The sequence below is a fragment of the Tribolium castaneum genome, chromosome 4 (genome assembly GCF_031307605.1).
Source record: "Tribolium castaneum strain GA2 chromosome 4, icTriCast1.1, whole genome shotgun sequence".
NCBI lineage: Eukaryota > Metazoa > Arthropoda > Insecta > Coleoptera > Tenebrionidae > Tribolium > Tribolium castaneum.
This window is the reverse complement of record NC_087397.1, coordinates 11,336,990-11,397,937: the sequence shown is the minus strand read 5'-3', so window position 1 is coordinate 11,397,937 and position 60,948 is coordinate 11,336,990. Positions and strand designations below refer to the sequence as shown.

The window sequence follows — 60,948 nt, the reverse complement described above, 5'->3', positions numbered from 1 at the left end:
AGTTCAAAATTACCAAAAAATTAGGGGAGATACCTTTCGAACAGTCGAAAACAGTCGAAAACAGTCAGGCGTGTAAAATGCAATATTTTTTTATTTCATCGCGATTTTCTTAGGTGCGCGATAAGATTGCCCACCTAGTACTTATAGTATTTATGAAACACCTAGTATTTATAAAACACAGTACTATTTGAAAAATTCGTCTTCAGTTCGGAGATTTTCATTGAAATCGCAGAGAAGAGCTTTTGTCGAACTTGTCATTGGACAGTGTTTTCGGCGCCCGCCGCTGCATATGTCTGCGTTTCTCGCCATAATCCAATTACTCTGGGAAGAGTGCAGGTCTATGCATGGAGGCTCGCAAAGGAGCATCTCTCTTTGTAGTTTCGGATTATGATTACACGGTCGAGTCGATCGTTGTATAAAACCAATCTGTTGCGTGATTCACCGGAGTCGGGATCAGACATTGAATATCGGCGAGTTCTCCGGGCCATAAAATGCATCGCCGCCACCGAAGGGTGCATGCGCCGTCCGAATTTATAGCCGATGAAGTAGCGACATTAGTCGGCAGGTGTTTACCCGGTCAAATCAGTGCCCGGAGTCGGAAAGTAATACAGTGGTGACCGCGGGAGCCGCCACCTGCCACTCCGGACGCTGCTCCGGGCCCTCCTGCGCTAATCGTGACAAACGACCGGGGTTATTTCCTCGGCCATCCTCGCCCGACTTCACTCGATTACGTTACTTACCCCCTGTTCGACCGCCCAACGGCCGCAATACTTCTATCTAACTCGTGTTTTACAAACCTTTAGCCGACGCTTTGTTCTGCAATGCCGTTTTTGCAAACTTGGCTTTATCACTGTCAGCAGGACCTTTGAGCCCAAAGATAAAAGTCCAATATTTGCACAAAAAATTCCCCGTTTCATAGCATGCCGATTCCACCGGCTTTCATAGACCCACGACCCATACACTAAAAATACCAAAATGAAAACATTTGATCTGTTATTAACCAGTCAATCTATTCATTGGAAATATCATTTTTTTCAAACAAATTAGAGTGAGTTATGCTACAAAAATCATGCACTGATCCACAATTGAACAGTACGTACCTATAATTTATTTATGAAGTTACTTTTTCGTTCACCGTTTATTAATTTCAGTATTGATGGATTATTTTATTTAAAAAAGGATGTATTAATAGTCGTCATTAATACACTCTTTTTCATTAAGTAACTGTTTTTGGGAATTTGACGTTTTAATGATATTTTGATATAAATAACCAGTTATACTCATACAAATAAAAAAAAGTGACGACTAACATCATACATTTTAATAATCCATCATTATTTTTGGTTATTTATAATAATATTAATATTACAATTGATCAAATTTAAGAACGGAACAGATACATTGTTTATGTTCTGAACATGAGGATTTATATGCAGGTTTAAATAATTTTGGATGTTTTCGAATTTGTAAAATGTAATTGTAATTCGTAATTGTTGGTAATTGTGTGATGAAAGAGATAAAATTGGTTTTGATTTAATTAATTTCTAATTTTGTCAAAAAAATAAGTCTGCGGAAAAAATATTGTAATAAACTCGTTTGTTAATGGGCGATTAATAAACTCAACTATTAAAGGCACTCATTCGCTGTCCCTCGTTGTTGCTTTAAGCAGTTTCGTTTATTAATAAAGTAGTTTACTAAATAACTATTTTGCTACTCACAATTTGTGGGAAAAGCGCAATGTTTTGGCCGCTTGTGGCGGCGGCTTATGCGGTGTTGTGCATTATTGATGGCAATTGTCCGCTAGATTTAACATATTCAATATCTTGAATAACTTGCCGAGGAATTCTTTTCCGAGAGGATAAATTCGGCTGGTGTATAGGGCGCAGAATTTCTTTTGGAAGCGGCGCTTTTAAAGGCGGGGCGCAGCCGCCAAGCTCGTTTGAAGCCGCGGAGCTTCGCATGGCCTCGGAACCCCACAAGCTCACGCTCTTCTCACACACGTTCCAGCATCCGGAGTTTAGTCTATCACCATCTTCGGAGAGAGGTGGTAGTGGTCCACGTTCACATTCCGGGCGTGAACAGCACTTTTCAGCCAGTTGGGGCAACATGACACTGCTCTCGTTAATTACTTCACGTGCTTCCTGATGCGGTGTCGCAAGTGGGGTGCGAGTCGACAGTTCCGTTGCGACCACCCTAACGCACGCACCATGAGTTAAGACTGACTCAGTCTAAGAGTTGAACGATGGCGGTCTTTTCCGGACTTTTCGTGTTGTGTTTAGTGAGATGTGTGTTTGGGACGGAGACGCTGCCGACGGACTCGTCGGCACCCCTTCGATATGAAGCTCCAGATGATTGCCAGTGGTGGATCCGGGAGTCTGCCGTGTCTGGCGGGCAAGACGAAGTGGCCTTAACGTGTAATTTGAGGACCATCAACAGTGAATTCGACACGACCAATTTCAGTGTCATCCCATCCGAACACACCACTTCCCTCCGGATCGAGTGCAATGCGGAAATTATGTCCCGGAGTAGCTTAGACGACCGGAGTTTTGTCCATTTGACGAAATTAAGGGAACTGGAGCTGGAGCATTGTAAATTGGGCAGATGGCCGGCTGGTACGTTATTAGGACTGAGGGATTTGAGGAATTTGACGGTGAGGACGCACAACACCGATTGGCCGGCGATGAATTTGGATTTTGCGAAAGACAGCTTTATGCCGGTTCGACAATTGGAGAGGTTGGATTTGAGTTGTAATAACATTTGGTCGTTTCCGGAGAACATTTTTTGTCCTTTGATCAACTTGGTGGCTTTGAATGTCAGTGAAAATAGACTGCAAGATGTGAGCGATTTGGGCTTTCGGGAAAAAGCTCCCGGACTTCCACAACCGCTGATTAGTGTGTCTGATGATGATCAGCCTCGTAATGCTGAAACCACACGCTCGTTTGCACATCCGTGCAGTTTAGACATTCAGGTACTTGATACTTCATTTAATCATTTCGTTTTGATTCCGGCTAACGGATTCAGCGCACTCCGGCGACTCCGGGAGCTTTATATTCACAATAACGAGATTTCGATGGTGGCGGATCGTGCCATCGCCGGACTCAAAGCGCTACAAATATTCGATTTGTCTAATAATAAAGTAGTGGCTTTACCATCCGAACTTTTTAAAGACTGTTCCAATGCCATAAAAGAGATTTATTTGCAAAACAATTCGATTAGTGTGCTCGCTCCCGGACTGTTTTCGAATTTGGAGCAATTGTTGGCGTTGGACTTGTCGAAAAATCTTTTATCAAGTTCCTGGATCAACTCGGAGACATTCGCCGGTTTGATCCGCTTAGTACTTTTGAACTTGTCATATAATCGCATAACGAAATTAGAGCCGGCTTTCTTTAGGGACCTGTACACGCTTCAAATCCTCAATTTAGAACATAATTCCTTAGAAACTATTCCAGCCGACACGTTTGCTCCCATGAATAACTTGCACACGTTAATTATTTCCTATAATAAAATCACGTACCTCGACGCATACTCGCTAAACGGGCTGTACGTTCTGTCTCTGCTGGCGCTTGATAATAATCTCCTCGAGGGAATTCATCCCGAAGCTTTCAGAAACTGTTCCAGTTTGCAGGACTTGAATTTGAACGGTAACTCACTGAAAGCCGTGCCTCTAGCACTCAAAGATATGCGTTTACTTCGTACAGTGGATTTAGGCGAAAACTTGATCTCTAACCTCGAAGAGCCCGGTTTCCGAGGCATGAGCAACTTGTACGGCTTGAGGTTAATCGGTAATCAACTTCAGAACATCAGTAAACGCGCATTTAACGATTTACCAGCACTACAAATTTTAAATCTCGCCCGCAATAAAATCCAGAGAATAGAGCACGGAGCTTTCGAATCGAGTCCCAACCTCCAGGCGATACGTCTCGACGACAACGTTTTAACGGACGTTAGCGGTCTTTTCGCCAATATTCCCAGTTTATTATGGCTAAACATATCCGATAACCAAATCGAATGGTTCGATTACGCCCTCATCCCCAAAGGACTGCAATGGCTCGATGTCCACAAAAACAAAGTCCGGGAACTTGCCAATCGCAACAACTTGGAACTACAATTACGCTTGCAGACTTTAGACGCCAGTTTTAACAAACTAACGAGGATTAATGCCGCGGCCGTGCCCAACAGCATCGAGTTATTATTTCTAAACGACAATCTTATAACCACAGTCGAACCACACACTTTCCTAAAGAAAACAAACCTGACGAGAGTGGATTTATACGCAAATCAGATTGTTAGTATGGATCTGAACGCTTTACGCTTAACTCCGGTCGATCCGGAAAGACCGTTGCCCGAATTTTATATCGGAGGTAATCCGTATCAGTGCGATTGCACCATGGAGTGGCTGCAACGCATCAATAAATTGGATCATTTGCGCCAACACCCTCGTGTCATGGATTTGGAAAGTATTTATTGCAAGCTTCTGTACAATCGCGATAGCAACTATCTCCCGTTGATCGATGCCGAATCGTCGCAGTTCCTCTGCACTTACAAGACGCATTGTTTTGCTCTTTGCCATTGTTGCGACTTTGACGCCTGTGATTGCGAAATGACGTGTCCCACAAACTGTACTTGCTATCACGATCAATCCTGGTCGGCCAACGTCGTCGAATGTTCCGGTGTGGGCTACACAGAAATGCCTAGTCGAATCCCCATGGACGCTACTGAAGTCTACTTAGACGGAAACAATTTTGGCGAGTTGTCGAGTCACTCGTTCATTGGGCGAAAAAACCTAAAGATTTTGTACGCCAACAATTCGAACATTGCTGCGATTTACAATCACACGTTTAGTGGCTTGCGCCGCTTAACCATCTTGCACTTGGAGAATAACAAAATCAAGGAGTTGTTGGGGTTCGAATTGGCGAGTCTGGAAAATTTGAGGGAGCTTTATTTGCAAGGAAATATGATCCACTACATTGACAATAGGACGTTCCTGGAATTGAAGCAATTGGAGGTGTTACGTTTGGACGGGAATCGCTTGAATTCTTTCGAGGTGTGGCAATTTGCATTGAATCCATATTTGGTCGAAATAGGATTAGGGGAAAATCAGTGGTCTTGCGAATGCCACTACGTGGAGAAATTTAAGTCGTGGTTTAAGGTAAACCACGGGAAAGTGCTCGATGCTGGTAAAGTAGTTTGTATGTTTAACAACGTAACGAAAGCTGTGGGCCCCCACATGGGCGATTTCAACGCAACCGCTTGTGCTGCCTACACCGGGGGCACCCGAGCCATCGTGGAAACCCAAGTTATGAACGACTATTTGCCTTTACTCCTCGTCACAATGTGCGTTTTCCTGGCCAGCGTTGTGATCGTTTGTGGCGCCTTTTACTACCGTCGCGAGTTACGCGTGTGGATATACTCTCGGTGCGGCTTGCGAATGTGCTACAAGACCACAGCTTTCGAAGAGCAGCAAGACAAAGACCGCCTTTTCGACGCCTACGTCAGCTACAGCGTCAAGGACGAAGCCTTCGTCAGCCAGGTCCTGGCTCCGGGCCTGGAGTCCGGCGATCCGGGCTACCGCTTGTGTTTGCACTACCGGGACTTTAACGTGTCCGCGTACGTCGCCGACACGATAATCGAAGCGGTGGAGTCGTCCCGACGCACAATTATCGTCCTTTCGAAAAACTTTCTCCAGAACGAGTGGTGTCGCTTCGAGTTCAAGTCCGCCCTGCACGAAGTGTTGAAAGACCGGAGGCGACGCCTCATTTTCGTGGTCACTGGCGAGTTGCCCCAGCGGGATTTGGACCCGGACTTGCGGTTGTACTTGAAGACGAACACAGTGATCGAGTGGGGGGACCGCCAGTTCTGGCAAAAACTCCAGTTTGCGATGCCGGACGTGCGAAGGCCGTGCTTGCACCAGAGGTCGGCCAATATTTACGCTTCGGCGACGCCGTCAAGGAGTCCGGTGCTGCCGCCGCCTCCGCCGCCCGGAAAAATGCCACCGTTTTTGCATCATCCCTCCAGTCTGCCAAGAGACGCTCGCAACATGCCCCATCCTCTGTGGGCGTAGCGGATGTTCAGCCGCAGGTGAGAATGCTTCCATATATATTTGCTCAACGCTTGTTTACTCGGATACGATTCGTTTAGCTTTGCAGATGCTTCACGTATTGTTTTTTCGAACTTCACTTTATGAGTTTTTTAATAATTTTAATAGGTATTTGCGTTTCAAAGGCGAATTTTCTTCCGTTGAAAAGTATCTAATAAGAGGTTTATGTCGAGTCGTGGCAACAGGCGAATAGAAGACACAATTTTAATATTCAAAATGTACAAACGATCTCAACCCAACTGAAGTTTAATGTGATTTATGTTTATGGTCGTAACTTCTATTATTATGCGTTTTGTATCGGTAGTAAATTTTAATATGGCAAACTTTACACACTGTGAAAAAACAAAGCCATAAAATTTAATTACCTAAATCGCTTTAACTATTTATTCATGAGCATTTGCATCTAATTACCAACAATAATATAAAATGATGGTAACTTTAAAACTACTTTTTGATCAGCTAGTCATATACTCTCCTGGTGTGGAGCCAATTTCAAACTTCTATCATTCATAATCTTATTACAAAGTTGGTCGATTCCAGTTTTCCATAAACTATCGGGAAAAATGCTTGCTTGAGCACATTATTATCGTCACTTATAGCAAACTTCTTATAATTTGCTAGACCAAATCACTTGTTTGGGGCGGATGTACTCAGGTCTGCATCAGATTAATAAAATAAATGTTAAAAAAATAGGCAATAGGGAATTACAGTTTGGTAAAATATTAGAGTAAAATTCGTTTTTCCTCATCATTTTACTCGTATGTAGTAGAAAATATAAAAAGCCGCGCCCTTAGACCTAATAATAATGTTTGGGGGGGTTTTTGGGTTTCAGTAAATCTGTGTGCAACTGCAAAGTAGTGCTTTGTTTGGGCTGGAATCCAGCACATACAAAGTTATCGACCACTCAAATAGTTGCCCGTATTGATTTTGGAATTATATGTGTTTCAACTAACAATAAAGTTGTCACGTTTGTCAATAAACACAGATGCGTAGCTCGATAGTAAATAATTTGTTATGGTGTTAGACAATAATACGCTGGGATTTTCAATTATTTCCCGCCGGTGTCGTTATTTTTTCATTAGTGTAAACGTTGTGGGAAATTGTTTGAGTTTCCCGTGGTTGGTTCCGGATGTTGCCGACTCGAATCTAAGGTAAATACGTAAACAATAAATAATAGAAATCCTGGATCAAGTCGTGAATTGGAAATTAAATTTTATAAAGTAAGGTTGAGGGATTGTCCTCTTGTGTCTTATTGTGCTCTTGCTTCGGCGGCGGTGAATGGAAGCTCTAACTATAGGCCGACCCGACCATTGTGCATTAAAAGGATAGGAGGAGCGAGACACCCTGTAAAGTCATACAAAGAACCAGGTTTCAGTTTAACTAAGTTCTTTCGGCCGAGGTCGTTGCGAGACAAATATCGGTTGACATTTTTCGAGTGCACATATTATGTATGAGGTACAGTGCCGTGTAAAGTACTTGGCAAACAAACCCTAAAGAATTCTAGTCTCCGAGTGGGCATGCCTGGTTAACTAAACAAATATTTGGCTTCCACTACAAGGGACATTATGCAATATCGGCGATGGGTACGAACCGAACGGCATTAATTGTCACAGGAATGCCGGCGATATTTTATCGTGACACTCTTGTTCTCGCGTTTTTTTGCTTTATGGGGTTGTTTCTTACGACATTATTGCCCCGCGGCAGTTGGCGCTACCGTTTACAACCAGAGAATTATGAGCAAGGGCGAGGCCTCATACTTGGAGCATGACTTTCCCATTATATTGCGAGGCCGGGTCCCTATCGAATTCGGGCTTCACCCCTTACCTCACTTTTCTTCGCAAAATTTGTTGTTATTTTGGAGTTCTCAGGAATTCCATCGTTTGGAGCTACAGGGAAATGGGTGGCCAAATAATTGGAAAACGCATCCATATTTTTAATATCTGTCAATTATTTTTGGGTAGTAATAAAGCGATCAGTAATAAATTCGATTTTGATCAGTAATAAGTGATCAGTATTTAATTAACTTTTGCACAGTAAAAAATTTAAATGAGAAGTAAACCACGCACAGTATTTTATTTATTAAATTTGCCCAGTAAAAAAATCGTTTACAGGGTGCTCAAAAACTGGCGCACCAACTCAGTGGTACGCAGTTGAAAAGCATGTGTAGATTACGGGAAAAATCTTAAAAAAATTCCTAGTCATATTTTAAAAAATCTGGAGCTGCAAACTTAATTTGTTAACTTCTTCAGTTTTCATTATTTTTTAATGTTCCTATGTTTCACACTAAGTAATTCTAATAAAACGATGAATAATTATTTTTAAATTTACTATCAGACAGTTTTTTTGATTTAAAAAATTTAAAATTCATCAAAAAAATCACAATTTGTAGATGTGCCAACACTGGGAATTATTTCTTAGGAAACCGTTTCAAAAATAATTTTTTTTTTGTTGATCAAATTCAATTGCGATCACGACCGTTAGACATGGTTGCCACATATCATTTATTTAAAATTAATCATTTATCAATAACTTTAACAGAAAGAATTTTTTTATTATTTTTACCTTTACATGTAAACTATTCTCTACCACACACCATTGAGTTGGTGCGCCGGTTTTTGAGCACCCGGTATGCACAGTATCTAGTTTCAGTTTAAACAGTTTAAATAATAAACGCTCAGTAGTTAGCTTGCAGGCTGGGGCTTCGCCCCAGCAAACTAAAAGGAAACATACCCCTTGAATATTTAAACTCGAAATATGGAATTCTACACCCACTAGTTTTGAGATGAAATTATTATTTTTACTTTGCATTTATCATTTTTACTGTGCATTTATTATTCTTACTGTGCAATTATTATTTTTACTGTGCATTTATTATTTTTACTGATCAAAAATACTTGTTTAAATAAAATACTGTGCATTTAATTTGTACCGATAATTTCTTGTATTGCGAATAAAGGATGAATATTTTTGAACTTTGAAGTTGGATCCGGGCCCGGAGTCAGATCCCCTTAATCAGTTTTAGTTTTAACGGTTCATAAAAAGAAAAACTTCGTATATACGCGCACGAAACATTGATTTGAAAGAAAATAGATGTCATAAAGCTAGCAGTTCAAAAGCAGGGCGAAGATATAAAGTGAATCTTCCATGGCCAGGGTCTGTGATTATGGATAATGGATCCCGAAATAAACTAATCGCATCTGTCGTCTTTCAAGTGCAGGTATAAGTCGATGTCTCCAAACGCATCCGGTCCTTTGGCAGGCACTCGTTTCAACAATCACACAATTTGCGATTTTATGCCCAGGTGAACCACTCGGGGTCCGGGACATAAAAGACAAACGTCGAAACCAGCTCAAAAATATGTCTTTGTGTGGATTAGAATTGGTAAAAGAAGATGCGGTTGGCATTGTCGGGGTCTGTGCTGGTCGTTCGTTCAGCCATCGATTATTCGATTTATTCGAGACGTCTCACTTTTGAACGGTTTACTACTGGAATTGCTAACTATGGTTTTTTTACGAGAGGGAGCGGCGACGTTGGGTCTATTTCCGGTTGAGCACGGAAATGACCTGCCGATAGTCAAATGATGATCAGTTCGCTAACGATCCGCATTGTACGAGATCGGAACTGTAATCCCTACGTAGCTTCATTTATTCGGGATTCTATCCTGCTGCCGCCGCTCTGACCCCGCCAAGGGTCGCGCTTTATGAGCCCGACTTACGTCGAACGAAAATAAACCGTTTCCCGCTTGATGAATTGATAAAATTTTATCAAGTTAATGCAGAAGTGTCGGGAAAGACGGTTTTATCAAAACAACTACTCCAATCGGAGTCATCCAGCGGCCTGCAGGTTCAAAATATAAAACAAATTCTACGTTTTTCATTATTTTTTATTCTGACTTGTTGAGCTCTACTTCCAACACTTAAATGTAAAACATTTTTTGAGTAATTTTTAAACTAATAGTTATGACTAAACTGAGTTCACGTCGTTTTACAAGACGAGCCGCCGCTGGAATCATCCCCAAGATGGAAACTTTTTCATTTTATTGTAACGTAGTTTGCTGGCACAGTAAAATTTCGAGCGAAATCGATACAACATGATTAATTCATTTAAAAATGAGAATGTAGAGCGAATGAAAAGGGCAAACCTTAGGGGAGATATTGATGTTTTATGTTTTGTTTTGTTTGTCGCCGATGATTCCAGTGCTTCTTTGAATGTCACCCAATTTTTGTGCTTTATGTTGTCAACAGAATTGATCTTTTGTAAACAAACTTGCCATAAATTAAACTTGACAACAAAATTAAAAATGTTGATGCACAAAAGTCCAATTTTTGAATTTGTGTGAGTTCTCGTGTAATCCTTTGAGGAGGAGTATCAAAAATACGTGCGAAATTCGAAGATGGGGAAGCTTTGTGTGGCATAATTGCCGTTCTGTACTTATCGCAGTCCTTGAAAGTTATGAAGTCGCTATCTATCAAAGTTTAGCAACCCTTGAGCAGTGTGCGCTAAATATTAAATGCTCTAAAGCGGAAAAGGTTTGCCTCTTTTATTATTAACAGTTTTTGCCGTTTGAAGCGCAAATTAAATTTTGTTCTTTGAGTGTAACAATAATTATTTTGTTGATTATTTCGCAACAGCACGGTAGCGTAATTAGTTTGGAAAATAAAATAAACAATCAAAAGTGGAATTCAGCATAAAAACATGGGACGTCGCGATTTCAGAGGGAATTTTAATTATTATTTATCTTCCCCTCGTTCGCTTCTTTCTTTATTTACTTACTACTGGTGGCAAATTTCAGAGGAACCTTGCGTTGATTCTGGGGGAAAATAAGAAACACCTGGACAGAACCGGTGTATGGCGTGTGTTTTTATTTGATAATTTCCGTAACAAGGGCATCTGTCAAACGTTGCCTATTTGCATGTGAAAAGCTCAAGTATTGTGGAAGGTTCTTTGTTCGGAACACGTTTGTGGTGGAGCTAACTAGAGATTAGCGAGTCGTTTATACATTAATCCTTTATGAAATTCAGTCGAATGAAGATAATATGTGGCTTCAATTTAACAGAAGCCCAATAATATAGGCGGGCTGTTTGCAGGCAGAATGAGAAGATGTCACAAAAGCGCTCCTATAACCTTCATGTCGACTCGAAAAAGTAGACGAAAAGAGGAAATTAAAACGGCAATTTCAGTTAATTAAAGAATCGGTCCGAATTAGGCAGCTTGCCTTTGGTTACTCGAATAATCTTTAATTAATTAAAAAGTAAACGTATCAGTCGGGTCGTTTTTGACGTGATTAAAAAAGTATTAATGAAAAAGTTGAATGCAATCTATTCCGGAATTCAATTACCTTTAAGAGAATTTAATCTCGACAAATGAAACTGAAATTTGTGCTTGTGAAGGAGTTTATAAAAAGGACCTCCGGTCGTCCATCAAGCCCAGGATTTCTGGATAATCGGGCCTAGGAATTCGCCTCAAACAGGCGCAAAGGGCAGGTAATAATTCCGCTATATAAATTTTAATACATATTTATGAGACCGCGACAGATACGAAAGCTTCCAGCCACTTTGTAAAAGCTCTGGCAGGACGAGCCTCAAGCACGAATTTGCAATCAACTTAAGTACACGTTCACATTAAAGCACATCAGACACAATTTTTCACTCTTACACATAAATACCTTTTGCTGCAGGTAATTGCCAAGTTACGTCAATATATGGCGCGCGAAATATAAACGCAACTTGCAAATTTATTCCACTTACGCCCGTCAGTTTTCATTTGCGCGACAAAATGACAGTGCTTTCTCCGTTTCCTAATTTAAACACAAACGCTTTATGACTTTGGTTTTTTCACAAACGTTCTAATTCACTTCAAAAATTCCGGTTTGCCGCCGGCTTATTAAACAATTTCTTATAAGCAAGCACGACGTGCTCATATGTCCCAGCATTTTACTCAGTTAATAAAACCGTTACATAAAAAAGTTGCGGCTTAATGGAGTTGGGCTCTGATTAAGTCATTAAAGGTAGTTTAGTTAATGCTAGCTTTTGAGTAATAGCTACAATCTTAATTCGAATGCCATTAGTTTGGTCATGTGATGGTTTCGGTATTTCGAAGAAAAAAACATATTACTTTTCACGACTTGGTTAAAAACTACATAAGCTTGCAGCGTTGTATTCGATATGAGTTTTCATTAAAAAGCGAGCGCATGTGTGTTGCAGAATTCTTTCTTGGTCGGAGGCAGCGAACTGTGAAGAACGAGCACTGACTTCGTTATATCTTTCTGTGGCGCCACAACAGATAAATAACTTTTCCTACACTTTTTATTGATCGCAATTTCGAATTTCGAATTTGGAAGGGCAAAAACGCCTTCGACTGTAATAAATAGTGAACATAAATAAGCTGACGGGTCGAATTAATGTAACCAAATTTATGGATTATTTTATAAAATATCGCCGGTGGTGTGGTAATGTTACTGTAGGTTTAGCTACACCGAAAATAGGCAATTTCACTTTGAAATTGTATTCAAATTATATTTAATTTCTTTCATGAAATATGCATGTCGGTTTAATTTGTTTTGAATTGTTTTGATTCGAAATTGTCGATTTACTTTTTACTCTTTTCAACCTTGCGTCGAAAGAACACGCGATTTTTCAGCGAGCTGAATCAAAGAGAATCGACAGATTGAAAAAATCTGGCTTTGCTGAAGCGTTATGGAGAAAACGAACCTGAAGAAAGAAATACAAATCCGTGAAAGACTATTTAATCACTTATCAAAATGATATTTATTTGGAAACGATCGAAATTCGATAAATGTGCTTTATTCTGTTGCCCTATTTTCCCTCACTTCAAGGCTAAAATGAATTAGGACGGAAACCTTGTCGAAAAGAGAGATTACAGATAATTGCCACCCTTAGGAACCCACTGTTCCAATAACTTCAGGATTGATAACATTTTTGAAATTCATCCAAGATAAACACATTAATTCGCCTTTAATGGTCCAACTAAACAACTAGCTTTTTGTTGCGTGACGGGAAGACTTTACCGAAAAATATGGAAGCTATTTAAATGACAGAAAATTGTCCGGTTTTGATATATAACAAGTTTGGTGGCCACCTGTGGTCCACTGCTCGAGAAGGCGGTTTATAAGAGAGCTATGATAAGTGATGTCAAGCACTTAATTAAACACAAGCCCGTTGAGATCAAACAGATCTAATTGCATCTCGAAAACATCACACGAGAAAAATTCGATAAAATGGAGCGCCGTTGACTCATTACTAATTAAATCCATCATTTCATTTGGGATTATTCATTCAAGTCGTTAAATAATTTAGCACAAGACGTCGCAAGCAATTTTGATTAAATCGAGCTTTAGAATATCTTCACAATTGATGTCTATTGTGGATTAAATTCCAAATTGGAAATATAATACTTGTCGCGTCTGAAAGGTCGATAAAACTATGCGCTGGAGCTTCAAATTAACATGAGTTTTGACAAGAATTTACAGATTTATTGTTTATTCGAAAAATATGCAAATATTTCTTAAATCACGCTTCGTCGCATTGTTTAAATCAAAAATTTCGCTGCTTAGCTCACGAGCAAGTCGCGGATGTGTGGGTTTTCGAGGGGAATAATTTATAACAGTGATTATAGAGCCGTCATCTCGAAAAGTGTAATTTGCTCGAATTGTGGGTGTTTTTTGGTTAAACCGTGTTATAATTTTTCCGTATTTAGTGGCAGTCAAAGCATGAATAAAATAATTACACATGTAAAAAAAGGTAACGCAGGACGTGAGAAATGGTTATGAAGCCCCCCGTTAAAAGTGATTATTAAAGTTTTTCGAGGTGGAAATTATCAGCCTAATGCAGCACATCCGCTTCTTGTTAGACCTGTTTAGTTATTTGAAAGCATCAAGCCGTCAAGAGGCCGGCCTCAGACTGTTTGTTTTTTGTGTCACCGAAACGTCGAAGACGAAATTTTCAACGGCTGTCGCCCTAATTGAAAAATATCAGTTTACCGCCGAAATACTCCCCAGATTTTAATTAAAAACTCCCGAAACAATTCACGCGACCATTTCGGCAAGCACCTGCCCAGTCAGCGTGACAGCGCAATTCCGACCTTATTATTAATTTAATCTGTGGAAGGAAAGCGATGGACGGCCGATTTCCTCGTTAACATTCTTGATGGCCGTTAAAGTGGCGAAACACAAAAACGGCCCACTTAAAATTCATCTCCGGATCCACTATTTCATTCCGAACAACCTGTTAAATGGGCCTCTAATACTAATTCAAATTGTCAGGCAGCACCGCCCCTTCCAGGCTCAAAACGCAGGAACTATCATCGGAGGATCTGAGACGTCGGTAGCAATTAACATTAAGGCAACGCGGTTGCCACGTTCTAAATTATTTAAAATACGTTATAAATCGTCCGTTATCGCACATCTAGTGTTTACGGGAACAATGGCGCTGGATCTGCTTACAATGGTCTATATATCGCGCACAGACTCCGTATTTGGCCCTTCTTTTCTATCAAAAACAGCCCCACTGTTAATTGCCGGATCGCTAAAGTGTTTCTTTTTGGAACAATCCCGGTCTTAAGTGGTTTTATGTACAGCCGGGACGCTTTTTATTCCTTCAAGTATAATTAATTAAAAGGGTACGGTTAGCGTTATTTATGTCAACTCTTTGAGGGCACCTCATTCCAATGCCACAACAATCTTCCCCTTATTAATATGACCGCTTGCTTAGAACGCTATTAAGTTTAATGTTCGATATGTAGAACAATGACCGGCATCAGTAATGACTGAAGTTTAGGTATGCATTAAATACCACCCTCCAAATAATGATCGTATAATATTCCACTTATCCTTCGGCAGATACGCAATTAATGTCTAAGAAAATTTACTTCATTCAATATCGATCCCAATTTTGAGACCCTTTCCATTTTCCAACACACACTTTCGCATTCGATTGCCTCAAATCGCGCCTTTGTAATCCCTTTTTTAATCTTTTCACTGTGTTTGCCACTTAGGTTAATGGTTTGTTTATCTAATAATTTTAGGTAAATGTTGGAACCTATTTTCGCAAGAATCTGCATTGATTCTAAAAAGCCAAAAAAAAAAGCAATTTCTGTCATTTATGTAGGTAAACGGTTCTCTAAAATTTGTCTGAATAGAGGAAACAAACCGAAACTCGTTTCAAAGCATATTTCTAAAGTACAATGTGACTTTTTCACATTTGATTGGCACAAATTTCGTCTTTGTAATCTCTTTTTTAATCTTTTCATTGTGTTTCCAATTCGGTTAACTGTTTAGTGATTTTTTCATCTAAAAGTGATTCGAGTTGGCGGAATGACGGTCGCTTTGTGAATTGTTATTTCGCAATAATTTTTAATGTTACTGATTATTGTTTTTTATGAGTAGTAAAGTTTGCCTAATGACCAATTAAAAGCCACGTCAGTAATCACAATAACACTCCCCTCGATAACAATATGATTGTAATAAAGCTGTGCTGCGACAAGCCCTAACAAAAAAATTATTAAGCGGAATGAGTTGTAAGTTTTTGAGGGCGCATTATTAAATTATCACTCTATAAAAATTACAAGATTTTATCGTGATTCCTTTGTGAGTGGCAAATCGTTTGTTTATTGGCTACCGCTTTTTTAATAAGTGGAACGGATTGGTACGGTTCTCGCGTTTATCAAGTATAGATTAACGAGTAAAATTCCGTGAGAGAGATTTTCAGATATGCGAGTTCCGAACAGATGAGTCGTTAAGATACAATTAAGTGTCGTTTCAAATAGGAGTCATAAATCGTCCAGGTTCCTTTTATTAGGTGCCCAGGTCTAATTTTCCTTTCGCACACCTTTGTCGTTCCCAACAATGGTATAATTTTTGACAAACGTTCGGTCTTATGTGGTGTCACAAACACAAAAACGCAAAACGAAAAATAAGTTTTAATAGGAACAATGGCTTTTCGCCCAGCCGTCGAAATTATGACGGCGTTAAAAGAGAGCAAATTGGTTCTCGACTCGGATGCCTGGAACTTAATGGTCCACTTGAGTTTTAATTTCGAACCCTATTCGGGATTATTTCGCCTTGAAGACACGCTGGGGCAATTTTTATCTAAATTGTAAATTATCACAACATAAATATTTACCCCACGGTGCATTTGGACATAAAAAGGCTTATCGCGTTCATATTCAAACGACCCACTTGTGAGAATAATTTAATACAGCTTGAAAAACGCTTACAATGTACATACGCATACATGGACAAAAAGATAATCTGGTTAAAATAGCACAAAACACTGCAGGGTGACAGATCGCCGGCCAAATCTCCTCCAAGTGTCCGACCCTACTTTGTCCTTGCCTTCCCATATCACCATCATTACCTCGCATCAGGAAATTTGTAAAGTGTGAGGACCACCATTGTTTTCAGCGACCGTTAATTACATGCGATGTATAGAGTTAATAACGAATTTATAATGGCCACCGGCCATTCATTCCAACTAATTATCCCGTGCAAATTATAAAAACCAGGAGAGCTGACCGATTTTTCGTTTTGTTTACACTATCCAACAAATTTTCGCTTTTTCCCTTTTTTGAACGAAGGGGTTGAAATGACTAACAGGTCTGGTTTTACCAGGACACGTTCTGCGACCGTTCTGCTTTGTCCTGATTTTTTCATTTTTTTCCTGTTTTTCGTTTTTCTTTTCGAAATAAACGTAAAATACGGAAATTAAGTCTAGCACTACAAAATTTTTGTCTTTCTCGAGTTTTTAGCACATTTTCCATCCCTTACACCCGGTATTTCAGTTGACGGTTAAACCAAATATATTTTGGTTAAAATCTTGGGTAAGATTTACCATAGGTTAGTTACCCAAGCACTGAAATACCGGGAGTAAACCTATAACTATTTCGCAAAAATTCGTTATGAGTAAAATTACACAAATAGGCCTAAAATGGTATTATTTATTATTTCTATCTTTTTCAACTTCAGGTCAAAACAAAACTTTTTCGATGAATTTTGTAACACTGACTAGAAAATCAAATGATTGATTCAAATTGATGTTATTTTAGCTTTATTTTTGCGATTTACGCCCGGTATTTCAGTTGATGGTTAAACCAAAAACATGCTAGTTACCAATTTATTTCCAGGTTTGGCGTATTTCAGTGCCTGGTTACGAGTTACCCAAGGTTAAAATATTTACCCAAGGAATTGTGTCAGGTTACCAACTTTGTCAGGGTTACGCCCGGTATTTCAGTTGATGGTTAAACTAAAAATATTCTGGTTACCAATTTATTTCTTGGTTTGGCGTATTTCAGTGCTTGGTTAGGTTAAAATCTTTACCAAAGGAAATGTGTCTGGTTACCAGCTTTTTTCAGGGTTAGTCATACTCATGCACAGTGTCTTTGTTCTTTTAACCTATTTTTTTTCCGAGATTTAACGCCGTTTTGCCAGTTTCTGCGACTCGTCCTTGCCCGTGTTTTAATGAGACTGTAATTACTTTATACGAAGCATGATTGCTGTAGATATTGCATTTTAAGGAACAATAAAAAAATCACGAAAAAAATAATGAAATCAAAAACAGATTCCTACTTTTCAACGCCAATCCTAGCGCGCAGTGTTGCCAAAAAGCTGAGAATTTAACCCAAGTTCTACCAAAGCACTGAAATACGCATTCATAGTTAAAATCTTGGGTAAGATTTACCATCGGTTAGTTATCAAACATTTTAACCAAGGACTGAAATACAGAGAGTTAGTCCGTTTGAATGCTATTTTGAAATCTTAAGCCAAAGCTTTGTTCGATTTGTTTTAATCGATTTAGCTCGTCTTTGAACGAAATTCCTTAAAGAATAAAGCAATTATTGGCAAAATTTAGTGTAAAACAAACCGACATGTCACCCATTTAAACTAAATGGTTGTTATTTTAGCCTTCTTCGAGTCTTATTGTATTTGAAGTACCTAAAAACTAAGTTTTTATTACCTAAAATAAAAATCATTAAAATTGATTGAAATTATTGATATTAATTTGATTTGATTTTAATCAATTTAGTTTATTTTGGATTTAATAAAGCTCATTTATCTTGTAAGATTTTATCAAAACATGCCTCAAAATAACAAAAAAAATGAAACTGATGTTTGCCTGTTTCACTCAATTTCGTTCGTTTTTGAGCGAAATTTGTTTAAGAATAAGCTGACAAATAACAAAATTTGATCGAAAAATAAGGTATTTCTATTTTACAACTATTAAACACGTTTTTGGTTTTCTTATTTAAATAAACCGAATTGATACGTCATCTAGTTGGGTGAAAGCTCAAAAATAACATTTTTCTGTTTATGCGCTTTATTAGCACGTTTTTAACAAGGAAACGTAATTATTTCATGAAAACTGTCAAGAATAAGCAATGAAATCGTCGAAGAATTTAAGTAATCTTCAACTTTCCCCATGAAATTCAAAATCAAAGAATTTAATTAAAATTCATTTAAATAAAAAAATATGATTTCCACCCCTGCCCTTTTAAGAAGGGATTTTGGTGTTCTTGTAGGTGAAAGAGGCCTATTTTGGTGTTTCGGAATCCTGAAAAATCTGATGTTAAATTCATGTTATTGTAATGGCTGCACCTTTGGCGTTTTTGTCGGGGTGCAAATCGATTATGAAGTTTTTTGCGGAATCACGTCGTTGGTCAGCCCAAATCGAGCGAAAGCGCCGGGATGATGCATTCCAAGGGTGTATATTGGTCAATGGCTCATGAGTGTTTATGGGGCGTATGACCGTAGACTTCACCCCAATCTCGAAAAATGGCTCAGTGGTGTTTCCAATTAATTGAGATGTGGCCCTCGAAGTCGAAAGTTATCACAACAAGTTGGTCCATAATGAGGTCTCTGCATAGTTTACGATTTTCCGATAATTAATAGCTTCCCTCGTTATGGTTTATTGGTCTCTTTCTCGGAACACATAAATAACTTTGGCCGATTTTAAAATTTCCAACCGTCGGCGTTTGGTTAAAAACTAATTTATTTTCGTTTAAGCTTAATAAACGTCACTGAGGGTCGGTTTTGTTATCTTTTTGTAGTTTAAAGGGCGATTTTCTCAGGCAATTTCGGCGCTCGCATACAGATGGTTAGACAAATGTCGACTTCACCCTTGAAATATGATACACTCGACGGAGTAATGTATGCATCCCCTCTGTACTGATATGTATAAAATTCTCAAGGAAGTCAACGAAACCCCGCCGAGACGACTCCAATTCCTATTAATTTTCCAGCGATACTGAAACAAAAACCCTGCGAGATCTTTATGATACATAATAATGGCCGAGGGTAGTTTAGACTCATAATGGCGTTCAAATTTTCCAAACAATACATTTGACCGCACTATAAAGGGTGAGTCCAACAGTAAACGCAGGGCTCAACGATACGTATCATTGACTCACACAATGCAAACTCGCGATTTCGTAACGATAACACGTCCTGTACTTCCTCCTTCAACACATACGCGACATATGGGACATTATTCAAACCGACTGAACCCAACTATTACAGCCATGCACGAGTTATCTCCAATTTTATATGTAATTTGATTATTCTATTCATAATGACGATTATTCATGATTTCTGACAACGGTTCAAGCCGTTTCGAACACGGACATAAACCTATCGAATTATGACACCGACATACCGGAAAATTTCGTTATTTATTAGCATTCGCATAATTAAAATAAACGATTTGTTTGGGTTAAGTCCAATCAGGACTTTGGATTGATAGAACAACAAAGTTAAATGGTTTTAATCGTCCGTGGTAGTTAATGAAAAATGTGGTTAGTTTGGAATTGAAGAAATCCAGCCTTTTTTTTAACAATCTTATTTCAAGTCCATGTTTCGAGTATAAATTTACTGTGAAGACAGACACCAGTTACTAAGAGAATTATTGTGAAAAAACGTACCTCAAAAAGTTATTTTTATTAAAATTTAAATTGTTAGGCATGGGTGTGAGACAATTTGGATTTTTGTTACTAAATGTTCACTGGAATGGATTATTAGTTTATAAATGGATTAACTATTATTTACAATGACAAACTGATGAAGCACGCGTTGTGCATGAGACTGCGTGTGAGCTTTGTTAAAAAAGTAACTATACCTGAAGGCTTCATATTAATTTCATTAGATGCCACCTCATTATATACAAATTTTCCAAAAGAATTAGTAATGTCTGTAATAAAGAAAACTTGGAGATTTTACGAAAATTATTTAAATTTACCAAAAAAGCTTTTTTAGTTAATCAGTTTTCTTTTCGATTGCAGTTACTTTCTCTTTAAAGGTGAATACTACCAAAAACTTGGTGGTAGTGTCATGGGTAACCCTGCATCTCCAGTTTTAGCTGCTATTGTAATGGAATTTATAGTTAAGAAGGCCTTAACAAAAATTACCTTTGAAGTACCCTTTTTTAAACTTAACGTAGATGATTCAATACTGACCATACCCAAAGACATGGGTAACACCACCTTAACAACTTTTAACAATATACATCCCAAAATTAAATTTACAATAGAAACTGAAGACAAAGATAAAATACCATATTTAGATGTTATTCTAATCAGGAAAGAAGATTTCAAAATTCAAAATTTACTTTTTAGAGCTACTAGTTTAAGTCATGACAACTTTTTAGAAGAGAATCTAGAGAAAATAAAGAATATTTTGAAATTTAATCAATTTACCAACTATTTTATTAAGGCTCGATTTAATATTTTAGTTCGTAATAAACACAATAATAGGAATTTTAATAACATAATCACAGATAGACTAAATAATAATAACAAACCTTATTTCAAATTTCCATTTATTAACGGTAATACACATAAAATAAGAAATGTTTCCCGGATTTTAAAATTGCCTATTACATATAATATAAAAACATTAAATTCTGTTTACACCAAACTTAAAGACAAATTGCCAATTGAAAAAGTTTCCAATGTCATTTATAAAATCCCATGTTCTAACTGCGAAAAATGTTACATAGTAGTCTAAACAAAAAAACTTTTAAATAACCGCTTAAAACAACACAAACTCTCAAAAACAAGACAAAACCAGTTTAGCCGTACACTTCAAATCTGGCCCCAACTTTAATATCAAAAAACCGAAATATTAGATCATGAACATTCATACAAAAAACCTAACATTAAAGAGATTATACATATCAGAATTACAGACAATATTAATTACAGAACGGATAATGTACACTGAGTAAAGTTTGCAGTAATTTAATAAATAAATTAACTTAACATGAAATTCAAAAATTTAGAAATAATAACCCTTTTATCTTTTTCTTTTTTCTTTTTCTTTTTTCTTTTTCTTTCTTCTTTTAAGACAGCTCACAATTTAATCATCTCTACTTCCCCGTTTTATTTATGTACTCTACTTTGTTTAATTATAATATATTATACAAAAATTAAAAAAATAAAGAAAGAAAAAAAATAACAAAATAAAATTGCATGTATTATTGTTCTTTGATGTAATTAGATTTAAGGTGACATAAGCATGGATGTTAAAATATTCAGTTTTTTAGTTTTATTATTTGAATTTGTTGTAACTAAATCACCATGTAAGAATGAATTGACAGTTTTATATACACCATGCATCTTAATAATTTCTATTTTCTCGAATTCCAACTTGTTAAAAAAAACTCTTAAATGGCGGTCTCTTGTACATTGCGTGGTTCATCAATTTGTCATTGTAAGTAATAGTTAATCCATTTATAAAGTATAATACATTTCAGCAAACTTTAAGTAAGAGAAAAATTCAAATTTTCTCACATCCATGCCTAATAATTTAAATTTTAATCAAAATAACTTTTTGAGGTACGTTTTTTGTAATTCACAATAATTTTCTTAATAAGTAACTGGTCTTTACAGTCATGAATAATAGTAAACGTCGACTTGAAACAAAATTGTTTAAAAAGCCTGGATTTCTTCATTTCCAATCTAACTTCATTTAAAGGTAACAAAATTTTTTTACGAGGTAGTGTCTTAATTTTTTTGTGTTTTGACAAAATTATGACAATTTTGGCTGTTAATACACAACCCATACTTAGTAATAGCCGGTTTCAGCACCCTTTATGCCTCACGAAAAAGCTCCCTGACTGTAATTATCTTTTTCCCTGTTTTATTAAGTGCGTATATCATTTAAATTTAAATCCACTGTTAACTCTTGTCCTCACCCCTTTTACACTACGGTATATTTATCACAACAGAACGTATAATTTTGATATTACAATTAGCATTTTATTATTTGAAGAGCGTTTGGAAAAAATCTGGTTTTTGGGGTCGTGGCAGATGGTGATTGGTATCTTACAATGATTATTAGGTCGGCTGATATTTAAATATTTATTTGTGAGAAAAGAGGCTAGTCTTCTAGACAAATCAGTTTCTATATAAAAATCCCTCCCTTATGGTTCGAAGTTTAATTATATCCGACTGTAATTAAATTTCTAATAAATTCGGCCCCCGATGGTACGCATATTAAGGAGGCAAGAAGGATCATTGTTAGCTTAACGATGGGATTGTTGAACGTTAATACAAGTCAGGGGGAGTATGTTCATTCCTTCCAGAATCACGAATCGCCATAAAATAAAGGCACCAATTAACGCAGCTGCGTGCAAAGTGCGTGCGTGTGTCGAATTTCGATTGCTTTCCACACCATTATTTACCAGTTTGAAAATTTGACTGGCTTGTTGCATCCCTGCGGACTCCAAAGAACGAAACAAACGATTAATGATATCAAATAGGACCGAACAGACGTATTAAAAAGGCAATTAACTTTGTAACTCCAGATGGTAACAGGTGTCGATTGTTAGTAATAATTCTGGTATTGTGTGCTGGTGATAAATTGTTGCTTTTGCGTGATAGTGTAATCACGAACTAGACAATACAGCAAATTATGACAAAGGGATTTTTATTAATGATGCTGCAATCATTTTAATTATTCCGGGATAATTTATGGAACGGTGGTACTACGCCACGCGGTGCAATTTAATTGTTTCAGTACCATTTCCAGCTCTCCTGCACTTTGAGCTTTTAGAAATTGGAATCGAAATATGCCTTTGAATCGCTTGTATCGCATTAAAATAAATCACATCGTCTATAATTAAACGTTCGTAATAACATGCTAGTTTGTTAGACAGTAATGGCACTTAGTTCGTAACATTGTGCTTTTGAATATTAAATGTTCACCAGAGTTCAAACACGATTCCGTCGAATTAGGATGTCGACTTTCCCCGATTATAATAATGTGTAATATAAAACTTGCTTCATTACAGTGATGTGCGTCAACTAATGTGAAAATTCCGTTCCACTAATGATAAAGTGTTTGATTACATTTGCTGATACTGTTCATAAAAATTTTGGTAATAGCATCGCTTGTAATTTGAGTATTTAACGGGACACGTCGTGCTTTTACGTCTAAAAAAATGTTGGTGGTGTTTGTGATCCTAATTGTTTTTTCTGTTTCAGCGATCGACAGCTCCAGCGTGCGTTTTTGACGAATTAAATTCGGAGATGGACGGTCTTTCCTTGGCTCCCGAGGTGACTGTGATTGTGATATTTTTGTGAACTTTAATTATTCTAAATAGATGGCCCATTCGTGTGAACGGGCGCGTTTCTAGTTAATTATTGTTGTTATAATTTATAAACAAAGGACTGAAAAAGTTTGAATCGAATTTAACTAAAAAAGTTATAAAGTCAGTCTTGATATATCAATGTTCTTTACATACTGCTTCATGAGCTTATTATTAATAGGTGTATTGAAAGAAATTCTCATGTATTATAAATATTTCAATTAGTTCAAACAGTACTGTGACGTTTCATTTATCGATCAGCTAGTAAGGTTTTTCTAACTTTAAACGGGTTTTACGTTGTTTTATACGCCGATTATTATTATTTATTTGCCGCGTATTACAGAAAGGTTGTGATTTGTGTATTTCCTACAGAACTTGTTATTAGTATTTTAACAGTATCCACAACGATATTGATAGACTTAAGTATCTTGATTGGACAAGTCGACATTTGATCGTTCCGTTTTGGTCAAACACCAATTTTTACAAAATCAATAAGTCATCACCAAATTATTTTTAGTTTTGATGCCACTGGAAACGAAGCGATCAAGTGGAGGACATCCATGATTTACGATTCCTAACTTAATATATTGTAATATTATTAATTGTATATACTGTGTATAAATAATTTAAAGGTATATTTTCATCAGAAATCCCAAAGCACACTATGTAAATAGCATTATTATTTGCTTATTTGGAACGTAACTTAAAACAAATAAAATTATTTAATTTTAATCGAGAGTTTTTATTTCATCCGAGCGCAGGCTTCTCTTTTATTTCGTGTTGCAACTAGCTGCATGTTTAATTATAGCTAATGGAAAAGATGCATGTGTAGAATTATTTGCTCTATACAGCCACTTTTTTATTTCCCCTCTTTTGAACGGATGTATGAATTTATATCCCCCATTTTATTACGGCGATGTTTGATTAACGAGAAAATGTAAAGACATACGAATTTAATTTTCCTCAATATGCCCACTGCCAGTGCTTTAGAGTCGTAACAGATTTTAACAATATGTAACCCAAAACCTCAATATGAGATCATGTGATACAAAGAAATTCGCAATAAAAAAGGAAAAAATGTAATATCCCTAGAATACATACAAAAAATTGTTGAAAAGCTCGAGGAGAATAAAAAATTGCATTAAGCGCGAACGTGCTGCCGTATTATTAATAAAATGGAAGTTTCAAAGAAAAAATATCCATTTACGGCGGAACATGGGCAAGTAATTAAGCCCAAGTTTAGAAAAATCGTTAAACTCTCCAGTTTTGTGACATTGCACGTGTTGTGTTTTTAATTATCCTGAAAGTGTTGTAGCAGATTATAAATCTCCCGGTTGACGGTCTGTTGTCGACTGTCCTGTCCTCGAGTCGGATAGCATTTTGTTGCTGAAATTTTGTTATTAATTTATGGTCGGTAATGAAATTGCGGACATGTCCGGTTTATCAAGCGATATGGATCCTGGCACCGTGACGACAGCATCAAAAGAAAACAGGTTGGTGATATTAGCATGGTCGGTATTAATGAAACGATTTAATTAAATTGTTATCATCTCTATCGGACGCTGCCTGACTCCATAATATATAAGGGGTTTCAAAAAAATAAAGTCGTGGTCACTAAGATGAATCGTTACATTCAACGCTCAAGACTTGTTCTTTGTTTGTGCCACCATCATACATCATAGTGTCCATCTCTCGACTAGACATCGCATGGCCTTGGAACTTTAAACACAAAACGGAACTTTGTATTCAGATGGTTTAACAAAACGTGCGATCCCTAATATCCCGTAAATGATGAATGGCCCAACTTGCAACCTCAAATTTATACAGGTAGGATTTGCCGCGTTAGCGCCCGGTTTTGATTGAATTATTAATTGGGTCAATGGGGCCATCCTCCTCAAAATACATTTTTTTTACAAGTTTTCTGATTTTAAAAAGGTAGTAATAAAGCGATCAGTAATAAATTCGATTTTCATCAGTAAAAAATAATAAATGATCAGTATTTAATTCATTTTTGCACAGTAAACAAGTAAACCATGCACAGTATTTTATTAAAATTTGCGCAGTAAAAAAATCGTTAATGCACAGTATCTGGTTTGCAGTTTGCACAGTTTAAATCATAAACGCTCAGTAGCTAGCTTGTAGGCTGGGGCTTTGCCCGCGCGACCTAAAAGGAAACAAACCCCTCGAACGATTAAACTCGAAAATGTAAAACTCGAAATATGGAATTCTACACTTTCTAGTTTTGGGATGCTATTATTTATTAAGCAGTTATTATTTTTTACTTTGCATCTATCATTTGCATTTATTATTTTTATTGTGCATTTAAAATTGTTACTGTACAATTATTATTTTTACTGTGCATTTTTCATTTCTATTGTGCATTTATTATGTTTACTGTGCAGTTATTATTTTACTGTGCATTTTTTATTTTTACTGAACATTTATTATTTTTACTGTGCAATTATTATTTTTACTGTGCATTTATTATTTTTACTGAGCATTTATTATTTTTACTGTGAAATTATTATTTTTACTGTGCATTTATTATTTTTACTGTGCAATTATTATTTTTACTGAGTATTTATTATTTTTACTGTGCATTTTTCATTTCTATTGTGCATTTATTATGTTTACTGTGCAGTTATTATTTTACTGTGCATTTTTTATTTTTACTGAACATTTATTATTTTTACTGTGCAATTATTATTTTTACTGTGCATTTATTATTTTTACTGAGCATTTATTATTTTTACTGTGAAATTATTATTTTTACTATGCATTTATTATTTTTACTGTGCAATTATTATTTTTACTGAGTATTTATTATTTTTACTGTGCATTTATTATTTTTACTGTGCATTTATTATTTTTACTGAGCATTTATTATTTTTACAGTGCAATTATTATTTTTACTGTGCATTTTTTATTTTTACTGAACATTTATTATTTTTACTGTGCATTTATTATTTTTACTGATCAAAAATGCTTGTCGTTTAAATAAAATACCGTACATTTAATTTGTACCCATTCTAAAATTCAAGTTGCACCTCTATAGACTTTTATCTAATACTCACACAACTAGTAAAGCCATTGGCAAAGGGTTCAGATTGGCAGTTTTTGTAATTTTTGCCAAAGACTTGTTTAATTAGTTTTAAAGTTGTTTGTTGGGACTTTATCGCCATTGTGAAAGAGTTAACAAGCGATTACAACGACAGGAATTGCAGAAATGATAAATTAATGTGCAGAATTCAACATTAATAAACTTGAGTGACAATGACAATTGCAGCGAGAGAATTACGAATAGCTAGCTGAGCTCAACTTTTGTATTATTTACAGTTTTGAAATTTGCTAGAAGAAAGTTCTGTCAATTGGAAAACGGTCGTCGTGGACCATAAAAATTAGTTATTGTTTACGGTATTTTTAGTTTTAATACTGGCAATTTTATACTTAAATGCGCAGCTGATGTTACAAGCCTATGAAATAAAATCCAATTTAGTTGCCTTTGTGAACGTCTTGGAATCCACTTTTTGCTACGGATAATGGTTTTCTCTTAGAAATTGAATTCTTTCCGCATTTTTCATATTCTGTAAACAATTAAAATCCTCATTTTCCCGTTAACAAGATATCATAAAAATAGCGTGTCTGCAAAAACCTAGATTTTCGTTTCTCTCCGTTGTTTCATTTGATCGACGAACGAATTGACCGCGTTTTTGTCCCCGTTGATTCGCTATTCAAAGGCCGTACGTTATAGCTAAACCGAATATGGCCGCAAGATTTTGTCTTTTCAACACGTCCTCTATTCATGTGTCACATAATCCAGGGCCGAACTCGCTTTAAACCTAGTCTACGGTAATTTAAGTTTGTTTGGAATTTAATTGAATTCAAATAAAGGGTTCCGAAACCGATCCGATTACGAGTAATCTGCTAAATGAAATTATTTGTACCGGCAAAATTACATATGTGACCATTTATTACGGGATATAATTGCGAATTTAACTCAGCCGGGCTTCTTTGTATAAACCCGTAAAGAATGATTTAGTGAATTCATTAAAAGCAATGATTACTTTTCACAACTTAAGAACTTTTATATTCACACTCCAAGCGAGAGAATTCTAAAATACTAAAACAAAAAATGTGGAACTATATCCTCGAGCTCATTTTATGCAATTTGTAAAGTTTTAAACAAAGTTTGAACACATTTCCAGATTCCCGCTTTTTATCCCCCAAAGATTATAAGATTTTCAACGGCATTACCAGTAATTAATTGTCTGATTAATCTTTGAGAGGAGAGACAATATCATCCAGAACGTGTTTATTGCAATTTAACGTCAGGATGTCAAATGAATTATCAACGATATCGACAGGATACACCCGGAAATCGCGTTCCAATCTCCAGGAGCAGGAACCGGAAGTGGGCTGCAGAGGAAAATTGCTTAATGTACCGTAAATTATATGCATTACCGCCTAACTTGCAGGAATGGTTCATTCTGAGCTCGATAATAGTGTTCTGCACAAGTTTTTTGTCCCGGCCAACAACTTATTAATGAGGTTTGAAAGTATTGCGGTTTAAATAATTCCAAATCAGCGTAAACGTCGATAACACAACAGCCAATTGGATTAGAGAGCCACTTTGGAAGGTAAATGAATTGAAACCGGCGGGATCGGTATGATTTATCGCTGTATAATGGGAAATTCGAACCAAAGGTCAATTTTAAATTAGGTTGTATGTTATCTCCTGCCATGTATTTATGCTAATGCACTACACAGATTTCACCATTTTATTTACTGCCAGATTTACGGGCCACGCAAGAATCCATTCAAAAAGCTTTCAACAAATTTTCGAATTTGCAAGTAAGTTCTAGTATGTTTATCTTCGCGTCTCTTTGTTTTATAGCTAAAAGGCAAAAGGAATAAACGGAAATGTTCGCTCTGAGGGGTTTGCTTACTCATTGGTGCACTTACACTATAAACACTAAACTACAAATACAAAAGACTACGTTATTTTATCGAGCTATAGGGAATTTCAAAGTGATACTTGACATGGGAAAGAAAACAGCCGAGTTTTTGTTGGCAGGACAAGGATAATAAGTTATTGAAAATTATTTGAGTAAGGAGTTTTATTCTTGGCTCTGATGAGTTGATGACAAGTGCACTAATGAAACCAGTAGCTTAACAAGGTGCGAAGTTTGTCCCTTGCTAAGTTTGCGGGTGGCCTGAAGTTCGTTTAACTTGTAATGCGTAAGTTTAGTTGGTATATCCATCTACTTAATTTTTTGTTGCACAACAAAGTTATCCGCTGTTGGTTAAAAGTAGGTAATATTGTATCAAGAGTGGCAAAAAAATGAGCCCCTCCGTATTTTTCGCATAACAGCCCGTGTTGACAGGGTAATTATTCATCGAGCAACTCGTCCAGCTCTACCGTACCTATAATTACGTCATTTTATAAATCGTGTTTTAATAACAGCGCCCGTCGCTACTTTAAACATCTCTCATCGTAAGTTGCGAGCGTGTAGATATTAGATCATCCCGGAGTCAGGAATTATAAGCAGTAACAATAAATTGCGCCATCAACACATGGTGATTAAGTGGCCGTCGTGTATGCAAACGATTCGGCGCCCATTTGAGAAAAAACTTTGCCCATCTAGATTATAACTAACGGTCCGTCGAAATTATACGCTATTAATTAGATTCGGGGGCTAGCACTGTTTTCAAATTAACTCCGCACATAGGTTACGTTTCGCCGCTGTCACGGAGTGAAATGTGTGTATTGCAGTATATACGACTCCACCGGAATCCTGGAAATGATAACGCTTTATGATGTTCGCTTCGCCGGCGCGATATGTTGCACTAAATTAGTCTTAGAACTGCAAGTGGCTTGACCACTGGATTACATCATCTGGAATTGCATTGCACTTGAAGAGAAGCTCTTGTTTGCGAGCTTTCGGAATTTATTAATCTCGCAGGACGAGGGCGGTTCAACCGAATAATAAACTTGAAAAAAGCTAAATAAATCCATCGACAATACATGACAGCGACTGGAGTCTCTACATCCCTAGTTAGTCCCGACTTTCCTCAGATAACATGAATCAAGCTTTAAACTCCAAAGTAGACAATACAAGTTGAGAGAGTTTACTCTGATAATAAATTAGAAAATTTATTACTTCTCAAAGTCATTCATTCCGGATTATGGCGCAGACGTGTGTTGCCATTTAATCAAAAAGCAGCTAATAGTGCAAAATATCATTTTCTCATATTTCTATAAGCATTATTATTAGCTATTTTATTTTTATGGCCTCAGTAGGATTCGAAGTCAGCGTAGTCTGCAAAGTTTAATAAGGTGCGATGCAAGCTACTTCGTAAGTTGATGTTTTTAAAGTTCACTAGCGAATTTATTACTTTCAGGCACGGGTGGATTTTGCCCTAGGGCGGCAAGATTTCAAAATTAAAACAAACATTTCTTTTCATACTGATTTATAATAGTACATTACTTATATTATTGGAAGCAAAAACTATTTTAGGGTTCATGTGCCAATGTTTGCACTTTGACTGCCGAACGTAGGCAGACGTAGGCAGTCAAAGCATTTTTGCTACATATAATTAATAAAATACATTACTACGTATAATACGGCGGTCTCAAAATTGGCGAATTCCGAAGACTAAATATTTTTGTATATACAGCGTGATTTTAAAAAAACGAACCACCCTAAATATCTCAAAAAATAAACAATAAATTAGAAAATCCTGAGACAGGTCGATTTTTATTTTCAGGGGGACATCTTTTAGTGTACTTTTGAAAGTTGTAACACCAATATTATATAAAATTGCTTGTCCTGACTGACATGTAGACATATACTAAAAAAGGATTTTTGGAAAATCACCCTCTAAGGGGGCTAAACGGGCTGATAAAATTTGAACAAAAATCCGTCATTTTTAAAGTTATATTCTTGAAAATTAGTATTTGGGATTTCGATTAAAAATTAAAAGACGTGTTTCAGAATTTTTGGAAAATCAACCCCTAAAGGGGTTAAATGGCGAGTTGATTTTAGAATTAGAATTTATAAAATACGTTATTTTTTAAGTTACATTAAATTTACATCCTTGAAAATTAGTATTTGGGCTTTCAGTTAAAAAAGCAGATAGACGTGTTTTAGGATTTTCCAAAAATCAACCCCTAAGGGGGTTAAATGGCATAATAATATTTGTATAAAAATTCGTAACTTTTGAATTTACATTAATTAAAGTTGCTATTTGGGCTTTCAGTGAAAAGTGAAGAAACACGGAGAAATACGAGTACTAACCCCAAGGGGGTTGAACAGAGGTTGAAATTTGTATAAAAATTCATAATTTTTAATTTGTATCCATGCAATTTCTATTTGAGCTTTCGATTAAAGATGAAAAACGTGTGTTTAAGAACATTTAAAATTTCTACCCCTAAGAGCATTAAATATAAGAATCCGTCATTTTTTAACTTATATTTATGAAAATTGGTTTTGGACAGTGTTTCATAATTTTTTAGAAATTCCACCACCAAAAGGATTGAACATCAAAATCCGTCATTTATGAACTGATATTTATAAAAATTGGTATTTGAGCGTTTCATGAAAAATAAAGAAACAAGTGTTTTATTATTTTTAGAAATTCCACCCCCAAAGACGGTTAAACGTAAAAAATTGTCATTTTTTAAGCTATATTCATGAAAAATGGTGTATTTGATCTCTCGATTAGAAATGAAAAAAGACGTTTGAAAAGTGTTTCTGGATTTTGGAAGTTCCACCCCCAAGAGGGTTGAATATAAAAATTTGGCATTTTTGAAGTTATAACCAAGAAAATTGGTATTTGAGCGTTCGTCTAAAAATAAAATACGGGTGTTTCAGGTTTGTTGAAAATTCCACTCCAAGGGGGTTATACAAAAAATCCTTCATTGTTGAAGTTATACATATTATTAAAAATCCTTTATTGTTGAAGTTATACATATCAATTAACATTTTGGACATTCGGTTAAAAAGGAAGAGGCGTATATTTCAGCATTTTAGAAATTTCATCCCCAATGGAGTTAAACGCAAAATTCCTTCATTTTTAAAGTTATATCCAAGAGAATTGGCATAAGGACTTACGGTTAAAAAGAAAGAAAATGTGTTTCAGGATTTCTGAAAATTACATCTATAAGACGGTTAAACAGTGAATGAGTTTGTTTAATGAGCGCATTAGGTTACGATTTTCAAGTTCACAATAAAATTATGTGTTTCTATTTTTGTTATACTAAGTTTTGTATTGTTTTTTCTGTATTTCAAAATGGTTGTAGACATGCATCCGAAGCTGTGGGCAATTGCTAGTATAAAAAAAATTAAGATACACTGGTTTAAAGATCTTTGAATTGCGTTTTCTTTAGGTGCAATCTAAAATGTTCAGTGTTTATTGCGATTTATGGATTGATTTATTTATTGCGACTGTGGAAAATAATATGTAAAATCTTCTTTTTAATTAGCTTCATTTTGGAGTGGAAAAACTGAAATTTTGGTAATTTCCGTCTGATTTTAACAAAAATTACGAAAATTTCAGATTTTTTACTTTAAAATAAAGCAAATTATGCGAGAAATTGTTTTAGATTATTATTTTTCACAATCATCAACACCATGAATAACAATAAACACTGAAAATTTTTGCTTGCATTTGAAGATAACGCAATTCAAAGTGTACCTGACGTGCACCTTCAAACCAATATATCATTGTGGGGAAGCCCCGAATCTTTATTTTGTTTCTACATTTGGACGAATGAAGTGATTCTCTACAACGCTGTGAACTCGGAATTTACCAATTTCTAAACACGCTGTATACACTACTTTTTAAAGATTAGTACCTAAATTGTACTAAACAAAACTACAATAGAAATTGGTAAGTATTTAATAAGAATAATGGCAAGTTTTTAGCAAAATATCCGGAATTGACATCAAGTTTACAAGCTATAAAAAATGAAGAATAAAATGTGTTGCACAATTTGAATCCACTTAATCCAAATATAATTATTTTGCATTCATTCGTTTTGGTGTAATGTCGATATTTGTCGAGCTTATCCAATGAAACGAATTGCTGTTTGATTGGTTTAATTCAGTTTTTAAATAGATATGGATTCAACATAGCTGCATTAATTAAAAGTTTCAGCTCGTGCATCCCTCGCACACCTACCACCTTAGCGCCTCTTAATTGTGTCAAAGTTTCAATATATGTAGTATGTGCATGTTTAATTATTACAAGTCAGGAATTGCATCGAGTTCGGTTTCTCGTTACTGAAGTTTGTGTTGAAATAATTGTTAGATTCGTGCTCGTCAAGCTCGTGTCTCTGATTAGCAAGACTGTGTGACAAAGCCCTCGGCTAAGTCCACGCGTAATGTGTCACTAGCAGTGATCATGTGACGGAGCGCCGACCGAATATTATTAGCATATAAGGGTGGGGGCGTCATTGTGTGTAACTGAGAGGGTTGCCAAGAGGGTGCGCGAAATCCCCTTCTCGAGTCAATCAGGGCGTGAAAACTGACACATTTACATACCACCCTATTGAATCACTACAAGAGTTTGAGTGGCGGCCGGACGGCTCTTCGTTCAAGGGTGGCTTAACCGTAAATGAACCACTTTTTGCTAGAAATTTGCGAATTTTCGACGCGCGTTCACTGTTACAGCGCCAGACGTGGAGACACCAACGAACATATCATTTCATTCTATTCATATGCAAGCTATCGATTTTGCAAACATCACGAAGTGATTTCAAGCACTTCAACGAACGTTGACATTGTTTTCGGAAGCTCCAGTACAAAAAACAAGGAGGTAAAATAACAAGTTTCTGTTATAATAGGGTGTGAAATTTAAAATTGGAGCTTGATTAGCTCGTTTTTGTGATTTATTACATCTAAGAACAAGCAAGAGTCACAGAACGAATTGAGGATGGTTTGAATTTATCTTTAACACAATGCCTATTACTGAAGCCGTGTTTCTGGAAACACGTTACGTAAGCGCCTATAAATAAAAAGTGGTTAGAGTCTGTTGTCTCCGAGTTAAATTTGAAATGTAAAAGAAAAAGGAAATGATATCTGGAATCGGAATAAAATAGCACTCAAGCGCTCTAACTGCCATAAATAAATTTAAATACAATAGTCATCAATCTCTTTTAAAACGGCGAGTCGATTTTATCATGTTATCGGGTACAAAAAGAATATCTTCAATATTCGAGAGATTGCATGGCAGGTGAGAATTCATAATAGCTCATCCATCAAGATGAAGACATCACATATTACCGTTTTCCAGCTTTTGCCAGGAACATTCTCAATTTGAATCAAGAGTAAATCGCAATTTGAATTTCGTTCTGATTTCCTGCCTCCTGTCGCTTTTTCCATTAGTGAAATCATTTCACTTATTCGTTTCGTACGTGGAAATGCGAACAATTAGTTTCACCGAGTGGAAGCATGTATTAATCATGGAAAAACCAAAATTAAAAGTTTATGTAAACAAGCAGTTCTGTGGCGGATTACAAAAAACTGCATTGCGGATCGCAGACAGGTGGAAGCCGAATGCTGCGGTGGCGAGACATGGGAGATTAGTTGCACTTTTATGGCATAATTTACACTATATCCATAAATCAGGAATGCATTTACCGACCGTCCATTTACCGGTAATGTAAACATATTGACGGGCTTTGATTTATAAGAGCCCGCGTAATCTAACTTGCAGGCATTCACACCAAACACAACTTGACAATCATACCAAAATTTTCAATCACAGCGATAATCAATGCATCCATGAGACCTCAAAGGCAAAATACATCCCATTTGAGTTCATTGTAGAATTTGCATTTTTTGGAGTTTCTGGTAGTTCCTTGGCTCAAAATTTGTCATTGGGATTGTCACAGAGTTCTTTTCTTGTACAGAAACTCTCAATTTGTGCTTTATTTCACTCCAAAATTTCAAATACGCTGTCAAAAAATTCTACTATGAAATGAAATGGGATTTACGTGCATTTTGGATGTCTGAATAGAGGATCTCCGAACCTCAGAAGTTTAGAGGAAAACGGGTGACACATTCACGGGTTTATGTTTTGAGAAAATAATTTTGGTCAAAACACAACCTTTATTTTCGACTTACAAACAAAAGTTGTCATTTTTACGAAATTTTTAAAAATACTTATCTTCCTTATTATAAAAGATACACATTTGAAACAAAGACATTGTACAGACACTTTTTTACAGAGAATTTAATAATGTTATCAGCGATCTTTTATTTATTCGTTTAGCTGTAATAACAATAAAGTTGTGTTGTTTCAAATAGGAATTGTAGTTGAGTATGACATTTTCGAAAAGCTTATTTTTTCCTGAACTGAAAACAATATAAATACAGTTGATATTTTTATAGAGGGTGTCGCTAAAACTTTCGAGGCTGATATCTCAGATATTTGTCAACGGATTTTTATGAAATTTAAAATGCAGATATTTTAGAAGATAGAGATTAAAATCCAATTAATGCAACAACTCAAGTCTTAAAAACGTAATTTTTACATACCTTTTTAAAATGTTAAGCCTTTTAAGACTTATATTAAAAAAATTATCGTCAGTGAAAAATGCTGTCAGAAAAAACTCGTTCGTGAAAGACGTCTGTTTCGCGAAAAAAATGAGAAACAAACTGTTAAACGTGGGTACAGATGCAAAAGCGTAAATCTCTATGAGACAAATGAGCACTACCATTGAATTTTGGTCAATCCTACTCGCAGAAACGTAACTGTAACGCAAGGGACATTTCACAATTATCTCTCACCCATTAAAAGTTAAAAAAACCATATTTTTGACTTACTTTTGGTACTGGATGCTTTAATTCTTTCAAAAAGGGCTAAAAGACTGAACAACAACTGAAAAATTCTAGACACTTGAATATTCAAGACTTTGGAAATGATTCGTACACTGCTGATTGGATTCTCTTCAAAAGCTTGAATTACAGCACCAACTATTGCTTCGTTTCCAGTGACGTATTTTGTCCTCACTAGATTTAGTTCAGGTACGCTTCCTGTGTCTTCAAATTATTGACGATTCTTTGAACTTTAAATTTCATAAATAACATTTCACAAAAAGTCCAACGATACTTTCCATGGGCGAATATTGATTCCTTTTTCAACAACACAGAAATTTCAGCCACTGTTGTTGGTTTTTAAAGTAATTTCTGACAGCGCGCACTTTTGCCAGTTTTTTTCAGTGGTTCACAAATTGCCGCATAGAAATGCTTCATCAATTGTTTCAAAAGGTGACTGCCCAAATTACTATCAAAATTTGGATTAAGTTTTTAACAACAAAATTTTTTTCTTGGATCAACCGAGCGATCTGGTTAATTTTTTGTGTGGCCATTTTTTTCCGGGGTTTAATGATCCAACCGTAATTCGGCTTAATTTTAAATAAATGAAATGTGTTTTAATGTGTTTTGTGTCAATTTAACTTGAGGTCATTTTTTTGCCCCTAATTGAAAGACCACCTCCTAAAATATGTGCATTCTAAATTTCATAACAATCCGTTGACAAATAACTGAGATATTAAGCTCGAAAGTCTTAGGGGAGACACCCTGTATACTTTTGATAAAGAAATATATTTAAAATATTTATACGACATTTTATGTTTAATTAGAAAATAGAAGGGGAATGTAAGTTTGCCATAAAGAAAGCTTACTATAAAGAAAAAGCGAAATGTTATGTTTTTTTATTATTTAAAAATAATGTGTTACACAAATAGACACCTCAAATCAGAAAAAATAAGCTTTTCAAAAATATCACAGCCACTATGATTCCCATTAAAAAAATTAAATTTTATGTCATTACTTATTACAGCTAAGGTTATAAAAAGGTTAAAAAAATTGCTGATAACATTATTAAATTCTATGCAAAAAATCTCCTTGTTTCAGATGTGTATATTTTACAATAAGGAAAATATGAAGGTTTTAAAATCCCGCTAAAATATCAACATTTGTTTATAAGTCGAAAACAAAAGACGATAGCGGGATGCGGTTTTGATGAAATTATTTTCTCAAAAAATGGACCCGAGAGTTTTTCTCTAAACCTCTTAGTTTTAGAGATCTTCTATTCGGACATTTAAAATGCAGCACCTTGTACAATTAGACGAGGAGTCGCGACCGCAGGATCTTCTCGAATTAAAAAATTTGATCTTAAAAGATCTTTCATGAAAAAGTCAAGAGGCCACTTACTTTATAGAGACGGTCAAAATTTTAGAATTTGAATTTTCCAAAGAAAATTATAATGGTTCTCCTCTAAAGGAGGGAAAAAAGTAATAAGCTCTTTCACCAGTCGTATAGTTAGTTTATTTTTATGTGTGGATGAAAAACCGAATGCTTTTGAAAGCAGTTTTTCGGTTTTGTGTCACGCTGGTGACTAGTTTTTCATATCTGGTAATTGGCTGTTTGTCCAATTAATAAGTCCGGCTTGAACCGTGATAGAGCTGTAGTTGTTTGCTTGAGCCGCTCATTAGCGCCTAATTAATCATTAGTTTAAAGCCCATGGTCGAAATAATGATGAATTGTTTGAGATATAATTTAATTAGATGTAAAGTGATGGAGTGGTAAATATTTGGGTGGTGAAGTTTCCCAAATACGTTAAAGATTTGGCAAGTTTCAATTCCCATCGCTTGGGGTTGGAAAATGCGGGAAATTACGAGCGCAGATTCTGCTATCACATAAATTTTCTTTCGATTTGTTGACGTCGAAATAAACTTCAACAAATTCATAACATTTCAGAAGTTGTATATTTACATGTCTGAGTTGCAAGTAGTCGCAGATGAATAAATCAAAGCGTCTCACCTACGCATCCAAACCGGAAAGTTTGTTCCGCTCTTGGAGACGCAGTGTAGGCAATTGGCAGCAGTTTTTCGGTCGAAAAGAGTGATTGATTTCTCGAGGGAACAGCACCCTACTATCCATCAAGTCTGATTAAACGACCCAAGCTGCCGATGTTGCGAGATTATCGACTAATATCTGGGCTAATGCATTTTTTATGTATGCTGACAGTCATCATCGCGTTTGCATGTCGGTCCACTGCGATGGCTATCTTACACGATTCATGAGCCGGGGTGTCAATAATTAACCGGCCGGCTCTATTAAACACGTTTTGTATTTGCAACACGTATTTAGAAAAGGGGAAATAACGAGGGCGATGCTTGGATACGTCTAGACTCGCTGCAAGAGTGGAAATGTAACCGGAAGGAAAACTACTGGATCCGGAGGTAGCAGATGAATTATGTACGATATCTGACGAAACTTTTCCCTTTTTGGAGGAGTTCTTGTTTCATTCGCCTCTCCACGATGGAAATACCTAATCTGATTTTTCCGTGTTCTACACAAGCGGCGGACAAAAGGTCCGCCCTTATAACCAGAAATCAATACAATTGTTATCTCTCGTATGAGTCATCAATATTTTATGAGCCAAAAGGTGGCTAAATTCGCCCGGTTTTGTTTTTTCCAAAGTCCGATAAAAAATGTGTTATTTGGTGTTTGGTAGCCATTCATCGCAAACGTCAGGCATGGCGACTCTAATCCGCATTCTTACATCATTCCTTCTTTACGAGAATATCCCAGCGATTTTTCTTTATTTCTGAAAAGTAAACTGCGCCGTTGCTTTGCAAGAATCACCTCGATTTTATATAAATTTATAACCACCAACTACAATTACCGCTCCCGCGTCTCAACAATTAACAATTTACAAGATATGACCCTCGTCGCTATGTTAATATTTACTGTACAATTAAGACTTCATACAACATGAACATTCTTCCGACAAACAAGAAATTATTATCTCGCTCGAGATCTTACGAAACTTGAAGCAAATTTATTTACATCAGCATCATAACGAGAGTTGGGCTGAATTAGCCAAGACACTCGAATTAAATTGCTTTCAATGTCCCTCTAGCTCTAGTCGGGGTGATTTAGCACAGGTGAAGTGCTAAAACATTTGTCACGGACCGGTGAATTATGATCACCGCGAAAAATGGACGTATTTTACTTCCGAAAAATGTCTTAGACCGAAAAAATGCGCTTGATTTGTACAGAATTAAATACGAATAGTTCGTCTCTACCAAAGTTTTGAGTTGTTAAAACATAAATTCCCCGCGAGTTTGTGTACCGTTAAATATTCCAGAAGCGGCAAATTTACAACACGTCAGATTTGGAGAAATATTTGAAAATATTCAACAACCATAAAAGCAAGCTAATTATCAATAAAACGCCAAATAATTTTACGATGCTTCTAGAAATAATGATAGTAATCAAATTTATTCCCGCGTTAAAAGAATCCTGTCATGATGGGCATCACAAATTATTAATCCGACCTTGAGTAAAAAATGGCTTTAGGGCGTTATCAAGATGACAAATATGTAAATTGACGTGACTGTTGGAGGTTTCGGCTCTATAAAATTCGCTTAATTAGTTTAATTATCTTGTCAATAATACGGTTCCTTCTTGGGAAATTTGAAAAATGTGGCTGCGTTCTTGCGCGGCTGTAAATCCATCGCACGAAGAAGAAGAACGCATAGTAAAATTTTGTCTAAAATTTAATGCGTATACGCAATATCCTTAAAATGTCTAGTGCGTGGCACATAAACACGGCAGTTTATTGCCGACATAACTTTGGTCTGTGATAAATAAACACATTATAAACGTAATTTACTTAATGAGCAAACAAACATATCCCGGCACTTGTCCATATAATATACACAAACACTCGCTGAGAGGGATAAAGTAATCATTTTGAGTGAAACGCATTGATTAAGCCGAGGAGTGAGTCCCGCTGTGTCTTATAAATTCTCATTTTTCCAGGCCCTTGATGAATATTGAAATTGGTTGCGTTCCAATTAATTATTAAATCCGAGCATGATGCCAAAGTTGAGTGTCGTCCTCATATCTCGAACTCTTTGCCAAAACACAACTTGTGACCCGGTTTGACTCTATTGTAGCATAAATATTACATATGAAATCCGGGATCCGGTCCGGAGTATTTGTCTACTTGACGCGCCAGACGATATTCGCCGTTTATCTGAAATATTTGTGCAAAGATAGGGCGCACACAAGAACAAATAAAAAGTTGCTGGCATCAACAACATTTAATAATACTCTTGATAAATGTAACTGAGGGACGTATTTTCCCGGGAGCAGTCATGTAGTTAATCTGGTAATAGACCTTAGACACTTCAATCGACGCATCGATCAATCCGGACCTTTCCGGAGACCTCGCGATGACTGATCGCGCTGCGACGACTAAATTAATTTGAATACTTAATACCTTCATCCAGGCTCCTGGTTAACAACTGCCGGAGCTTTGGATTAATGCGCAACTTTTTTATTTCCCGGTTATGAATTTACAACGCGCTGAAATGCACCAGACTGTGGCCACTTCCAAACCGGACCAGATTTTCTTCAATCTTTGGGGATGGAAATCATGAAAACGTGCAAATCAATGTTATGGAACTTTTTCCCATTACGATAATGTCGAGTTTATCGAAATAAATTGTTTGAACATTTCACTGCAGACATTTAGATTAATAAAATGCTTTTCGTGTTTAAGTTATGTTCAATTTGATTTTAAATCATGACAAAATTGAAAATAAATATGACAAATCGTACAATTTAAAATTTAAAATCTGTTTCAATTATACTAATCCATTAATATTATTTAGCTTTTAGACCACTTTTAGTCAAAACAATAATTTCTCATTAAAAACACAGTTTTACATTAACTAGAGTAAATTGAATTGATCAGTATTTATTTAGTGCAGCTTACAGCTTTCATGATGTTTAATAAAGACTTGCTTTGTTTGCATAATTTATAAATGATTGAAAAAGAGCGTCATATACCTGCATTATTAATTTCCATTATCACTGTTTGATGATATTTAGCCTTTGGTAATTATTTTAATTTTAGTTTTAACAATACGACGCAAATGTATAACATTTCGTTTTATTGATAGAATAACAATAATGAATAATAATACACACACATTATGTAATAATAATACACGTATACCAGACACAATGTGGTACTTGTTACAAAACGAAACTACTACGAACGTTGGTTCATTTGCCGTTGATTTTTAGGCAGTGAACCAAATTAAGCTAAACAGGAAAAAAGTAACGCCAATTTTGGTGTAATGTGATATTTTCTTGATGAAATTTGCCTAATAAATTAAAAACACTAAAGCTTATTTCAAATTTGGTGGCGAACTGTCAAAAATTGTCAAAAATGACTGAATTTTGGCATTAAACATATATTTACTATATAAAAAATATTGTCCATAGGCGTCGTGATACAATGTTTTTCAAACTCACTGTTAGTATTTAAAAATTATGGTAAGATACTTACTATGAAGAATAATGAAAAAAATATTAATAATAATAATGATATTTCTACCTATCTCCGCCTTCAAAATTTATTAATGTTAAAATTAGAACTAAGTATACTTTAGAGAAAAAAATGCACGCTTATGTATTTCATTATCTTAACCAAGTGGGTGTATTTCAAGTCTTTTATGCCACTGTTAGTTTGGCATCAGATATGAACAACCTCTAGAAATTTCAAAAACTAGAAACTTCAGAAAAATCCCAAACAATGTAATATTTGTCAGCCAAGGGTCTTCTCAAGTCTTTAGGATTATCAGCTGTTAAATTGCAAGGTTACTATGATTTTTTTTAATGATGATTAAAAATTTTTTATAAAACAGTTTTTTCAAATAGAATGAGTGGTACGATTAAAAAAGTATTTGTTTTTACTTCAAGTAAATACTACCTAAGGTAGCATTTACTTCACAGTATACTTGAAGTAAGTAGTAAAAGTAAATACTTCAGACTTTGTTTATGTACTTTGGTATATAGAGGACAATACTGTGGAAACTTCCAATTAGCTGTAGTATTTGCTTCATCGTGAAGTATTTATTGAAGTTTTTGCGAAGTTGCTCGAGGAGTAACTTCGATTTTGTCAAAAAACTGTTTAAAATAGCTATTTTCACCAATTATAATTTAGATCATAGACAAATACGTAAAATATTATGATTAAAATAAAGCAGAATTCTTATAGCTTTAATGCAGAGAACGTTAAATGGATTATTATGGTGGTCCTGCCATAATCTATAGAAAATTAAATAAGACCAGAAAATGTAATAAAAATGAAAATATTTTTAAAAAAGCTCGTTTATCCTGGGTTTCAAGAAAATGATTTTCTTCTAAATCAGTGCGTACAACTGAATCTGCAAAAAAGATAGCGCACACCCAGAGACCCAGAGCAATAAGACTTACAGATTTGTACCTACTAATACTAAAATTATAATAAAAAATTAATATCCTTTAACAAAGAATCAATCCTTTGCATTTGCTTCCCAACATTGTTTTTACTCTCACTTATAGTCAAAATGATAATTTTGTAAATAAAAATTTTTGTAAATAAAATAAAAAAATAAATCAAAAAGCTCAAATCAAGATTCATTCACTTTGGTAATTAACACGTGTGAACTCTTTTACTGCCTAATTCTGTCAGCCCTGGGGGAAGTTTCTGTTTTTCTTCCTCCAGAATACGGTCCTTCTATCCCCTTGGTACTTTATTTCTTTCTCTGCGTTTTTTGTCGTAGACACTTCCCATAAACTTAAGTACTATATCACTAGGGCGAACGAATCCTCATAAGGCTACAAAAACCATTCCTAACACTGTTTTCACTTTACGAAAAACAAAAAAATAAATGTCAATCAGTTGACATTAGGAAAGTCGTGGCATTTACTACGCACCGAAGTTTTTTTTATGCAAAAGTTTATACTACAGTAAATGCTACAGAATAAATGCTACTTCAAGTAAAAGCAAATGATTTTTTTTTAATTTTTTTTAAATCATACCACTCTATGACCCAGTTTTTTCAATAGCAATCAAAAGAACACCAATTTTAATGGAGACTTTTATTAACATCTTCATCTATCTCTGACAGTATTTTAAACATTTGCAAAAAACAGAATTTTAGCTCATTATTTTCATTTTTAATCAAGTAAACTTTTCAAAAATACCTTCGATAAAATTATACTATTAATTAAAAGAAATATCCTATTTGTTCACCATTTTCATTCAAGAAGTTCAAAATTCGATGAAAGACTGACTGAGTTACTTTACATTTTTCACTAAGTTATAATTAATAATTAATTAAATACTATTGTTTTACTGCTTATTCGATAATGAACCAGCTAAAAACTAAATAAAATTTTAAAGTTTGACAAGTATTGACTATTTTGCAAGGTCAACCTGGTTAATCATGAAAATTACGAAGTAAAATCCGTTTTTTGAGTGTTTTTTTTTTACAAACTGTTAGAGATAGGTATAGGACGTATTGATAAAAGTCACCATGAATATGGATGTTCTTTCGATTGCCGTTAAGAAACTAAGGTCGTTCCATTTGAAAAAACTGAGTTATAGTTTGATAACCATATTAAAAAATCAGACTAGCCATAAATTTTGACAGTTGTCAATTTCGATAATTTTAAAAAACTCTTCAAGCTTTCGGGTATCAAATGCAAAAAAAATTATCACATATCCCAAAGGGTTCAAGGGCTGTAATGTTTTAGATAAACCCTTGCAAAAAAAAATTCAACAAAAAAAATTCAAATATGCAATAAAAATGTGTGGCTACTATTAAAAATTTCAAACAAAGCGCCCTTTTTTTGTAGTTCCGGAAACGTAGCCATTTTGAAAATAATTTAGGTAAACGATTTGGATCGTGCACAAAATTCAAACGCTCTAGCTTTATTAGAAGTTAAAAAAATTAAATTAAATTAAAAGAAATTAAATTAGATTAAAAGAATCACCCTGTATACGCGAAATTGTACTAAATCATCAAAAAGATTTCCACAAAATAAGTTGATTTTTAGTTCAAAATACTGTAATTTTTGACTTAATTAGACGAAATATGTTTGAAAAATAAATTAATTTGTTTTCTTTTAATAATAATTTCTAATGATTCCTTACAACGCATTGGCAGATGTATTTAGCGTATAGTTTGTTTCCAAAATAATAATGTTGCAAATGAATGAATTAATTGTGGTATAAGCCAGGTGTGGGATTGTTTTTTGGTTTTAATTTATGACAGTAGTCACGCACCGAGAGATGGTTATTAAGTTCTCACATGGTGCCGTGTGTGTAAGACCTGGAGGCATTTAATGTAAAGAGCGTTTTGTTCTGCTTAGTTATTTTTGTTAACAAGGGAAGGTCCTCGTAATTTATTAGTAAGTTGAAGTTTTCGGGGTCCTGTCCGACCACCCCTGGCTCTGTTTTATCATTGTCAGCGTAATATCGGCGGCGGTCGTGAGGGATGGCAGTGACAGCGGACTGCTGCTGCTGAAAAGTGCATGCAGCAGGGCCTAGGAAAATGGCCCGTTTTCCAGCCGTTTTAATTACCATATGAAAAGCTCCGGCAACAGTTGAACAAATACACGAAACAAAACACATTCTATGTTTGCTCGGTTTAAAACATGACAACCGCCAGCATTTTATCCCGTTTGAGGGATGGTAGTGCGTTCGTTTGTGCCGTTTCATTTGCGCTCGCTCTGATAGAACATTAATTATTCCAGGACTGGTGCATCCTTATACGCAAAAAGTGCCCAACAAGCACATTATCGATCCTGGCGCCATTCCGGATGCGGTTTTATTTCGAATCAGTTACAAAACTCGCTCCCACCGACAATATAACACTTTAGAAATTATAAACTAGAAGCGATTGGGGGCGGAAATTAACCGCACCGCTACAAATACAACAAAGGAATTAATCGTGACACGAGCCCGTCAAATTCCTCTGACAAATAACCAACAACCACCACCAAAATAACTCGACTAATGGAACAAGTTGACAAACAAAAATTATTTTTTCTTCACTCCACAGCCCAAAGTTTTTCAGTCAAAGACAAAAACTTTCCCATTCAAATAAGTCCATTTGCGTTCGATTCCAATTCTTTCAGCCAAACATTAGCCTAGTTATACGCTATTCCAAGAGTAGGTATATTTTATTCAGCATGTGCAATTAGTATAAACCGAATTACTCGAATTTTAATGATGTTTTGGATGGAGTGACAGGTAACGATCTCATCAATATGCGCGTATTACTGATTTATTAAACAGTGCTCATTCACCGAGCGAATTTGAGAGGTCGCAGGCTTAGCTGCGCTTTATTTTGAAACTAAAATCTTCAACAATAGAGAGGATGATTAAATTTAGTAATTAACAGAAGCCTATCATGGCTAAAATTAAATCAATTGAATAATTCGTCAAAGGGCCCATAAATATGGCCAGCTTAGGGAGACATAAAACTGCAACAAAACATTATTCCAGTTTTATCTCGTATATGGCATTACGGCGTTGTTCATATGATGTAGCGAGCTTCATTTGTGGTTCCCTATAAATCTAGTCGTTTGTTCCAAAGTTTTAGTACGTTAAATGAACATTATATTCGTCAAACATACGTGCGATTTATCACTGCAACAGTGGGATTCAATAACGAAGAAAGCGTCGTAAATTTTTAGCGTGTGTTAATTTATAAATTTGATTTGAATGGCAGTCTGTTCGGTGTCATGGCGCAGATCGCATCCGGAGCAGCGGTTTCGGACAATCTGTCTTCAAGCTGCCTGCTTCCTAGGGACCTCCTGAATCCTGCTCTACACTTCCGTCTCGCTTCGGAGCCAGTTTCATGAATAAACGCCTGGAATAGACGCACTTCCACTTGATATTTTTATCGAGCTGGGGCTGAATATTTCTCGACAGAATTAGGGCGCGGATTGAAATATTGATGGCAGAGAAAAAACATATACATAGGCTAAATAAGCACAAACTGTTGTTTTGAATGGTTTTGTTTGCCTTTTGGCGCAGTCATTCCCCGACATTATCATCAATTTTAACTTAGAATCTGTGATTCGCAAATTTTATCCGAATAAATAAAAATAAATAAAGTTTTCCGGAGGAAGGTTGTTTAATCAACTGATCCCTGCTCGGATTCGAAAGTTTTAATTGATTTTGTTTGATTTTTTCGATCATCATTCATTAGGTATTCAATTTGGCATCCTTCCAGCTAATTAAATTGCTGTTAGTAGATTTATCACAATTTTTATTTAATCAAGTCTGGGCTTGTCAGCGAGGTCTCCCGGGCTTTCCGTTTTAATAAAAAAAGATTCGGCTTAATCTGAAAATAAGTAGCCTTAATTGGGTAGAAAGGGTGCAGCAAGAAGCTGTGCACTATTTAATTTAGGAGGTCAGCTCTCCGAATCCGAACCCACCTTTGAATGAGACAAAGGAGAAACAAGTCTCTAACAATAAGACCATAATCCTCTTTGAGAAACTTTTAATTAATTTTAAAATCGATGTCCCTTTAACAACCAAAAGTCCAAACAAGGTTTCTTTTCTTTATCAGCCGTCCTTAATGAGAACCCGATGTGTTCCGACCAAATCACTGTTCATTAGACGGGCTTATATGCTTTGTTCGGGAATTTCACTACTCGTTTTTTGTGCTTCAGGTAGGTAGTTTTATCTATGCTTTAATATGGTCCCCAGATAAGAGACAGTTTAATTGCACCTCTTTAATTTTATGAATTGCTCCAGTTAATTCGCTTAATAGCTCCACCTTTTCTTATTCGTGTCTCAAGTTAATTTGAGCCCGGGCATCAAAAACGGACGATTCAAATTAGTATCTAGACAGGGTCACTGCAATGTAATTGCAGCCTGGATTAAAATTGGACGTGACGTGGGGTAGAACCCTCCACCCTTCAGCATGCAACTGTCGGCTCTTGTTTTTCGGACAAAGACAACGAGAATTGGGGCGTTATTATTTGCATCAGTCGCGACACGTTTTTATCATTTTCTTATTATTCGTCTGGAGATTTTTTTCTTGTTCGTTGCTTTCATGCTCCACCTCATTCTAATATTAATTGAGGGAAAGGTCGACGGTGACGCGTGATCTGGGGTTCAAAACGAGACTAATCATTTTTTACACACACTGCCTGGAATGTAAATAGCAACTTATTTGCACTAGCTAATAGGTTTTAGCCTGATTGGGGGTGGATCTGCCATGAGTTTAATTTGAAATGTGTCGTTCGGAGGCGCTTTTATTTTAACACTCAAAACACAAATTTAGTTTGACTTAATTAACACTTCTTGTGCACTAGCATTTAATAAATTTGATGGTGAGTGAAACACGGACCTGAACAATGAGCTCATATTTCGTTCGGTTTATTAGAATAAAAAGTGTCTAAAAACAAATTACACGGGTAATAAAATAAATCTCTAGAGTAATTATTCGAAAAAGTAACGTATTGTTCTAGTTAATGAGCGGAGCAGTCGGTAATTAAAATTGTTTTAAGGTGATGAGACTGGCCTCCGCCTGCAACACGTTACCAAAAATGGCGCAGCGAATCTTAATAACTGGTTGAGTATAAAATTACGGGTTATCGTTTGACTTGATACATTGTAGTGCCATTTAGTTATTGATAAAAAATGAAAGCGTCGAACTGGAGGCGCTTATTACAGTCATCCTAAAAAGCGTTAATTACTACTTAAATTGCTACATGATAATTAGACGTTCCACACTCCCATTCGTAATAATACAACAGCCATGCGTCTTGTTTAATATTCAAATTATGTACGAGAAAACAATCAAGGGCGGTACTTTGACTTCCCGACCAACTACCATTGTTCCCGTCCCCATTGAATACGATAAACAATAGTTAAATTTAATCAAATCACGTCGTGTAGAAATTGTTGCAAGTGCTGAAAAAGCACCACTGTCGTTTTGATAATGGGCTTGCAGTAATCTGAGCATCCTTGACCCGGAGTAATTATTCAGTTGAGCAGAAGCAATTAATAAAACCACCGGTCGCGTTGCAAGGGGGCGCCATTGCGGTGCAGTTGCAACCGATGTGGGGCAGGTAGGCCATTAGAGGACATACCTCACACTGATGTTCACTGCAACGCAAATTACCGGCATCTATTACCCCGGAAATATCAACATCTAAAGAATTACTAGAAATCGGACTGTGATTAACGGAATCCCTAATTTTTGCCCACCCCTCTTTTTTAAAGGAAATCATTTTTTGAAATAGAGATAAAGCTGTCAGTTCTATTCACAAGCTGTATGTATCTCTCTTGTGAGTGAAATTTGATTTCTGTCACCGAAAACAATGGTATAATGTACAATGGTATAAGATAAGATAGGATAAAATGTCGTATATCACACGTGATCGAAATGTCATTATAAAGCTCGTGAGAAGTGTCCCTCGTGCGCAAGCGCACTCGTAGGTCAAAATTATCACTCGCATATAATGATGCATTTCTATCACTTATAATATAGACTGTTTAGAGTGTAAAATCTCAGGTGGTTCTGGAATTTGCCGCATTTGATTAGTTTATGTCTATGAAATTTCTGAAAAGTACCAATTTTTATCAACTCAGACAATCAGTAAAACCAAATTTTTCACATACTATTATAACATTGTTCGTTTTTTCTTGAAAGAAGCGGCAAACTTTTAGTACCTACTACGATTCTACGTTCATTTATAGACAGAATGTATAATATACTATTTGATAACCGAGATAATTTTTAGTTTTTCTAAAATTTTGAGTCTGGTCCTGTCTAACTGCCGTTTTGAGATGAGCGCTTCAAAATAATCTACCTCATTATTGTGGATACCAGAGTTTCAATAATGTTACTTTTATTATTATTTTTACATACTCTAAGTACTCGCTGAATACCGCAGGATTCGGATAGCATTTCTCATACAATTATTGCAATAAATCTGTAAGATTGTTATCATTGTAATTGTGAGCCTATCCAATTAATTAAATGACAATTGTAACAGTTGTTTTTTACGTCAATGGTCCTTTGATTTTTTTGATCTCCGGCTTCCAAAATTTCAAAAAAAAAGTTATTGTATCTTTGTTATCATCAATATTTTAGTAAGGTATTTTAGGCTTTAAGTGTTTTAGCACCTCTTAAAACAAACGCCTTAACTTCGCGAATACGCTCTATAAAATAAGATCAAATACATAAGTATCTATTGTAAAAAACATAAATATAAACATAAAAAAACACCTTTTCTATTTAATTTTTCACAAATTTAGTTAACATATGGAAAAAGATAACATACCGAAACGTGTACTTGCCTGTGGGTAGAAAAATAAAAGAGCCGAACTATTTTCGTTGTGACAGAAACGAAAAATTTAAACAATTTAAAACAACAATTAAAATTGTTGCTATGAATACAAGTTATTGTAATTATTGAACACTGACCGGCTCGTTTGCACAAAAGACAGGAGGAAAACAGTGAAAATTATAAATAAGAATTTTGCAAAATGTTATATAGAAATGTTGTTTTTTTATGAGTTTTATTACGTGGTAAAATTAACACACGTATTTCTGATACACCCTGTATGTACAGTGTGAATTTTATAGTTGTGTAAATATTGTAAAGGGTGATAGTAGAGCTTAGTAGAGTTCAAAAGAAGTGAAAATAACTCAACTTGCATTATCTAAATATTCATAGTTTCTGAGACAAAAGAAAAATTTGGTCGGCAAATAAATTTGGGACCAACAAAAAATTTTAATCAATCTGGTCTCTGATCTTAAGTTCTTTAAAATCTATTACATTGTGGTAAAATTAGCAAAAACAGCCAAAGGAAAACAAGTTCTACCATAAAAGATTGATATAATAATGTAAAAATATTGCACCATTTTTTTTGTCGAAAATACTACTAAATTTAATTTGCTTAAATGTAACCGCTTATTAGTCATGTAAACTTTGAAAAAAGTACTCAAAAGACGCAAACCTAGTTGATATTGTGTTTTTTGACGAATTTTTAGAAAATTAAATGGAGGTTGCACCGTCTATATCTTTAAAACTAAGTAGGTAGTAAAAGTTCAAATAAAATTCGTAAAATATTTGCACAACTAGCAAATTTACACTGTAATTGTGTTTTAAAACAGACGTTTTTATTTGTTAAAATGTTTTTATTTAGTAATTCAATAATCTGTTTATCAGTTAACACTTCTCTTATACTGCTTATATTATCAAAGCCAACATATTCGTCAAAAGTTCGTTATAAACGGAACATTGCTTCACATTTTAAGTCAAATTTAGTTCGTTATATCCGAAAGTTCGTTATAAGCGGGTTCGCTACAACCGGTAAAAAATACACTGAGCTTATGGAAAGATTTTCGGTGCTTGAAAAATAGTTCATTATAGGCGGAAGTTCGTTATAACCGGCCTCCACTGTATATTTGAGCATAAAAATTTAACTCATTTAATACCTTCTTGAATTGACCTGAAATGACCTAAGCTAAAATAATTTAGGCCGATGTTTATGTTTAATTTTGGCCACCTTTAGCAATTAAATTGCATCATTTAATTAGTGAAACTCCATTTGGCGGCTGTGAATGCAGTGTTAATGATATCGGGTGATGTCCGATAAGATCGCTTGTGTGATAGACGGATTCAAAAGTGTCCTTCACGTTGTCGGCGCATTGATGAATTTAACCGTTTTCCTGGGGGGTTGTATTCATCCGAAGCATTCATTCCGACTTCAAAGCGAATCAGTTTTGTGTGTTGTTAACTATTAGTAATTACAGCAAAAGTTTCGGGATGGAATTATGTGTTATTAAACCCGTCGCCTTATTACCGACAGGCCCTTTGCCATTGCCGTCGGTTTTGATTTTATATTTGCTCATAAAACCTCTCTAAAAGCAGAGGAATGAAATTATAACCAATAAACGTTGTTTCGAGTGCGTAATTAAATGGGAAGTAGAAATTGCGTTCATCTGATCTCACGGTTTCATAAAAATTTGAGGAAAAAATTGCAACCAGTCGACTTATCGAGAGAATCAGTGCACGCGATGAAGTTATAGGTTTCTAACAAGTGATCTCTTTTAGTTTATCGATGTTTGTTCTGGGACCACGACCCTCTGCAGCTAATTAATTAAACGGGGATAATGACGATATAGTTAGAGTTAGGCCGAGTTGAGTGGTTCGTTAGTTATGCTAATCTGTTGATTCCGTGATTAGCGCAATTTGCTTTAAACACAAATAACTCATTAAATTTAACTCGTTTTCGGCAATATGGCGCGGTTTCGTTAATAAAAATTTATCGCCATTGTTCCAGTTTTTTCCTCTCGCAACCAACCTGGCTTTATCTAATCAGATTCTGCGACTCGTTTCACAACTTTTCGGCATCCATAAATCGTACAAAATGCCACTCAAAACATCTCAACTAGCAACTGCATTTTACAACTTTAAATTAGAATATCAAGCGCCAAATCTCCAAGCTCGCCGTGTACTTTTTTCTTACCTTCTTTGCTGAGCTCAAGATGTAATAACTGTAACAATATATTGTGCCTATCGAGCCGCTTTTTACGACTTGGAATTTTTCTACGCTGGCTTATCGTTTCCAAATGCAGCAGCTTCTATTCCTAGTTATTCTTCTTTTTCCACATGATTCATTATGTGGCCTGCTACTTAAATCAACATTCAACGATCGTTTATACTTCTGTATATAGACTCTCTCAAGCTACCACAAGAAACTTGTTAGTCGTGAGAGTCTATTTTGTCACAAAATATTGCTATCGCGCAAAAATGGGCGAGTTCCGGTCGTTTAGATCGTGAGAATGCTTGTAATAATCTAATTAGGTCCAGGTTAACGTTAATGGTGATTATAATTATTATTAATGAGGCATAAATAATCGAGCACAATGATTCCAACTTTAAAACACACATGAGATTGTTTATTTTGTGTTACATGACGGATAACGTTACGCTCCATTGGACATGCTAATGATTTATAACACAGTATATTATAATATTACTATTTAGTGGACTGACATTACTGTTCCCCATTTGGGAAGGTACCTGTATTTCATAATTTAAAACGAAACATGTTTAATTATTATTAATGTAATTACTTGTTGTAGTTCAATGTGGACTAATGGTTTATGCGTAATTATAATTATTTCGAGAGCTGATGTTCATTTTAAAATGCATAATTGAATTGGTTTTGATATGGTTTCAAATAAAACAGTGGTGCTACAAGTTCCGTGTGATTTATCTATTTGCAACGAGTCGGTGTGCACTCGATCATGGCAATTTCCATTCCAAACTTTTCCACTAGATTGTTTGATAAAAGACATTGCAACCGCAACTGAACATTTTGGCACAAATTCGAGAAAAATCGCTACTTCCACAGTTAATGACTTAATATAACCTCTCAAATGTATAATAGTATAATCCTAAAATACTACTAGAATAAACACGTGAAAAGGATCACGTCAAGTTGCCGGTGAAATATAGCGCCTAAGCCGAGGTGTCATTTCATTCCACGGTAATTTATAGAAAGAATTAAGATGTTTTCCAGACGGTTCACTACATTCACGTACATTTTAGATTTGAATACGTAATTTGTTTAGCCCGTTGGTATTTTAATACGCACAAAGGCGCCGCAAGAAGCGACACTAACACCCTTAGACAAGTTGGAAATTAAACGTAAAGCATTTTTATAACTATTAAACTTCTCATTACCAAAGCAAAGTTTGCTTTAGAAGTTTTCCAGTTGGGAGCGTGTCAGAAAGGCGCAAATTAAGCACTAGCGCCCCAGATTTGCCCAAAACTTTGCAAAAATTTTGAGCGAGTTGCATTTCTTGACTAGTTAAGTCTTAATCAACAACGGAATGAGATAATTGATAACTTTCATACTTCGAGCTTTATCTTGTTGTGTTTTTCTGGAAGTTGAGTTTGGATCAGTTTTCTACGAAAGTACTGAAGGGTCACACACAAAAAAAATCGACTAAACTGCCAGTTAGTAACTGTCAATTGGCAGTTAGTAAGTATCAGTTGCCAGGTAGTAACTGTCAATTGTCAGTTAGTAAGTGTCAATTGCCAGTTAATAAGTGTCATTTGCCAGTTAGTAAGTGACAGTTGCCGGATAGTAACTGTCAATTGTTAGTAAGTGTCAATTGACAGTTAGTATCTGGTAGAGTTCCTAAAATTGGGAGTGTTGGGTCACTGAATGTCAATTTTCGAAATTTTGTTTCATATACATCCGTTAGAATGTGTAAAAAAACAAATTGGGATAGAAATCAGTGGTGTTACAACTGAAATTTGGCGACAAGTCAAACAAATTTGTCAAAAAATGTTCCCAATTTTTCGTCGACTATCTGCGTATAGAAATGGTTTCGATTGACAGTCGTCGTCAATTCACTGTTTTTCTTGATATGAACTCCAAATTTTAAAAGAAATTTCTTTGTAAGTACAAGAATTTTACGTCTAAACTCTTCATCATAAACATTTTACCCTTAACTTTAAGAAATGGGAATTATTGAGGAAAGAGAGAGAAATTGAACTTTTCCTGCCAAGTTTTACGTTTAATATTAACAAGCATTTGGAAAAGTGGGTTCTCTAAATAATGTTATGTACAAAATCTATAAGATTTTGGGAATTTGTCTATGCATTTACAAAATACGTAGGTACTTGAACCCAAAATTGGGTCTAATTTTTAGGAAAGTTAACTTGTCGCTACTTGGCCGCCTTTAGCATCTACGTGAACTTTAGCTTCTGTTTCAAATTATAAAGTTATTGGAATTCACGATTTTGTTACGTTTTTCACACGAGAAGATCTTCAATATTATTTTTTGGAAAATTTAAAAAGATGACGGGAAATATGAAGGGTTCTTGAAGAACAATTTTTGGGACGAGATGTTTAACTAAAAATTGTGACTGAAAGAAAAGCATTTTTAGCATTGAAGCATGTTTTAAGTTATGTATTTATTTATTATTATTTATTATTTATTTATTAAAATAAATATCGAAAAATTTCAGAACTGTGAACATTAATATTTGTAGGTATTCAATTATTTTCTTTTTTAAAACAGCAATCCCAAAGTTCCTACGTTTCCTACGTCCCTTGTTAAATTTGACGTAAAATTATATCATTTCATGCATTTGACAAAAATTATAACTTTGAAATTTTTTTCGACATAAACTACTAACAAAAGTTTTAATAATAAAGAATAGAAATATATACCTTATCCACATAATACAAAATTGGCTCGGTTTGACGTAGTGTCCCAGCTCTTCCAATAAAGGAACTCTACCAGATGGTAACTGTCAATTACCAGTTAGTAAGTTAATAGACATAATTGACAGTTAATATCTGGCATTTGATAGTTAGTATAGTATCTGGCAATTACCACTTACTATCTGGCAATTGACGCTTACTAACTGGCAATTCACAGTTACTATCTGGTAATTGGCACTTACTAGCTGACAATTGATAGTTACTATCTGGCAATTGGCACTTACTAACTGGCAAGTGACAGTTACTATCTGGCAATTGACGCATACTAACTGGCAATTGACGCTTACTAACTGGCAATTCACAGTTACTATCTGGCGATTGGCACTTACTAACTGGCAATTGACAGCTACTATCTCGCAATTGATAGTTAGTATCTGGCAATTGCCACTTACTATCTGGCAATAGTCGCTTACTAACTGCCAATTGACAGTTACTATCTGCCAATTGGCACTTACTAACTGGCAATTGACAGTTACTATCTGGCAAGTGATAGTTAGTATCTGGCAATTGCCACTTAGTATCTGGCAATTGACGCTTACTAACTGGCAATTCACAGTTACTATCTGGTAATTGGCACTTACTAGCTGACAATTGATAATTACTACCCGGCAATTAGCACTTACTAACTGGCAAGTGACAGTTACTATCTGGCAAGTGATAGTTAGTATCTGGCAATTGCCACTTAGTATCTGGCAATTGACGCTTACTAACTGACAATTGACAGTTACTATCTGCCAATTGGCACTTACTAACTGGCAGTTGACAGTTACTCTCTGGCAATTCACAGATAGTATCTGGCAATTGCTACTTACTAACCGGCAATTGACAGTTACTATCTGGCAATTGCCACTTAGTATCTGGCAATTGACGCTTACTAACTGGCAATTCACAGTTACTATCTGGTAATTGGCACATACTAGCTGACAATTGATAATTACTATCTGGCAATTAGCACTTACTAACTGGCAAGTGACAGTTACTATCTGGCAATTCACAGTTAGTATCTGGCAATTGCCACTTACTATCTGGCAATTGACGCTTACTAACTGGCAACTGACAGTTAGTATCTGGCAGTTGACAGTTATTAACTGGCATTTTAGTCAATTTTTTTTGTGTACGACCCTTCAGCGCTTTCGTAGTTTTCGGTCTCTGTAACGCTGCAAATCTCCTGACTACATGAATAAAATTCGGATTAATGAATTGTCTGTTCGACGTGGCTTCGAATCGACGCGATCTAACCTTAGGGAAGCTGTTTAACCGCGTTAGAGTGAACCGGTTTGGCTCATTAACGAATTCCGTCATGAAGCCTACTTCGATTACCTTTTTGTGCCGTTTGCTGGAACGACGGGGCGTGTTTTTGTCGGTATGTTTAGGTGTCGTTAACGCCGCGGTTGTCAAACCGACGAAACAAAGAAGCTTAATGCGAAACGCGACGCACCCGTCGCGTATAAACATCTGGTTCTACACGATTTTACTCCACTTAAGGCTCCTTTACACGCTGTAATAGCCACTAATTGCAGTCGGGAGAATTCGGACGCAAAAAGGACCAAAAGGGGCTTATACTCTCGTCGGCGAAGAAGTGTCGCTTCGGCGAAGAGATCCAGGAGTGCATCTAAATAAAAACTAAATCTATGATCTGACGTGCTTTGTAGCGAGCCTGAAAAAATTCTCACGCTTCATGGGTGAGAAGCCAAAGTGGAGCCGATATATTCAAAATAATTTCGAATTCACGCTGCGAATGTTATCGTAAAACCATAATTACTATCTAAGTTTTTTCGCCTCAAACGTCCAAAAGATGAGCTTCTAATTACTCTTGTTCATCGATAACTAATGGCCATTTCAATTATGGGGCTAGGTATCTCTAGGAAAATAAAGGGTTGCTCAAAACGGTGTAGCACATCCGTATCAAAGTTATCTGGTGTAATTATAGGATAAGGCTGTTGTTTACGAAACTATTCGATTAATTATCGTTGAGGGAACACGATAATCACAATGATTTCTGGTAGTTATTAAAAGCAAATTATGTGTTTGGACGAAACATATGCTGGAGAAAATAAAATGTCGACACCTGACAAAGTTGATTAGAGCAATGTAACTCGTGGAGATTCCGCCAATTATATTTACCGACAGCTGATTGCATTAGCATTCGTAGTGAAGACAAATTAGGGTATTAAAACTTACTAGTTTTGCAAGATTTGTTCCATAACTTCAGTCGCGAAGTTGGCGCTTTGTGCCATTTAATTTAATTATTTCAAAAAGACTTTTCGTGTGAACAAATAAACAAGTAGGAAAAATGAACTTGAAGTTGGAGATTATTTATTAAAACCGCTTCGGAGTGATGTCGGTTTACTACGCTTAAATGGTTAAAAAGCCTGTCCGAGTTTCACTCTCATTTGAGAGAAACAAACACCACAAAGACGATACAGCAAAAGTGTTTATCATATCCTTTTAAGTAAAATGAACTGAGAATGAAAAATGAGGCCGGCTTCATTATTGTCATGAAAACAATTACTTGAAAAAACCACCGCTTGTACAATTTGGTACAACAATAAAATGAGTTTGCACTCTATAAAAACGTAAAAAACACTAACCATTGAATTGTACTTTGTACGGTTGTGTGAACTAATGAGATTTTCATTCATCACTTATGGAATTGTTGATCATTAAAATCTGAAAAACTCAGACGTGACTGTCGTCTCTTAAAATATTGTATGAATTATAAACTCGCTCCTAAACATTTTATTGTAAGCCGTAATGAAATAATTTGACGTAACCAACTATAAAGCATCATTTACTGCCTATACTTTTGGAATTACAGCGGTCCTAATTACTTTGGTCCATTTTGAAGATAATGAAGAGCCACCGTAATTTTGCTAATGTAATCCTTTAGTTGCGAAGAATGCGTGGAAATTTTTATGTTTGCGTACATAATTTGATGTTTGCAATAAAACAGGGAGAAATTTATTAATATTTTCCAAAGCTCAATAATTATCAGTGAAATATCGCTGAAACGGAGCTGCGAGTTCGGTTCGACGCAGCAAAAAATGGCCCGAAGCTGTTTATGTAAATCAATAAATTTTCGCTAACGACAACCTAGTATCGAAAATGTAATTTACATAATAAAACGTAAATGGATTTATTGAACTCAATATCAACATACTGCTGCATAGTTACAAACAAAGCAATTACCTGAACTCAGGCAGCTAAATTATTATACGACTCTTGATTTATTAATGAAGAACACGTTAGGAAGAACCTGTTGGGAATAAATATTTTTAAAATGAACTACTTCGACGGGGAATATTTGCATTTCCAATAATTAACCCATCATTGCTTGATGTGTGGCTAATTTGCGTGATAATGCGAATAAAATTTTAATGCTGGATCAGGAGTGCAGTATAACTTGGACCGTAATTCTTCAGGAATATGCGTCCAAATTTACATATTTGATTACATTTGTGCTCCAGTGTCTTAATTTCGTTATTCAAATATGGGATAATTCTCCTTTTTTACTATCTGATTTTTTCGGTTAATGTCCGCCTGGGGTCGTATGCGACCACGAAGGTGGGGCCCTAATTGTTACAATTTCAGCTTCCACGTTCCGCTTTTATGATTGGCAAAATAAAACGCGGACCATTAGTTACTAATATTGCCTTATATAGCGTCGGCGTCCTTTTTTTGATTGCGTGAAAGCCTCGTTAAGGAATCGCGTGAGGAAACTCTTCTTTAATTTTATCTTGTATTTTATTATTTAATTGGATTCTGTCTGAAACTCCTGACATTTAATTATAGCAGCGATAAATAATTTCATGATAAGTCCAATAAAATTGAGGATGATGCTAATTTTATTGGCTTAATGAGAAAGTTTGTAAGACTTGTCGTGTTTCGTTTTAAACATGTGTGCTCGTGCATCTCCAAAGATACGAAATGTTTAAATTATCTTAAATTGCTTGCTTTTTTCCAAGTGCTGATAGTTTAATTGAGAAATAATTCAGCAAACGAGAAATTCAACAAGTTAGTCTTTCATTTCGTGCTGTTAGAACGCTACAAATGATTATAGTGGTTGCAAGATGAAGCCGTTTTTATTTTTACGTTTGAATCAGATGCATAATAACGTGCTTTTTGTTTTGCAAAAGTGCGGAATTCATCTTGCGAGAACGTGACATATTAAAGCGAAGACAAATAAAACTTCACAGACATGAAAACAATCTTCCATAAAATATCATCTGACAAATGAAATTCGAGAACAAATTGATGAATATTCCAAGCCGTTTCGAGTCAAATTAAAGTCAAACAAGCTCATGGTGGCTGTCAGTGCCGTCGTCGCATGTAAATCGAAATAAAACCCCGTTCACAATTACAAAGTCACATTCTTAACCTAAGTGGTTTGAAATTGCACACCCGACTGTGTCGGATGGTTTGAATTTTAAAAAGCACGCTGTGATTATCGCCCTCTGGGCACAGTTTGGACGAACTTGACTACTACCAAACACAATGGGCAAAAAAATTGGATGTTCGAGTTAACAAAAGTGAAAAAACTATTTGTTCTAGGCTTTTGTTCGCCATTTTTGAATTGCATCTGTATTCGAACGCTGAAATGTGCCACAAACGAAGTGGAAAACAGACAATGCGCGTGGAGAGGCCAATTTGCAGAGCGAAAGCTAAATATCCTTCAGAGGAGGAATTATTTTCATCCAGTGACGAATCTAGCCGTGTTTGATACAGGAATTGTTTATTAATTTTTTGCTCCAAGTCAAGCCAAAAATACAACGTGTCTCAGCTAAGACTTTCGAGCTTAATATCTCCGATGTGGTCTTTCAATTAGGGACAAAAAATGACCTCAATTTAAAAAATGAAATTTTAAAACACATTTCTTTTATTTAAAATAAAGCCAAATTACTGTTGGATCATTAAACCCCGAAAAATAAATGGCCACACAAAAAATTAACCAAATCGCTCGGCTAATCCAAGAAAAAAATTAAATTTTGTTGTTAAAAACTTAATCCAAATTTTGATAGTAATTTGGGCAGTCACCTTTTGAAACAATTGATTAAGCATTTCTATGCGGCATTTTGTGTACTAATGAAAAAAACTGTCAAAAGTGTGTGCGCTGTCAGAAAAGTAAAATTGTTTTAATTTGGTGAAATTACTTTAAAAACCAACAACAGTGGCTGAAATTACTGTGTTGTTGAAAAAGAAATCAATATTCGCCTATGAAAAGTGTCGTTGTATGTACTTTTTGTGAAACGTTGTTTATGAAATTTAAAGTTCAAAGAATCGTCAATAATTTGAAGAAACAGGAAGCGCACCGGAACTAAATCGAGTGAGAACAAAACACGTCATTGGAAACGAAGCAATAGTTGAAGCTGTAATTCAAGCTTTTGAAGAGAATCCAATCAGCAGTGTACGAAACATTTCCAAAGTCCTGAATGTTCAAGTGTCTAAAATTTTTCAATTGTTGTTCAGTCTTTTAGTCCTTTTTGAAAGAATTAAAGCATCCAGTACCAAAAGTAAGTCAAAAATATTGTTTTTTAACTTTGTATGGGTGAGAGGTAATTGTGAAAGGTCCCTTGCATGACAGTTACGTTTCTTCGAGTAGGATTGACCAAAATTCCATTGGTAGTGCTCATTTGTCTCATAGAGATCTACGCTTTTGCATCTTTACCCACGTTTAACAGTTTGTTTCTCATTTTTCTTGGGAAACAGAGGTCTTTCACGAACGAGTTTTTTCTGACAGCATTTTTCACTGACAATAATTTTTTGAAATATAGGTCTTAAAAGGCTTAACATTTTAAAGAGGCATGTAAAAATTACGTTTTTAAGACTTGAGTTTTTGCATTAATTGGATTTTAATCTTTATCTTCTAAAATATCTGCATTTTAAATTTCATAAAAATCCGTTGACAAATATCAAAGATATAAGGCTCGAAATTCTTAGCTGAGACACCCTGTATAAAACGTTTATCACTTTCTTGAAAATGTAGGTTAAACGCTTTCCGGAACCTACTGACTGTGCCAATTAAGTTTCTTAAAAAAAGAAACTTGTAATATTTTTATATAAAATAAATAGCTGAAAATAATGGATTTGTTTTTTATGTGAAAGTTACGCGAGTGCTTTCATCCTCTCAACTCTGGTGTTTTATCTTGTAATAAATTTTACAAATATTGAGTTATCCTTCAATGTGGATTTCTATTAATTCTTATCTCAGGTATGTCAAAAATAGCGTTTCGTTGGGTGGGCGTGCAGAAAATGATTTCCTCTGTTGATCGTGGCCAGGAAATGGCGTGTGGAGGGTTTTGTCAAGCAGTTTGCTGTCAGATTTTTCCGATAACATTCGGGTCCTGCTATCTAAACTGTCCCTATATTCATGCTGTGAGAGTTTTACATTTTGAAGGTGTACTTCCGCATTTCTGTCGACTTGTCTAAAACCGTGACATTTCCTTGTCCGAATCAGCCTGGCACGAAATATGTAAATAGCATCGATTGGGAAAGTGTGTGGTGAGTCCAGCGTTCTGCAGGATCAAGAGCGGGATACTTCCCGTGTTTGGCAGATTTTCCCAATCTAATTACCCGTTCCCATTTAAATTATTATTGGCAACGCGACAATAAATCTACGAGCAAGTAATTGGAACGCAATCACAAATCTCGCTTCTTCGGGGAACCCCAGTTATGGATTCGCACGAAAAGAAGTAATTGTGCATGCCGACGACTTCCGAGGGGTTCATCCGGAAGGGGAAAAGTGATTTATCACCACTTGGGACGGAATCGAATAAGGAATGCAATTAGAGGTGGAATGTCTTTGCTTCAATCTCATCCACCAGCGTCATAATTACCTGCTGTATCGCAATTGTATGTCTGGGAGCGAGCTCCACCTTATGCAGTTCGTCCAAAACAACACACAAATATAATTCCAGGACACTCTGTATATAATCGCCATTTGTTCCTTCAAGTGGGTATATTTCAGCGCTTTATGATTTCCACTAATTCTTCGACTTGGCAACGGTTCTAGACACACAATGTCTTTTAAACGTTCATTCATTCTCAACACGTCATGATGTGAGGAGTCGTTGTTTCCACGAACCCTAATTTCTATCCTATGATATTGCAAAGGTG

General features: G+C 35.6%; 1 protein-coding gene across 1 annotated transcript; it reads left to right on the top strand.

The window, feature by feature from the left end:
- The first annotated feature begins 1,955 nt into the window (after window positions 1-1,955).
- Toll-6 lies at window positions 1,956-24,423 on the top strand. The gene is made up of 2 exons (XM_966906.4): window positions 1,956-6,078; window positions 23,588-24,423. The coding sequence occupies exon 1, from the start codon at window positions 2,243-2,245 to the stop codon at window positions 6,059-6,061; it is 3,819 nt and encodes a 1,272-aa protein (XP_971999.1). The 5' UTR covers window positions 1,956-2,242; the 3' UTR covers window positions 6,062-6,078; window positions 23,588-24,423.
- The last annotated feature ends 36,525 nt before the right edge of the window (window positions 24,424-60,948 follow it).

What these genes read in the sequence shown, in the direction of transcription:
- Toll-6 (XM_966906.4), top strand. Translation starts at nt 2,243, where the DNA reads ATGGCGGTCTTTTCCGGACTTTTCGTGTTGTGTTTAGTGAGATGTGTG.